The 72,089-nt window shown below is 35.7% G+C and overlaps 3 protein-coding genes across 3 annotated transcripts in view; 2 read left to right on the plus strand and 1 right to left on the minus strand.

Annotated features, from left to right (window-relative positions):
* The first annotated feature begins 3,984 nt into the window (after positions 1-3,984).
* On the plus strand, positions 3,985-9,287 carry eIF3j (eukaryotic translation initiation factor 3 subunit j). The gene is made up of 7 exons (XM_071590817.1): positions 3,985-4,222; positions 4,312-4,388; positions 4,495-4,629; positions 5,436-5,607; positions 8,216-8,383; positions 8,573-8,706; positions 8,789-9,287. Exons 1-7 carry the CDS (start codon positions 4,207-4,209, stop codon positions 8,846-8,848), a joined length of 762 nt encoding a protein of 253 aa, XP_071446918.1. The 5' UTR covers positions 3,985-4,206; the 3' UTR covers positions 8,849-9,287.
* A 4,980-nt stretch (positions 9,288-14,267) lies between these two features.
* Positions 14,268-59,729, plus strand: Fancm (FA complementation group M). The gene is made up of 22 exons (XM_071599296.1): positions 14,268-14,478; positions 14,577-15,025; positions 15,314-15,481; positions 20,196-20,473; positions 21,705-21,851; positions 22,340-22,420; positions 23,595-23,757; positions 23,869-24,011; positions 25,607-25,696; positions 28,269-28,418; positions 29,614-29,778; positions 31,245-31,454; positions 31,885-31,993; positions 34,522-34,698; positions 36,047-39,597; positions 40,040-40,230; positions 42,113-42,260; positions 44,510-45,902; positions 49,843-50,085; positions 50,783-50,892; positions 58,376-58,470; positions 59,166-59,729. The coding sequence occupies exons 1-22, from the start codon at positions 14,423-14,425 to the stop codon at positions 59,266-59,268; spliced, it is 8,220 nt and encodes a 2,739-aa protein (XP_071455397.1). The 5' UTR covers positions 14,268-14,422; the 3' UTR covers positions 59,269-59,729.
* Positions 59,730-68,483: 8,754 nt separating this feature from the next.
* The window catches only part of LOC139700913 (adenylate kinase isoenzyme 5), a 16,980-nt gene continuing 13,374 nt past the window's right edge, over positions 68,484-72,089 (minus strand). The window contains exons 7-10 of the mRNA XM_071599421.1: positions 71,189-71,469; positions 69,607-69,726; positions 69,345-69,509; positions 68,484-68,900 (exon numbers count right to left, since the gene is read on the minus strand). Coding sequence (XP_071455522.1) covers positions 68,484-68,900; positions 69,345-69,509; positions 69,607-69,726; positions 71,189-71,469 — 983 coding nt within the window. The remainder of the gene's footprint in view (positions 68,901-69,344; positions 69,510-69,606; positions 69,727-71,188; positions 71,470-72,089) is intronic.

Below are 72,089 nucleotides of genomic sequence, written 5' to 3' on the forward strand. Positions count from 1 at the left end.
CCTGGTTCCTTGCCAAACTTAATTTGAACCAGTAACTCAACTCCCCATTTAGTCTTACACTCGCCTTATTATTTTAAAGTGGTGCTTTTATAGCACTCAACAAATTGTGATTTACTCCATATTACATATAAACCTTCAACTACGTTCCTCGTATCAACTCTACCGTGTGCCTCCCCGAATCAGTAAACTTTCTTTCACAATTTCATGCATTTCTCAAGTACTTGCCGAATTTATTACAGATGATCCCTACATCCCTTACCGCGCATAAAACCAAAGAGTACGCCTCAGATTTCGTCAAATATTCCCTTTCATATACTTCCTAGCAGAGATTACAAATCAAGTAAACAACCGCAATAGTATGCAAGTGACCTATCGACGGTGACCACGATTAATAAATCTAAGGTTTGATGAAAAATTCAAAATGAGATCAATAAGCTGAGTAAGGAAATCAAGAATCAGGAGACAAACAAGTTTCTTCCTGCCAAGACTGAAAGTTTACCGAACCTAAGCTAACATCCCAGCGGGCAAGAAAGAACAGTATCGTTTTCACCACACAAGATACGCTGGTGGAAAATGAGATATGATTTCAAAATGGTAAATTGGAAGCCTGCAAGAATAACCTTGTCAGAATGAATAAACTGGAGTACTATAAGGAGGATTGATCAAACATGAAATAATTTGTCTAACAGACAAAAGAGAAAAATGGATAACTTCTATATCAGTGAAATAAATCTATATCACTGGTTAAAAATGATAAGGAATGAAACCAGCTGCAAGGCGAAAAATAGTAGAGAAGATTTGAGTATTCTATTGAATATCTTATATCTTCTTCGTTAATGATATGACCTTGCTCGTGGAAAAACTGTAGCTGAAGCTGATAACAGGAAAATGAGAATGTTAAATGTATGCAAAGCTAGGAAAAATGTCATTTGAGTTGCATTGGGTAAAACGATAGAAGAGTAGCGGAAGGTATGAGATGATTAAACTCATATCACGGAAAATAAGTGACCATAGGGGTACTCGAAGACAAAGATGCCATTAATGAAGCTACGAACTTGAGGTTAACTCTGAGCGTTGAAACAAAAGGTTTGCTATCAAACAATGCATCAGGAATCGATAAAATGCTTGTACAATCGGAATCCATAATAACATTCTGACAGCTATATGTTGAGTAGGTTGGGTTATTTAATCTTTAATATCTTTGCTGCAGGGGAAGAACCGGCGGACTTTAAGAAGTATGTTATCATCCATAGACCAAAAAAGAAAATTCAAAGCGAAAGAGCACTGAAGTATTTACCTTATTTTTTCACTCTCTTAACTTTTTCTATGTACACTCAACCTTGACGGCAAAAATAATTTCAAGAGCTGAGTAATTCTTAAAAAACTGATCTTAAGAAATCGATGGTATCGAATCATGACTAGTTAAACCATTCATAATGTTCTCGACTTTAAATATTTTAAACCTCAAGAGTTGAACCCCTGGGCCAAACAAATGCGTTTAGTCTATTTTTAAATCACTAAATTCCCAAACCTAGTAACAATATATATTAGCTATATATTGTGTTTGTTTCCTTTATTACTGCTCGCATTAGAAATCGGCATGCTCAGTTTCAAATGCCTATCTTTCCCCATTTCTTGTATTTTTAGGTCTTCTATTGTATGGCCATTTCTCATTATCACCTGCTGGGACCTATCACAATGTAATTCAGCCAGGGAGTGCAGGAAACTAACAAAAACCGCACCCAGACCGTTGAAAACCTTAATTAGCTGTGATGATCTTTTCCTGTTGAGCGGATTAAAGTGTAAAGCAATATACGTATGCTAGAAGCATGATGAAGGTCGACCCAATGACTGGTACGTGAGACATAGTCACCTTGAATGTTGAATATGTTTAATTATTTTATAATTGACTATTTTGGACTTGAATGAATTATTCTATCTTAAAGAATATTTTCTGTCGTGATATAATTCTTATATTTTGAATCTTGCGGCCGAAGTAGCTTGTAGTAGGTGATATTTTAGAGAGAAAGCGAGCATCTGTTGTCATGGAGATGGGAACATTAGCAGGAGCATTGGTACGACGGTTGTTGAGATGTCTCCGTGTTTTCTTTTAGAAGAAAGGAAAGAAAAGTAAGTTGAAAAATCATGTTTGAAGGTAAGTAAGGTATAGGCATCCCAGGTGCGGCGGAAGGCCTCGTCAATTATAAATTCACGTCGGTGGTGGACTCCGCCACCAAGGAATCCCTCAATTTATCTGGAATTGCCTATTTGCTGGTTATCAGGTGTCACCTTCAGTAGCACCTGCAGAATGAAAAAATTATTATTAATGGGAACCCTAGATTTAACTATCTCATTAAAGTGGAAAGAATGACTGACAACCCGACTCCTCTAGAGGAAGCCTGTAGTAAAGCCCGATTATGACCAACAACGTATTTTCAACTTTAATTTTTTCATGACAAAGGCTGACTACACGCCGTTCCGGCGAAAGAATAATGATAAGCAAATTAAATTTGATGTTACTAGCATCAATTCATTAGTATTCTATTATTTTTCACTTAATCAAAATCAAATATTATCAGTTTATCCCATATCCACCCGACAAAATTATTGTCCTCGCGCTCTAGATCTTTTCAAGTACCCTTTCACATTACATTCAAACTGTGTGAGAAGTGCTGTTATCTCCGAAGGGGATTTACCTTCGTGATAAGTAACTTTATGATTGGGAATCCCAATGAGCATGTTTACACCGAGCGAATCCGGAATCCTACATCTTCAATGACTGAGTGATAATCCAGTAGACATGTGAGCTAGTCTATTGTTTTCGGAAACGATGCACTGAAGTTTTTATCTTGAGCAACGTACTAAGGAGCAGCTTCGTAAGTATGACTCATCGGAAATGTTAATGTTGATTAGTTTATTTTATATAATTTGACGCTTATTTCGACCTAACTTTATTTCAGCACAAGTAAAATGCTTGTGCTGCCAAAATCAAAACCTTTTAATTCTCCTAATATCCCTGTTTGTCGAAGAAGAGGCCTATCTATGTCTGTAGCAAATTAAAGATCAATATGCACATTGCTTTAGGCTTAAGAGCCGAGCAAACAAACAGATTCTCAAATGTATACATATATTATGAAGGATTTGATGTATCAGGTGTTGAGATGCATCTCATATTTTCTTGGTGTCGTCGTAATGTTTTGTTTTGCTCCCATTGAAATAATTTATTGAATAATGCATGGTAAATATCATTTAATAGCTTTACAAGGACATATTTAAATCAAATTCTCTATTAAGCTCGTTCTTCGTTCAGAAGAACTTGGTTCATTTATTGCTGACGAGTCATGTGTTCTTAGGTGATACTTAAGATTAGTTTATTATTTTTTAATTTAAATAATTTTTTCTTCCCAACTTTTTCTAACATATCCAGAAGTTAGAATATTTATATAGAGCAGTAGGTTTTATAAAATATATGTCTAAGTTCATCACTATACCTGTAGATACTCATCTACTACAATTTGCCAGACCGCTAACTCCACAAACACTCTCATTTGGCCACACCTTCTAATTTTCTTAAATGTTTAAGATTAATCGAGAGAAAATACACTAACAGTTTTTTTGTGATATGGACTCTCAATATTGGTTATAATAACATATTTGACGCATAATTTGATAGTCATATTGTTGTGGCTTTTAGTACTTGTCCTTTATGCTACCTGATATAAGTACTTGCACAATTTTTCTCATTGTTAAAAGGTAACTTTGGATTTACGCTGCTATCAGACTTTTACTTGATAAAATGCCTGTTTTAAAACTATAATTTTAGCTTAGCCAAACGAATGTAAACACCAATGTGATAATATAAAAATAGTTCAAAAAACGCGCTTATTTTATGCTCGCACTAAGCGCAAAAGCGTAACAGCGCGATTGCGATGAGATGGCTTGCCAAGGGCTCACCACGCTGCTAATGGCGACCTCAATGATCAGCCAATGGGAATGCAGATCAAGTGAGAGTTAAGAATGTCCTCCGCGTTTCGTATATCCATGTGCTACCATTCAAATACATATTGTCGAGGATTTAAGTCTATATTTAGTCGACCCTGATCGTATGTATAATCTAATTTAATTAAGGAATTTATCTGAGTTGTTATTGCAATCGTTGATTGCCTGTAAAATCAGTATATTAAGATTTATTGAAGCTGGTCCAACATGGATGATGAGTGGGGTACGAATTCCATAACATATTGCCACTTAACCTACCACTGTTAATGCTATATATTTTTAAAAAAATGTTTGTTTTTGTTACAAATAAAGATAACTTCGAACCAGAACCTAAAGTACCGACTGCTGTCGATAAATGGGAAGGAGAAGACGAAGATGACGACGTCAAAGTAAGTATTGCTGATTACGGTTAGCGACAACATACTGTTTCGTGATATATTTCTATTATTATTTGCTTCATTGTCACGATATTGTATTGATTATTTTATCAACAAGGATAATTGGGAAGATGAGGAAGAAGAAAAGGAGGAGAAGAAGGATGTAGAAAAACAAGATGATGATTTAACCACTAAAGCAATTCAAGTGAAAAAATCTAAGAAAAATTTATCTGAAAAAATTGAAGAGAAAGAGGTAAGCTAGAGCGGATTTCATCATGCGTACGTAAATTGCTTAATGTAGATATAATTGATTGCGTGGATATAATCATTGTCGATTTTATGCACCGTTTTTGTCGAAAATACTTGTTAATCGTATACCTGATGGAATTTGTATCTCTCAATAAATTGGGTATATTTGGAAAAGAAGGAAGATAAGTATATTTGTTTTAATTTTCTTGCCTATGCAAGATGCAAAAATGCCTATGCCAGATGTGGAGCTACTGAAACATTTTGAACCCGAAATAATCGCAACTTGCGAAAAAATGTACCATCGAATTTAAATGTCTTGTGTTTGAAAGTGGAACGAAAGCATGTCTACGTGTTAATTTCAGTCAAAGAGGCAACCGCATTGGAAAATTATAGCTCTTGCTTTGTGTATTAGTTTCCATATTTGATATATTATGTGACCAATAAGTGGCATTTGTATTTGATAGCGAGGTTCGTGATTTTAAAGCCGTGCTAATCAACATGAAATGGCGTAAATTTAATCGAAAACATAAATTATGGCCTGAAAACTTGGGATTATATTTTTGAACAAATAACTTCATTTTATAATTTTGAGCATAGCCGGGTTTGTATTTTTATAAATATATTTTTTAGTCTGGTCATTGGAGGTAGCCTCCCATGTAGTCTTATTTTCATTAATTGAAATTGTGAAATTGCTGTTTTGGTTTAGTGAAACACGGTGTGATGTGGTGATGTATGCATAGTAGTCTCTTGCCCCAATTACTAAAAATTATTGAATGTACATCGGGTTTGACCTTTGATCATTCTTGCCAGCGATTAGCAAAGGAAGAATTGGAAAAGAAATTGCAGGCAAAGAAAACCATTGTGATTGAAGATGATGATGACGAAGTGAAGCCTCTCACTCCAGAGGAAAAACTTGCGGAAAAACTGCACCGGCAGAAGCTGCAAGAAGAAGCTGACTTAAGAGTAGCAATGGAAACATTTGGTAAGGCCACCTTTTGTATTTTAGTTCCTCTTAAAGATGATAGCCTTTTATTCAATTGTGGGTGGCAGTAGTCCAGGGGTAGTGCTGGGCTACTAACCAGAAGGCCAGGGTTCAATACCCGGGCAAGCCTCTCTAGAGGATCAGCAGCTCCACCCCAGCAACAGAATTTTCGGCTACCAAATTTTCTTGGGAAACAACCGGCTAAGGGAAAGGAACTGGCCCCCATTCCCTGATTTGTGAATGTCACATGCCGACGGGCTTAGTCTGGGTGAACTGTGAATTGATTGTACTTCACATTTCACTTGTCAATTTTCATTTCAGTCCAGAATTAGTGTGTGCTTAATTCCTCACCACTGAGATGACTCAATGATGATTAAATTATATTTGAACAATCAGTTATAAGGATTTGAAAACTGTTCGATCATTATTTTGGGCAAATTTAGTCTGTGTGATTTTTCAGAAATATCATACCTCCAGTACTGGACTTCGATTTTCATTTTCTATTGTCTGTATTGTGTTTAATGCATGCTTAGTTAAATTGTTGTATATGCCATCGTTTTTTGGCCTTATGAATGAAACTCGAGGGAGAATCATGATATTTTTTGCTATACGTAAGTCCTCTATATTTTTTTAATTCTGTAAGAAAACCGTTCTATTAAACTTGAATTTGAGTATATTAATTCTCTAAAGTACTGTCATTTCCACTGGAAAGGAAGTTTGCTAATGCACTTCTTCATTGTTACATATGCCTTGCAATGAGGTGATCTAGTTAGAGTTTAAAAAAATAAAGCAAATTTTTTATCTATAAAGATAGGGTTTTGATTTCAGGGGTGGGTATATTGCATTCTTCAAATACTTGTTGGATCATCCCTACTCCTGATTTTCTACTCTTGGTAGGTATTAAAGGTAATTTTAGCTTGATTTAATATTATGGAGATGTTTGTTTTCCTGGATGTTACTGTTCTGTTCAATGAACTCTGATCTTTTTGTTATGAAATTATTCTTAGCATTTCACATTCTATGTATTTTAGAAAATGGTTCATTATTATTTTAAAATTAATGATACCATAAGAAGCAAGTTAGAGCATATTTGACAGTTCCTGGCATGAGTGCAGAAATCTTCTTTTAACCTGATTTCATCTTGAAGAGCTGCAGTACTGTGGGTTTTTAGGTGAAAGGGAATGTCAAACTACACTATCATCCTCAAGCTTTAGCCCTTCCCTGACAGCACTTTCTCCTCTCTGTGGCTTTTTTCACATGGAATTGTGAGGAACTTTTAAACAAGTATTAGACAATGGTTTGCCTGCACCTCCCCTAATTCAACACTCCTGTTGCATACAAATATGACCACTTGTTCATGGTAGCTTTCATGTGAATGTGGACTTACGTAGATTCTTGTGATTTACTGACTTCACCCAGTAAGGGTACCAGAAATTTCTTTCCATTCTCCAAATTCTCTTATTTTTTTTACCTTTCCTTAGAGCCTTGTGGGGATGGTTGGGACACAGCCAATTGATATTCACTTTGCGATAGTTAGAAGCACTGATACATGTTTGTGTGTCCCAATAGAAACTGGTTGACGGCTGGTGAGGATGTCCCTGGACAGCACCTGAGAGGAGTTTACGTATTACCTATTTTGAAATGAAATATCAAGTGTCTGCCGTTGCCTTTATACTCATCTTGGCTAGGTGAGACTTGATTTTGACATTTAGATGCTTTGACTGCCAGTGGTCAGGAAATCTGGGGGATTATCAGGATACCAAATAGAATTTTAATTGGAACTTGCAGCATACATCACAATCCCTTGCGTGTTAGACACCACCAAAAGTCAGTGGAGGTCTTGCCAAGGAAGGTTAGTGATAAGAACTGCATGTGTCACCAAAATAGTAGACCATATTGTATGCAAACAAAAAGATAATTTGTCAGGGAATGTAAAAGGAGGTGTGTCAGATCAAGTCCAGCTGTAGAAAATCTAAATATCAGCCAAACATTTTAAAATACCACCTGTGAAGAGGATCAAAGCACCAAAGGGAATTGACCAATCCATTTGTTGGCAATAGCAGAGTATACTTGAGGTGGACCTACCCACAACATTGATTTTTAAAAATGTGATAACTATTGTGAAATGTATGATATTACCCCAGGCTGATAAGGGAGACAATTTAAATATTTAAGAAGCCTAAAAATTTAAAAAGGGATGACAATTACCCGTTGTACCCAGATTGGAAATGGCTTCAACTGTCAAGAAATGTTAATGATGGTTGACAATTGGGGAAACAATGAAAATGGGCCAATTAGGTTACTTAAGGCCTGAAAATAAATAAGCTGCAATGAAAGAATGCATAGCATTTCACTTGAAAAGCTGACTGTAAGACCAGTGCAACTGTTGTGATCTTATAAATGTTTTACATGAATGGGATTCTGGATAGAAATACATCAGAACCATTCTTTGGAAGCCATTACAAAAAACTTACTCCCTGCTGTTAGTTCAGTGTATACAAATGATGCTCTCTCAATTTATACCCTTCGGTAACTTTGACTTATTTTCAGAAGTTTCTTTGTTTGTTTTACGTAGTTTTATTTTAAATTTTGATGTGTTTTTCCACAGGCCTTTCTGGGGAAGCCAGTACTGGAACTGGGTTGGAAAGTACGCCATCTACCGAAGAAGAATTTAATGAATATCAGGCATTATTGATAGCTAAGCTTGATTCTCTTGCAAAGTCAGCTTATTTCCCAGATTTTGCTGAAGAAATAGTCAGAAATATCAGTGTAAATTGTGAGTAAATATTTCTCTAATTAAAGTATATGAAGTATGTCTAGTAAATGCATTGGGAATTATTTTGAAGTTAATTGATTTTATTTCATGAAGGAAGTAAGATGGATATTAATTTGTATTTACCATGATGCCATTTTTAAGCTTAAGTATAGTTAGTATTAACATAATTTACTACTTTTTCCCCTGCAGTACCACTTGCTAGCCTTAAAAAATTGAAGTCTGTAACAGAGGCCATATGTACAGAAAAACTAAAGCTTGAGAAGGGTGATAAGGCAAAGAAAAAGGGTAAAGGAAAGGCGCAGCTGAGATTAGAAGGAAACGCTGTTAGTAATTGCTACACTTTGATATTATTTTAAAATAAACTTTATTTGAAATTCTAATTGTACCTACTACTTTTCTTTCCAGAATCTAATGAATGAATATTCAGCATACAAGGATCTTGAAGATTATGATGATTTCATGTAACCACAGAGGGAAAAATGTGTTTTATGGGATTGAGTGAACAGAATTTAGGAAGTAATTTTTATTGGTGAAATGTGACGATCAGAAAAACTTTGGGGAATATCTCAGCCATCAAGGAAATTTGTTTTGGGAGTTATGTATCATAAATGAAGACCCACTTTTGGTTTTTGATCTGAAGTGGTGTTAGGCTGTCTCATTATCTTCCCAATTTAGTGTGAAACTTGTGTGATACTGTTCACAGTGCTCATATTTCTGTTGAATATTTGGAATACTTTTTGTGCTTGAGATTCCTCTTTCTGCTGCAATTTTGCATTTGGTTATTCTATATGACTCCAGGTCTTAAGGAAGAGGGTTCAGCTTGGTCGCATGTATTAGTGCTTGAATAATTGCCTCTATGAACATGTTGTTGAATTTAACCTATTAATAAATTGATAATCTTTAATCGTGTATTATCATTGTTATTTTGTAATTGTATTCATAGTACTGACTAACAGGACATTGGGGAATCTTAGTTTAGTCAGTAGACTACCCAGTAAAGAAATATTGTCCTAGAAAAAGGGATACAATTGGGGGAGAAATGTGAAAATAAGTGTTGTATGGAGTATAGGTAGTGCTAAGAATCCACAATAGAAGGTAAAATGGTAGAGGAAATTTACTATAAATAATTCTGGGCTTTAGAAAGGAGAAAGGGATGGGTGCCAGCCATAAAATTAGTGTGGTAATTCGTAGAAAGGAATTAATTTATAACCACATATTATGTTTTCGTGGGGTTCATTGATTTGAAGTATGCAGTGGGCAACATTAATAAACACTTGAATTACAGAAACTATGAGTTGAACTTGAGGCCTTATTGAATGATTTATAAACTATCCATTACTGAAGACTGAACAAGTGGATGGAGGTCAAGCAGTGTCAGGTGGAGGAGTAAGTAATGTCCAAAGTAGCCTTTATTTTTTTATGTTATAATAATAAAAGTGCTAAAAATACAGGGAGAGTTTGAGGTAAGAATGAAAGTTGACCAGGACCTGAAGAAGGCAGATATGGCTGATTAAGCTATAGTTTGGCATCCACTGAAGGGATTACATTCATTACTGAGGGTGAGCAGTGAAAGGCAAAATAGCAAGTCTATTGTCCTATTATTCTGTAACCTATTGTAATGTAACTTTTAGTTCATAGAAATGAAATAGTGATGAAAAGATTTTGGAACATGAGGAAGACAAGATTCATGGATTAATAAACAGTAGTTAGGCATCAGCTGTGGGATTGCTGTCATTCCTGAGAAGGTTCCTCATGCTGTGGGAGATAATTGGTTTTCAAAGAAAGTAGGGTAATATAGAGATAGTAAAATATTGATTAGGGTAGTACATATTTTAATCTTGAATGACAAAAGTAGTCAACAATGGAAGAATGCAAAAGGAGTGTGTAGGTACAATAAGGAGAAAATAGATGTCGAGGGTATTAAATGAAGTGAGCGGAAAAGGTAACAGAATTGTGATGTGCAGTGTTGGTTAAAGTCATCCTGAAACTTCTCGATTGCGGAAACAGAAGAGTCCCCTGTAGATCATAGAGGAAAAAATATTTTTTCACTAATTTATTTCATATCCCAAGTTTTGGCCTAATAAAGTCATCTTAAGGTGAAAACAGGAAATTATAATACAACATCAATATGTAGCTCTTGGAAAGCTGTTAGTGTGTGGGGAATGAAATTGGTGTTAAGGGTTGGGAAATGTCTAAGGGACAGGGAGAGAAGGGTTGACCATTAGGGTATTGGGAAAACTTATGTGGTGCTCAAGAAGGTTGTTTTAATGAGTAAGTTGTCTAGAAAAGTGGAAGGTAGAGGGGTTAGAAGGAGCATGAAAAGCTGTCATATGTTGCGTAACTAATTAAACCAGCATTCTTTAGGATCTCCTAACTGTTTGCATCATATGGGGAACCCTTAATTCTCTAAATGAAGTTCTTCAAAAATGATATCACTTGTGTGTTTTCAATTTGATTTTCAGCAAAATGAGATATTTTGTTCAACTTTTTAAAAAAGGCCAAATGCTTCTTTATCATATTCTAGACTTAGCATCCTATTTCAATCCACTCTTTTTCAATGTTGGAATTTTTTTCTTGATACACAGTATAATCCCTCCCATAGACTACAACCTTGACGTGGTGGCCGAGCTTGTCCGTTCCAGTGACCTCTAGCGCTGTTCTGGCGGGAGCAATGATAATTGCTCCTGGTAGGGTCACCCATATCAGATAGGTCGAAGGTTAGGAGCCAGGTGAAAGGTAGTCCATGCAGCATCTGTTCAGCAGTGAGGCAACCGCAAAGAGGCTTTCGCAAGGAGGAGGGAGTTGATGACAGGGACGTTGATTAAGAATGTTAAGTAAAGATTCATTAAAACTTTGTTATGAAGCATAGCTATGTACTGTGGAGAAACATGGTCACTGAAGCAAGAGGATAGACTTAGATTGGAGGCTTTTGAAATGTGGGTGTGGAGAAGAATGGAGAAGGTGAAATGGACTGAAAGGAAAACAAATGAGGAAGTACTAGGTATGGTGGGTGAGGAGAGGGGTTTCTTGGGATAAGTCCCAAGGAGGCAGGAATGATGGATGATGGGCATATGGATCGGCAGTGAGTTGTTGAAGACTGTAATAGAGGGGATGTTAGGCAAATGAGGAAAGGGAAGGAATAGGATAGGGTTATTGGATGGGATGAAGGGAGGAAGGAAGTACACAGAGATGAAGAGGGACTTGATGTTGGGTAGTTTGTTGGACTGTGTTGTTAGGAGTTGCAAAATAATTATTTGGTGTTTGTGTTCTTTCAAAACCTACCTCAACCGGTAGATTACATCATAATGCGGTATAAGGTTTCTCCGGTTAGCTTTATTGCAAGAAGGCCTGACTTATTTTGTGTTTAAGCAGTGCCTAATTGGTATTTAGTTGTGAATCGCCTTACATTTTGCTATTGTGTCAATTTTGGAAGTGCTACCAAAAATGAATGAAGTAGCCATCAATGTTAATTGTTTTTAATACAGTTTTTTGTTAACTTTGGCTGATATTGATTATTAATGATAATGTTTATTTATCATTATATTTTTTGATTGGTAAAGTTGCATGGGTATTTGTACTTCATAGTGTATTACTGAAATGAAACGGATAAATTTAGGAAAAATGTTTAGAGTTAGATAACTCTCTTGTTTTGTAAGTATGTCTTTTTGAAAATTAAGAACCAGATTTTATTGTGGTTGGAGACTGTGATACCTAAAAAGTTGAGATAACCATAAATTTCCTTTTCTACAGTAAATGTATTGGATTTGTTTAATAGGTTCAAAACAGGAGAGAAATTGCTTAATTTTCTTTCTATGCAAGACCACCCACAAAAGATGGCATCAGCAAATGCTACCAATGAAGCTATTTTTTAAGGAAAAGAATTGAAGTGGCAAAAATCAAAAAATGTCTGCTAGTAATGGAGAGCCTTTGGCTAAGCCATCAATTTTTCAAATTACTACCCATGTATTTGAAGTAATCTAGATAAATTTCAAATGCTGCTCACAGGTCACTCAATAGGTTTTCCCTTCCTTGAGAGAATATTTTTAGTTGACTGGAATGTCTCATTGGGGGCAACACTGAACATACCTGGAATAAGCCCATGCTTAAGACTAGGAAAGGAAACGTAGGGGCTTTTTAACAAATTTTAACTAAATGTTAAAGTTTGCATAACATCTAATAGTAAAAAAAAACAAAAGTTATTTAATTTCCGAACTCTTTCAGTTAGATAAAAAGATACTTTACCCGGAAGTGCTCCAGCATTTAGAGATTTGAAAGATGTTCATTCATATTGAGAAATAATGAGTGAAATTTTATATGCTTCTGGTTCACCTCTCCTTGACTTTTTAGTGAACCCATTCACCCAAAATCGGTTAACCCTAAAGGTCTTGAGCATCACAATGGTTTTCTCTGCTCCCGATGCGATGGTCAATCCTACCCCATCCCCTGTCCCTGCAACATTCCTTACCAACCCCCTTGTTCACACACTTCAACACCCCCAAGTGTATATAAAAATGATGTTTTAAAGTAATTGTCTGTAGTTAACCTAATTATGACTTCGTGAAGTTGAAACCTGGATTGTGAAATAAATATATTTAGGACCAAACAGTTGTTTCTATTCTCAAAGATGAATCATTTCTGCAAAACGATGGCCAATAATAACGACTGCAGATTTTCACCTTTTGAGGTGGGAATATGGAAAATAAAATTGTAAATGAATTGAATGGAAAAAATCATGAATGTATGGGATGTTATGTGAAGAGAGAATTTTGGGTGCTGGAAAATGAGTGATGAAGACTGATAAGAGGAGAGCATTTTGGGTTAATTCTGTAGAGCCATGTGAAGGTGGTATATTAAATTACATAATTGAGGGTAGAAAGTAAATACTTCAAGCTGTCCAATAGCTTAGCGCCATGCTAACTCATGGCTTTGAATGCAGAATTTAGATATGCAGCAGTGCTTAATTCCTAGGAGAATCTTGCTCCTGTGCATGAATAAGGGAGTTTTCTGGGTCCTAGAGGCTTTTTAACAATTATTAGATCACCATTAATAATTTGTACTTGTAAGCATATCCTTAAGAGAAAAATTTTAAAAAGAGGAAATGTTTCTAAATTTCCCAAATGAATAGAAAAATGTCTATAACGGTATTATCATTGGGTTTGAGAAACAATTTTAGCCCACATCTTTGAACAGATATTTTTTCTGCCGAAACTTTACCTTACTATGCACTGTATACGTATAGCTTTTTAGTTCCATCTGGAATAAAGAGATCTGGAAATCCATTAAATAAGACGATATTCAGTGAATGATGCAGAACGTTCAGTAATCAAGCAATTCGTACATTATTTTCTAAAAGTTTGCCATTGCAGCTAATTTCTCCCCGATACCTTTTCCAGCTTTTTAAATATTCATCATATAACAATTTAAATGATATTTTGTAACTAAGCATTTGTTCCTTATAGAAACGAGTACATATTTAAGTAATACGAGCAGTTATACAATTCGTGTTTATTGTTTAGGTGCATATTAAAGGCATTTAAATTCTTCATTTTCGAGAATTTGTATCTGGACATAATGAGGTAATCACAATTGGAAACTTAGGCTTGTACAATAACATAAACATATATATGTATTTCTCTATTATATATACACAATTGATTCATTGAAATAAACTGTTACAGGAGAATAACCACTCATGTTTGACGTCTAACTTGTCTATATATATATACATATTAACACTAGACAGTGAAGTCCCAATATAAAGGGAGTCCCCTGGTGGCTATTATTCTACTAAATATAAAAAAATGCAGTTTGATTACTAAATTCGTAACTGTAGATGGTTTTTTGTTTTCTCTTAGTTCGTATATGAACGTGGTCACGTGAACAGGTTGTTGGAAAGCGGCAATTGTTATGAAGGCGGAAATTTCAGGAAAGTTGGCGTTATAATTAACCAACAGTGGTGTCATTGCAATACTGACAACCCATGACATTCTCTGTCAAATACAGGAATAAATTTAGGAAACGGAAGAAGGGATTGGTGCCATGGAAAATGAAACTGAGGACGAAATTCTCGCCAGAGCGTTGGAAGAAAGTATTAGGTGATATTTTTATTCATTGGATGTTCTTTTTCATCATTGGAGTAGTGTTGTATATATGTATTTTAAATTACAGATAATTAATTTTTTCAAACAAACAGGCATTACAACGAGGTGGAATTGCCTCGTCTCACACAGGCGGAAAGCAAACCAGGAAATAACCAAAATGAAGATGAAAAGGAAGAGGTAATTGCTGTGGAGGACTCTTATAATTGGGAAGAATGGGATGAAGTACAATTGGAAGATGTCGTGCAAATTGGAGACGCTGTTAAGAATGGAGGAGAGTTGACAGAAGCCCAGAAGTTACATCATAATGACAGAAATAAGAACAAGTGTTCTTCTAAATTAATGGACAATTATTTCCAAAGAGAAATAATACCTAAGCAATCCAATGTTTCAGTTGGTGAAATAGGTAATGATGGAGCCGACGGCTTCGACATAGAGGCTGGGAGAAGGTGGATATATCCATGCAATCTCCCGGTCAGAAAATATCAGCTTGACATTGTTCATTCGGCTTTGTTTGACAATACACTGGTCAGCTTACCTACAGGTATGTCTATAATATTCTGCAAAATGCTTGCGCTAGTATGATAACAATTCGCCCTTCATCCTTAATTACGTAAATATTGTTCTAATGCCTTTATTTTTTCCCACACTGCTCTCTGAAATCACATTTTCTCTGCCCTAATCTTGAAAAAAATGACTTGTTAATGATAGTAGCTCAATATCAGCTCTATAAAGACTTGACAATGCTATTAACTGAATGTCAATTTTTGATAAAATTCAATTCCTTTGTCCCTTGCTCTACACATTGTAATATATGCTTATATGTTTGTAGGACTTGGAAAAACCTTTATAGCTGCTGTTGTTATGTACAATTTTTACCGATGGTTTCCCATGGGGAAAATCGTATTTCTTGCCCCTACTCGCCCACTTGTTGCACAGCAAATTCATGCTTGCTATAGCATAATGGGAATACCTCAGGAAGACACGGCTGAACTTACTGGTATGTTGTTAAGTTCTTATATATTTATACCTGGGTGAGCTTCCTTATTATCCATCATTTATTGAAGGCACCTTATATTAAATGCCCAATTTGGTTCTGATAAACGTGTTCATAATTACCTGTGATGGCGGTAGTGATATTTCTAATGAGTTTGGGGATATCCTCTCCAATCCTTGATAACGCTAGCTTTATTCTGTTGTATTTCACATATGTATTTCACTTGCTTAAACTTGGATTGAAGTGTGTTTTTGTGGATAAATGAAAGATAACCATTGCTGACTGATTCAATGGCTGGTCGTTATTAACTTTTCCCTTTTGAGCTTCGTCAAATTCACACCAATGGCTGATGTTCATGTCTTATCTCTTTGTATTGAATAGTTGATTTGACGTCTTAATTGCATGCAAGTTAGAATAATTCTCTGTATACTCATCTTATGCATTAAAATTTTTGGGACTTCACAATTTTGCTAGTCTCTCCGATAAGTTACGGTAAATATTTTTGTATCCCTCTAAACTAGTAGAAACTAGAGTGTTAAAATGCAAGTAAAACAGTGTAATTTGACTATTTTTGGAAATGACACTAAATAAGCATATATTAAGTATGTATGCAACACAAGTAATCAAATTTCTAGCAATTAATTATTAATTTAATTGGTTCGGCATTTTTATTTTTAACGAATGTTACTCAATACAAAAAAGAATTATTATGGTGACCTACATTATGATTTATATGAAGTGGATTAACGATGCAAAATTCTGAGTTTCTTAATAGTTACTGCAGTCTGGTGAAAAATGATTTATTGGCAGGGTTTTTCAATTTGAGACCACTATAGTGAATTGAATTGCGGGCATCTCCCATGAGCTTGAAAGTCAAAGACAATGAAATATTACTTCATTGAGTGCATAAAATGAGACATGATAAAACTAGATTATACCCTTCTTTTCAAACTGTTAACTCCTCTGTCACTTTTCTGCTTGGTGGTTTGACTATCATCCATGTTTCAATGTAGTGCAATAAACTTAGGACATGTTTTCTTCAACGTCTTTTCATTTATAGGCGTATTCAATCCACTATCTTTCATATTGCCCTTCTTTTTAGCCTTATTTAATCAGTCGTGGGAGTCAATCCTCATCTATCCCATATCCACGTCCCTTCTTTATTTATGTATATATCCGACTTTCACCCTAATACTGTATTATGTAAAGGAGTGCACTTTTACTCATTGTCATTTTTACTGCTGTATATTTTTATATGCTCTATATATTTTGCAACATTTCAAAAAATAACAAAATATTTTTTGATATATTTGTGAAGACCATTCTGCGGTCAGGGCTTGTAATGGAAAGTTATCTAGGGCTGTTTGGACGTCTGGGAGAAAGTCAGAGAGAGTGAAGGGTTTGCTTAAGGACAGCTTTGCTTAAGGATGCCTACTTGTGTGAACTCTTGAACTGGGCTTGGATTTTACCATTCTTAATTTTTCTTTTCTGGACAAACATGGATCACAGATAGTGTTATAGCAGCCTAGAGTTAATAAACACATGTTGAGAACCAGGGCAAGAGAGCAGAGTTGAAAGCGATAAATCTATAAAGAAATACTCCATAAATTGTATAATAATGCATATTTTTTTTCATAACGCATGCATATTAATCTTTTATAAATTGCATGGAGTATTTTTGGTATCATTTTCATGATGAACTATTGATAAGATCCTGAAGAAAGAGAAAGTATGAAATAGTTCGGAGTCAAGTATCCCCTTGATTTTTTATCCAATTTTTCTTATTGACATTCAAATGATTTATGATTGTAATTTTTTCATCACATAGCCGGGCTTTTTATTAATTGACTGCTCTTGAGAAGTTTTTTTCTGATACCTTTTTAGCCTTAAGGAATGGACTTATTTTCATCCTTCTGTACTGTAAATGGTTGAATAATGATGTGCAATATGCTCTGATTCTGTCGATGCAATTTAAGCATATGATGAGTAATTTATTTGCACTAATTTTGTACCTATATCTTCATGAAACTATGCTCAGGAGTTGGTCAGTGGGTGTTCGGACACCATCCTTTAGTGATCCAATTACCAAGTGTGCTATACATTTTTTTAGAAGCCAAGTATCCAAATCCAGGTTAAACGCTATGCCGCCCCAATTTCACATTTTATCTCAACCCCATAGAATGTGTGAGCATGCAATGAATTTGGCTTTTCCAAGGTGGTAGAGGATAGAATAGTCCTACTGTATTGCTGCCAGCAAGTTTACTTGTTGCTGAGATAAATGTAACACCTGTTTGCATAAGATCTACTTCCTTTTCTTCATCAACCACTGGCCTTGCAGGTATGGTAAAGTCATATATATTGCATTCAACTCAACTTATTGCCCATCATGTCAATCCGGCATAATCATTGGGTGTTCAGAGTAAATTATCTTGATTTTGTAAAATACAGGATAATATTCTACTAATGTTTATTTGTGCCCATGTGTTCAAGCTAGTGTGATTCAAGATGTGCTGATCAGAGTTTTTGAAAAATAAGTTCAATGCTTCATTGCTAAATTCCCTTTTCTCATACATTAAAATTAATTTGGTCTATATTATTCTGTGACAAGGACCTTGGTTAATGGTTAAATGGAAATAAGATTAGAAAGATGGGGTGCACCCATCTCTCTCATCCGTGTCTCTAAAATTATTGATATGGATAACAACCTGGAAATAGATCAACATTCATGCCTGTTTCTGATTTCCTCTGTACTCTGCCACGAGTCCCCCCTTTTAAGAAGTCATGCCTAAATCTTTTGCAAGGATATGCCGATTCTTGTGAATGGTTGATATTCCTTATATGTTTAAGTTGCTATCTGGCAGGTTCATAAATAGGGATAAGAGGGAGAGTTGTATGTAGGTGCAGGTACGTGCTGCAGGTTAGGCTTTTGGCTGCTGCTATTTTGCATGCAGCATATTCAGGGATAAAAATCAAATTATTAAAATGAACCCATGCTTATGATTTCTCGATACGCATTCTGGAGTAGTTTTATTTTTAGTGAAACAATACAACCTCTGGACTTCAGTGGAAGTACATGCTTTAAGGTCTCCTGAACTTGTTTTGACCACTGTCTGAATCATTTCTCTCTGTGTACATGTGAGGCATGGGCAGCATGCAATTCAATGTTTAATGTTTTTATTATGAGTGCAAGAACTGAACCTAACATTCACTTAATTGAAGTCACAATTTGGGGTTTTTTTAATGATGGTGGTGCTCCAAACAACTGTTTAAACAATTGGAGTTCTGAGAACTGTTTAGTTTTATTAAAACTGTTATGAATTTCTGGGAAGAACCATTTCATTTTCCTCATTGAAATATAAAAATATTGAGTTATGAGAATAGAACTTAAACCATCATCTTTATAAATAATTGAGTGTTATTATTCTGTTCTTATTTTTTGTCTCACACAGAAAAGGTAGAGATAACTCTGATCATGGGCTGATTATTTTGTCATTTTGAGTATAGTCCTTGCGTGTATTTGATTTTCACCATCAATTAATTCCTGTTAATACGAGGGTGGTCTGAAAAGTTTCCGACCTAACAAAGATACTAAACATTTTTTCTGAAATTTTCTGAGGTTGGAAACTTTTCAGACCACCCTTGTAGTATAGATGCCAAACCTGTGTTGCCCCTGGAGGAAATAACTATGGGTTTGATTATAAACTTTAAAAAGATTTGATTTCAAGACTATTCTCTCATTTTGCATTTCATGGAACAATTATAAATGTTTAACAAACCTGAGCCCTGCAGTATGTTTGTGGCAATTTTTATTCCACCTTTTTTAAGGAAAAAATATTTTGGAGAAAGTTATGTGCTGCTCACGCCACATTTTTTGTTTACCAGGAAGGTGAATTGCTCATCTCGAGTGTCTAATATGCTCGAAGTTATGTAGTTCCTTTGTGGCATTTTTACGAATAACTTTGTTTCTCTTTGATACTCTAAAACTCATTGCTGTGTATTTTATGAGATTTAATTCAAATCTCCCATCTATTAAATCATCTGAAATGTCATCTTCTTCATAAAAGGTGACCTACAAACTACTAGATTTATTTTTCTGTATATTATCAAGTGTTTGAGAAATTTTGCAGAATACATGGGAATTTGAAGTATTAATGCCTATGGGGAAAGAGAAGAGTATGTACTAGATCATCCTTTTGAAACCACTTCTTGAATAGCTTTTCTGCAATCAATAGGAAGTCATAAGGTCCTTCAAGTTTCAATATAAAGAGGTGTACTGTGAAATTAATCTGATTTTTTTATTGTATTAAAACTAATATTTGCACTTTCAAACTTTCATTGAAGCTTGTTTTTAAATTCAATAATTTAGTCTTTTCAAGGGGTTTTGTATGCTTTTGAAATTGTTTTTGGTTATTTTACCTTGTTAAGGATAAAATGTGACAATATTTTATTTATTGTTTTGGTAAAGGAACTTTCTGTGATACACGATGATATCCACTAATTTTTTACTCACTTTGTACAATTCTTATGTTGAAGATGTGCATACTATGGATAGTTTTGCCTATGCCAGAACAATGACCTCCCAAGTAATTTATTTAAATTATCAAAAAGCTCTCATTGGAGTTTAATTCATGGCTAAATGGTCTTTAGTAAAGAACTATAAATTTTCATGTTATTGTAGTTTCTTCTATCATTAATTATATCATTCTTTGTTTTACAGGATCAAAATATGGAATACAAAGGGCTAAAGAATGGAAAGAGAAACGTGTTTTTTTTGCCACTCCCCAAGTATTTGCCAATGACCTTGGTACAGGTGTTTGTCCCGGGGAGATGGTACGGTGTGTTGTGGTTGATGAAGCTCATCGTGCTGCTGGTAACCATTCAATCTGCCAGTCATTTAGAAGCTTGCTCCGTCTGCGTGAGCGGTACCCTAAGTGTCGATTTCGCGTTGTTGCTCTGTCAGCTACTCCTGGAAAGAATGCAGAAGCTGTTGCTAGTGTGAGTTATTCAAAATCAATTTATTTAACATTGAATATAGCTGGAATTTCTCCCATGGACTACAACCTGGACATGGTGGAAGGTCTTGTGCATTCAAATGACTCCTAGAGCTCAGCTGGTGGGAGCAATGACAGTTGCCCCTGGTAAGGCCACCCATTCCAGATAGGTCAAAGGTTAGGAGCCAGACAAAAAGTACTCCATGCAGCATCTGTTCCTCAGTGAGGCGGCTGCTGAGGACCCCAGTAGGGTGGCCATTGAGTGATTGTGTCATGTTAAAAACACTATTGAGGAAGACAAAGGGAATCTACCACAATTATTTATCTCATGATTTTTATGATGGACAGTGTAGTGAAAATAAGTCCCGTCAGCTACGGGACTGTATAATTGGCCATAGGGCCTGTATGTTGTGCACGACAGCAGGCGAGGCAAGGCTTTCACGGTCGTCATTTCACAAAATCCTTGCAATGCAAAACCAACAGCAGCATTGCAGAAGAAGACCAAATTAGATATAATAGGAACTTCAAATGTTAGGACAATGTGCAGGACAAGAAAATTCAGTCAGTTGGCTTTGCGACGTGGCGCGAGAAAGGTACGATATTGGTATTAAAAAGCTGCTTAAAAGGATGCAAAAAGTGATTGATTGTCAAGGTGACTATGTAGAAAAATAGCTAAATGCTCAGCCTTTCCAACGCTGTACACAAAGTTGAGAATAAATTTGATTTTTCATGAAAAAAAATAGGAGACTTTACTTTTCAAATCGCCCTCGTATGTTATGTCCCAAAACACTCGCAATAGTTGTAGCAGTGAGTGCTTCCTTCAAATGATGAAAGCATTAAATTATAAAATTGTCACGATTTAAAGTACAGATAGATAGATATTATGAATTACAGATAGATATTATGCATTCCCTGGCCAAGTGTGAAACTGTCATAATGTTTTTGTAAGTTCATTTTTTCCTAGCCTAGATATTTTGCAGTCCAGTTTTGGGTCTCACGGATTTGAAAATAATGACATTTCACTGTGATCCCAAAAGTAAATATTAGTTTGTTAACATATTTTATTAGTTTTTTCATGCATACCATTTTTTTCTTTTGCAACTGCTCTGAGGTTTAAAATAGAATATATTTTTTGTGAATGCCATATAATTAAGTTGTGTTTGTCAGCATTATCATGTGTATAAGAATATTTATATTTGTTGATGGAAAATAATTATTTTATGTCTATGATTCAGGTGGTTTCAACACTAAATATATCAAAGCTGGAGCTTCGTGATGAACTATCTCCAGATGTTACACCATATACCCATCAGCGTAATTTAGAGACTGTGGTTGTCCCCCTTAGTCCCGAGCTAATTGAAACTCGTGACAAATTTATTGCGGTAAGATAAATCAAATTTATATTTATGATCATTTTAGGTGCATGTTACTTCTTTTTCAAATAGTTACATTTATGAAGTGTAATATGTTTTATAAAAGCAAAATGATTCCCTTTTTTTTAATTATATATGCGCATTCACTCAACTGTGAAATTTTCTTTGGTTTATTTGGTTAAGATAGTTAATGATACAATGCTGTTTTACATTTGCATTGAACTCAACGTCTGCAGTAACCTCAACTTTAGATTGATTTTGAATGATTTGTTGGAATCTTTGATTTATTTTCTAATTCAAAGATGTATATCATTTGTGACACAGCATTATCAGATAATTTGGTGTTAACATAAAAATAAGTTTTGCTTCAGAGTGGACTTTGTGTCTAAGATTTAATTTCCATTATTTACCTAACAATTTTACATGTGCACTGTAATGTACTTTATGAAAATTGTCAGTATTTCTTTTTAATTTGTATTTTTACGGGTACATTACAGGTATTAAATTGTTATATTAGCAGGCTTACCAAGAGGAACTTTCTTCGCTGTGGACAGATATCTAAACTGACTGTATTTCAGGTTAGTATGTTTTTGTGGAATGATTTATGCTCAAGGATTATCATTAATTTTTCCTATCAGTTAGAATATATACCCTTCAGAATAGGTTGGTTAAAGTACTGTTGTAGATGTCATTTTGTATGTATTTGAAATATACAGTTCATCTGATGCTGGAGGTAGTTCAACGGTGTCATTCAGTGATTAAATATTTATAAATGGTACAGCCTTCAGAACTAAATCTAACATAAAACACTTCACTTCATTGCTTAAATTTGCTCAGTTTTTGTTTGGGACTACTTTTTGAATTAGGATATGTAATTCTTGAAGTCATTGTTTGTTTATTTTGTCGATCTTCCTCTCTTGACATTATTATTATTATTTTATCAGAAGAGTGATTAATGGAACCTTGATTATTTTATATTAATTGCTGCTTCTCCCCTGACCCTTTGTAGTTACTTCTGTTTTCAATCTGTCACATAAATGTCATTATTACTTTAAAGTTATTGTGAAATACTCTTAAAATTGGCCACTTGTTGGCAATCATCACTACCTACTGTACTTAAGTATTCATTTAAAAACGGAAAAGCCATCATAGCGAGTCCCATTTACTACAATTTATAAAGATATTTTCTAATTAGTCAACTGTTTATGAAGATATTTTCTTTCATAATCTTTCAGTTGAGGAGTTCAACACATAACCAAAGCCTTGTGCATTATTACTTAACATCTACTTAAGTCACTCATGTAACCATATGCAAATCTAGTTCTGCATTTATTTGAAATACCTCTTTGATATTTTTCTTGAAAGTCATGAAGTAAATTCATCTGATTATTTACATTAAAACTTATGTTTGTCTCGTTAAAAATAACCAGCAAAGAGCTCTTGAAAAATTTTCCATTCCCTCCATTTCAATGAATATGGAATTAAAATTTTATTGATACTATTTACATTGTTAAAATTGTTGTTGAATATTTTTCATGAGTTGATACTTTAACATGGAGATAAACCTTGAAAAAAAAATTTCTCAAGAAAGTTTCCCTGCTGAGCAAACTAAGTTTAACTTCATTCACCATGGCTAAAGAAGCATTGGGTTTTCAATGTCTCTTATTGTTAGAGAAAGTTTATCAGATATTCAAAGACATTTATGGCATTAGGTTATGTTGCACGAGTTATTTTTTACATCCCATTTTTTAGCTGCTTCTGGCTCGGGAAACTTTTCGAAAGACTGCACCACAAGGGATGAATTACTCGGAGAAGGGGCTAATAGAGGGAGACTTTGCTACTTGTATAACATTAGTTTATGCTCTTGGATTACTTTTGACCCATGGAGAAAGAACATTCATGAGCTCTTTACAAGGTAAAGTAACAGGTGGTGACTGAATGATATAGATTTACTTTTAGTAAGTAAAAAATTACTAAAATCATCTTCATTATAATAATTTTCCAATGTTTTCATTCATATTTTCAGCTGTTCTTAATGGGGACAAAGGATCAGCAACGGTTAAGAGCAGATTGTGTAATAATGTTGCTCTTTCATCATTGCTATCACATCTTCAAGGTAAATTTGGTGCTGCAATGCCTCAGCCAGCTCCTGATACTTCAGTCTTTGAGGCAAGTACTTTTATGGATCAGTATTTAAGTGTTTTCATAACCCAAGAAATTTGACCTGCTCTTAATTTGTAAGCATGTTGATTGTGTTTTTAACCATTTAAACTTATTTCTCAAAGTTTTCTTGAGAATGAGTAATAACCTGGTTTATATTTATAGTTCATAATCACTGTGTCTTTATGCTATCCCTAATCTTATGCTATAATTTTAAAGTTGCTCTGTACAGCATCAATTTTGTCTTCTGAAGTCAATTCTGTGTTTGTGATTATGGTCTTTACCACTTTTTTGTATATTGTCTATCATATCGTATATGAGTGTTGTTAATCATTGTTCCAAGTTCTCCCCTTCAGTTTATCTGAAAGATCACATTTACTGTTCTTTTCTTAGGGACCTTCCTCCCATGGGTATTCCTTGTTCCTGAACCATAGTCTCCTACCTCAATACCATCTCTACCTTTGGCTTCTGTTCCAATTGCCCATCACCACCAAATGTTTCTTTACACAAGCACCAGAAATAATTTCCTCTAATTAATTATATAACCTATTTCTTTCTCCCTGTGATTACTTGTTGGCATGTAAACCTGAGTGGTGACCATGTTTGATGGTTCACCTTATAGTTCTGCTAGTAATATGCTATCACTTTACTGCTCTCTCTTTACTATGCTTCTTCATACTTTTTGTCTAATGCTACTGTAGCCTTCTTTTCTCCTCCTCTGTATATTGCTCTATAACTTTTACTCCAGGAATCCCCACTATCTTTCCTTCTCATCTTACACAGCCCTAAAATCTCTATATTTCCTTCTCATCTTACACAGCCCTAAAATCTCTATATTTCCTTTCTCCATCTCCCGCTCTATATTTTCTGATTTCCTTGTCTTTAGTGTCATCCTAACATTCTAAGTCCTGTGGATGGATGGGGACTGAAGACAGTAATAGAGGGAGATTACTGAGAAATTAAGGTTGAGGGAGGGAAAGAGTTAGCGTTTTAGATGGAATAAAGGAGTTAGAAAGGTATAAAGAAAGAATTATCTTAGCATGAGGTGTAAAAATAGTGTCATTTTAGTTAGGGCTTAGGAGTCCAGTAGTGCGTAGTGCCGGGGACCATAAAAAATGTACCCTAAGCAGGTAGACTACTTCTAAAAAAAATCTTGAAATTTTCTCATTGATGTGGGGTTTCAGCCTTTACAAATGGTACTTTGACATTAGCAGAAGTTAGAAAATTGAAATTGTAATTGTGTTGTTCTGATTTTATGATAACTCTAGAGGTGTGTGTTTCCCCAAAGTGCCGCCATCCAATTCCTTGAATATCAATCTTGAATAATCAAGGGTTTCCTTGAGAAGGTATATATTTATATTATTTGATACTTTCTGGTGACTATTTCCTTCAAGGCAATCTATTTATAAATTTTTATTTCTGCTGTAAATTTTGAGGAATAGGTTCCAGCAATGATGATCTGTGAGTATTTTTTGTGCTGTATATATTTATACATCATGGCCCATTTTCTATTGATAATGCATAAGCTTTAATTTGAGATAACTAAAAAGAGATTTGTTTTTTACTTCTCCATTGATTATATTATATCCATTATGTGGTGGTAGGGCTTGCAAGTTCTGATGACCACTGGGGCTGTGGTGGCTGGGGTAAGGATGATTGTTCTTGTTAGGGTGACTAGGGTCATTGTTGGAAGGGTTTGTGCATTCCGATGACCCGTATAGCTGTGCTGGTGGGATTGATGAGAATTGCTCCTAGTAGGGTGACCCATGCCACCAGATAGGTTGAAGGTTAAGAGCCATACTAAAGGTAGTCCATTCAGTGTCTGTTCGCCATTGAGGCGGCTGCGTCTGACTCCAGTGGGGCAGCCATTGAGTGATGGTGTCACGTTAAAAACTAATGAGGAAGGCAATGGGAAACCACCTCAATTATCATTCCCATGAACATAAATGATGGATAATTTAGAGAAAATAGGGTCCGTGCAATAAGTATCAGGACTAGTTCCGAAAATCAAAATTTATTGCAGTTATCATCACAATTACTTAATAATCTTCAAAATACATTCCTCCTGCATCGATACACTTACTTTGGCGCGCCTGCCACTCGTCAAAAGCCCGCTGGAAGTTGGTTTCTGGAATACTGTTGAAAGCCTTTGTCGTCGCCGCTTGAACCGCCTCAATGGAGTTGAACTGATATCCTTCGGCTCCTTTTGAGCTACTTTTTGAGGTAATAGCATTTTCGAGAAAATCTTCATCTTCCTGGATGCAGTCCAAAATTTCTTGCAAAATTTCCACCCGCGAAGTTTTTGTTCTTTGCTCAAGACTTTCAGCACCAGCTTCGTGCACACTTTCCTTGTCGCAAGATCCTCTTGTTACAATGGTGTGGATGGTTCTGCCTGAAAGGCCGGTCTACTCACTGATAAGGGTGATGGTTAAACGCCTGTCAGAGTCCAAAACTTTTTTCACTTTGGCCAATTGAGCATCGGTTCGTGCGGTCATCTGGCATCCGATACGGTGCTCGTCTTCGATGGGCACTGCATCCGACACCCAACATGGGCGATCCAAGAGAGATGGAAGGAATTTATAGAAGCACTGTATGGTAAAGAACTTAGGCCAGCAAGGTTAGACATGGAAAGAGAATACTATATGATGTAGATGAAGATAGATAGGTAGATAGAAAGGGCATTAAGGGAGATGGAATCAAATAAGGCCATGGACGTTGACAAAATTCCTGTGGAACTACGAAAAGGTATAGGAAAATGTGGGAGGAAGAGACTGCATGGACTGATTCCTAGTATCTATGAGGAAGGCATCTGGCTGGAAGACTTCTTGATATCAGTGTTAGTTGCCATTTTGAAAAAGGTAAAGGCTACATCATGTAAGGACTACAGAACAATAAGTTTGATATCCGTCACAGCCAAAGTTGTTCTCAGGATCGTCAACAAAAGGATAAAGAGTAAGGCACATAATTACTTGGGGGTTGATCAGTTTGGGTTTAGGAAGGGGGGAGGCACGCATGATGCCATTGCAAGGAATATAGAATAATTTCAGGATGTATTTGCCTGTTTCTTAGATTTTGAAAAAGGGTTTGATTTAGTGGATTGGAGAAACTAGTGAGTATATTGCAGAAAATAGGAACAGATTGGAGGGACTGGAGGCTAATCTACAACCTATGCATGTCTGAGACTGCTCAGGTGTGAGTGGGGAATGGAAAGTCAGGATGGGCAGTGTTAGGGAGAGGTTTAAGGCAGGGTCGCCCATTATCACCCTTGCTGTTCAACCTGTATGTGGAGGAAATGATTAAAGAGGCATGGGAAGAACTGGAGGTAGGAAAGAAAGTCTGTGGAGAATTTGTAAAATCAGTTAGGTTCCCTGATGACCAAGCTTTAGTTTGTCAGTCAGCGAAGGGGGTGCAAGCATTGCTGAGTGAGTTAAAAATTTAGTGCGATAAATGCAGGATGAGAATCAATATTAATAAAACAAAAAAAATTCGATTTTCCAGAATGGAATAGGCTAAGCTAAACGTTAAAATAGGAGGGCAAAACCCAGAGCAGGTAGAACAGTTAACGCATCTCGGAAGTGTTTTGTACCAACACGGTCAAAGTAGTAGAGATGCAACAAGAAGAATTGGACTAGGTATAGAGGCTTTCACAAGGAGGAGGGAATTGATGACACGGACGTTGAGCAAGGATGTTAAAAAAAGAATTGTCAAAACTTTGATATGGAGGGTAGTTATGTACGGCACGGAAACGTGGTCACTGAAGCAGGATGGTAGAAGTAGATTGGAGGCTTTTGAAATGTGGGTGTGGAGAAGAATAGAGAAGGTGAAATGGACAGAGAAGAAAACAAATGAGGACGTACTAGGTATGGTGGGTGAGGAGAGGGGTTTGTTGGGATAAGTCCTATGGAGGCAGGAAAAATGGATGAAGGGCGTATGATCGGCCCTGGGATGTTGAAGACTGTAATAGAGGAGAGAATGTTAGGAAAATGAGGAAAGGAAGGAACAGGAAGGGATGTTAGATGGAATGAAAGGAAGAAGGAAGTACACAGAGATGAAGAGGGACTTGATGTAGAGTAGGTTGCTAGATTGTGTTTTGTTAGAAGAAATTAATTTGTAGTTGCGTCCACCCAAAACGTACCTTGACTGGTATATTACTTAATAAATGTTATTTAGGATGCTTTACTAATATCTTAATAATAGTAAGTGTAATAATTTGCAACATTGGTAGCATTGGCAGTTGTGTAAATTGAATACTTCTCTATGTTTTAGGGAATGGTTGATGCTACAAAAGGAGACAATAATGGAAGTTCTTTCATTACCAGTCACCCAAAAATGAATCATCTGCGGGATATTGTAGTTGGTCATTTTGAAAATTTTCAAAAAAATCTTGAATCAACACGGGCCATGATTTTCTGTCAGGTAAAACTAGTCTTAATAACTTATTTCAGGAAAATGTTGTGTAAGTGTAAAATTTATTATTGTTAATAGAGTAATTTTTTCTGTTACATACCCTAGCAGCATGCTATTTCTGTGCTAACAAATACATATAATATACGTATGATAATATTATGAAATGGTATGTTATGAATGCCCATAGAATCACCTATCTAGATTTTGCAGTTTGCAATGAATTCTCAATTGGATGTATTCAAATTATAGGGTTCATGTACTCTCTTTATGGTTTGTAGCTTCCGTTTTGAATATTTTTTATTTTGGCCTACGTTGAACCACCAAAGTTGTCTTATTAAAATACCCTTCTAGCAGCAAGCATAGAGGAGGTGGTGAGTAGGGCTGGATTTGACCTTCCCCAGGCCCTGAATCTTTCTCCCAAGGTTGAATGATACTGTAATCATTATACTCATTCAGTTATTATGGCCTCACAACACTTAGGTAGATCAGACCGAAAAGATAAGATAAGGCAGATAGATTCCATTCAGATAAATACTAATACTCATTCTTTCTCTGGACAGTCAGGAATCATAATCATAAGAAACCGAAGTCACTGTAGAAAAATTAAAGGCGTTTAATTTACCAGTCAGGACAAAATTAAACCTTGCGTAGACCCAAGAATACCATTTCACATTAATTGGAGCATATTGTAGTGAAAACATTTTTTGTATGGTGCCCTGTATATTAATTTTTTATCATTTGTTGGAAAAAATTCACTTCAGTTACTGTAGCATATTCGATACGCAGTATTTTTTTTAGATATGAAAATAGTATTTGACCCCAAGGTTTGCTTGGTAAAAATAGAGCTGGCATGATACTAAACACTGCAGTGTAAAAAAATTTTGGTTAAGGTGCCAGTCCTCAGCTTACTGCACTTTTCCAGAGAGTCAAACTGACCTTTCCTTGGGGCATCTAATGGCATCATCCAGACAACCATAGAAAGTCCAGTCAGTAGCTGAATACTCTTCCCACTCGGCTAACGCACTGCCATTAGAAAATAAACAATGTGTAAAATTCTTAACTGCTAATTTCAGATTATAGAGGCAGATATTTCATATCGTGCGATCAAAATCTCTGATTTGACATTCAAGTCAATATGTTTAATGTCATATTTTTAATGTGATCATTTTTCTGGTCTAATACTAGCATTTCTTTCATTTAACAGTACAGAGATCCTGTTGTTGAAATTTGCAATATGCTAATGTGCCATTGGCCATTGATCAAGCCTATGAGCTTTGTTGGTCAGGCATCATCTTCAGGACAAGTTGAACCAGGTGTGCCTGGCCCCTCTAAAGTGACCAAGGGTTTCACTCAGAAGCAGCAACTCCAGGTTATTTTTATAATTTTTAAATACATAACAAATAAATGCACACCAATGTTTTATAATATATATTCGCTTTGTTATTAATAGTTGATATCAGCTTGTCATGATACAGTTAACTCTCAATTATCTGTGCTAATGGTTGAATAATGAAGCACAGATAGTAAACAAACTTGGATAACTGAAATATGAATGGTTGTGAGATAAAAAAATATATTCAGGGACTCCTTTTTCATTTAGTCTCATGTTTTAGCAATGGGAAGTACAATATTTTCTCTTTTGCGGCTAATTTTATAAGGGTGGAATTATAGTTTTACAATAAAGGAGAACTATCATCAAGCGAATAGCAAATGATTTTCCTCAGAAAGCTAAATTAATCATGTTGCAGCCAGGAAAAAAACAAATGGCTGGCAAAGAACAAATATTGGTTAAGGGTTGCAGATACGGATTCATATTTCTCGTATGATATAAATTAAAATAATGCAGTGTGAATAATTAATCACTCATTAGTTGCATAATGAAGCTTTGCTCGCCAATCGGGGACTATGGAATTCTCAGGGATAATGAATACAAAAGAGACGATCATGGGAAAGTGTGCCTGGTACTAAAATGTTTAAATTAAAACATCAAATGCAATTGAGAACTTTTTATTTTAAGAAATTAAATGTTTTTGAGATACCCAGGTATTTCAAACTGGTATGTTTGAAAAAAGTGTTGAAGTTTCAAAGCATTTAATTATCTTTACTATTAGTACTTATATTAAAATTTTGATGAATGAGAATAGCATGGATAATCCATGTAATGAATATTCTGCCCACAGTTAATTGAGAGTTTACTGTGCTAGATACAATTGGGATAATATAAGTAATTACTGGTGTTATGCTTACATTTGTTATTCTCAGGACTATTTTTTCACTGGTGTACAACAAAATCTTTAAGCATGACAAAAAAATGCAGTGAGAATTATGTTACAATTTTTTGTCAAATAGTGATAATCTAGTGTAATAATAATAATTTTTGGGCAATCACCGTAATTATAACCTTAATATGTTCAAATTTAAACAATGGGTGCATTGAAGTTTTTAATGTATATTTAACATGTCACATAATGATGTTTGTGATTGAGCATTATATTTTTGTGGTATGATAAAATCAAATATAATTTTACTATTGGAGCTTTTAGCATTCACCTAAAATTATTACATGGACTACTGAAATTACCTGTTAAAAAATTGGAAAAAAGGTTGATAATTCCTATAAGTGGATCGCAGTAGTCCAGGGGGTAGAGCGTTGGACAACTGACCGGAAGGACCCGGGTTCGATTCCCAGGCTAGGTACTCTTGAGCTATTAAGATTTTTTTTCAAATGAAAGCCTTCCAATAATTTATATTAATGTTGAATTAGGATTGAATATTTGTGAAAACAGAGATTAATTATGTTCTGTATTGAAAAATATCATTTGTGCTTCCGTTCAGGTTATCAAGCGTTTTCGAGAAGGCGGTTACAATGTGCTTGTATCCACTTGTGTGGGTGAGGAGGGTTTGGATATAGGTGAAGTAGATCTAATTGTATGCTACGATGTACCTCATGCATCACCTTTGCGGTTGGTGCAACGCATGGGACGTACTGGAAGAAAGAGGGAAGGTCGTGTAGTTACACTGGTCACAAAAGATGTTGAAGAGCTAGTAAGTAATATTTATATCTATGTTTTAATTCAAATTTTTCTTATATTTAATTCATATGCATGGCTTGTTTTATTAATATTCATGATATTTATGCATGTTGTAGAAAATTATTTTGCTATAAGTTAGAATTATATGTATAGTTGTCTCAGAAGAATGATATGTTTTGCATACTGTCCTTTTTTTGAAGTAACAGATGGTTGTGAAAACCACAATTAGAATAGGAAACTTAAAATGGCAAGATATATCACTGTTTGCTTTTAAAATTAGTTTTGTCTGTGAATTAATTTTTTGAAAGATAGGAAGAAATAATAAAATCTGTTTGAAAAATTACCCACCTAACCTGAACTGAATGGTTTGTTTTATTTATATCATGTTTTTTAAAAATTAATTTCCATATTTTCTGGTACTGACTTATTTTAATTTTTTTTAGAAACATCAACAGGGTCTTCGCCAGAAGAGTACTATATTGAAATCATTGCTGACCAGTAAAGCACTAGAAGCTTCACTTAGTCGGCAAAATGCTCGTGTCCTTCCACCAGGTAAAGGTTTAACTCATAGCCAATTATAGTCATACCTAATGAGTTGTAATCAATTTTATCTGTCTAAAGATGGGATGCAATGTGAACAATTCATGAATGCAAATGGATATACTACAGGATGCAACAGTTTCTCATAAAATTTCTTGGTCAAAGCAAAGAATGCTATGAGAGAATAAGAGTTCAGTTACCAGCCACTAGCTTCAAAGCTGGCTTGACTCTTACCATCTGCCATACTTTTCTTATCATCAATTTCCTTATCATTATTATGACTTTAAAAAATATGCTTCAAAATCATTTAATTCTTTTGGTGGAAAAATATTGTTTCTAAGATTATACTTGGAAAATAGAGAATACATTTTGATTCATTTTACTCTTATAAGGCATGCGATCCTGACGTCTCTGCTGCTAATTTCCTGTCATTCCATTTTATAGAATGTGTGATCCTAAGACTAAAGTAATTGCAAAACTGAGAAATCTCATCACATGTTGTAGGAGAAAAATGCTTTGAAATAATGGTGAAAGTTTTAGGGTGGAATGTAAAAGTAATCATTTTTATTTGTCCCAGGATTGGTGTAAAACAGCAATATAGGACACATCATAAAAAATACCAATTCAGAATGTATACAGAGAAGCATTTATATATGGAGAAAAATACCACATGATTATCATATTACATATGCATAGGTCATATCTACATAGGTTATATTTTGCACATAAATTTTATATTTTATTATTAATACATTCTGACACACTGTAATAATTTTTTTCAGGTAAGAATTATTTCAATTTGTCTTTCAAAACTAAGTTATGTCTTTGAATTTCTGTGATAACTTATTACATGGGTTTAGCCTCTTTGACTTTCGTCCTAAACTTGCTGCTTTGGTTCGATTGTATTTGATATGCAGGTTTAATTGGGTTCTGGTAGAGTGACTGTGGTAGTGTGTATTTGCATGGAAGTCTACAAAATGTTGGTTTGAAGGAAAAGAATCTCTTTTGAAGTGGTAGGAGCCTAAGATCTTGAAAGAATGAATGGGCAGATGAAATTGAAGGCTTAGATGCAATGATGTGACAGGCCGTCTTTTGCAGTTAAAATATGACTTGGGAGAAAGTAGATGAAATCCAAAGAACGATACCATATGTAAAATAGGAGCAGATAAGGCATGGTGAAGCATTAGTAGCACGTCTTGGCTCGCTGTTCTCTTTTAAGTTCGTAGGAGGAAACATGCTGGACTTAATTTTCCTGAAAGCATTTGTATGGGCCTCCCATATCAAGATTCAGTCCAGATAGATGTCAAGAAATTTTGTGGACATAAGTTGGAAATAGTTTCTTTTTAATTTAGATTGCTGAAATCTAACAGGTAGTAGTGCTATAGACTTTCTTTTTTGTGCTGATTCCATTCTTGTTTGAGGAAATTTTTTTTCATGCTTAGAGTATAATTGTAGTCAAGGACCTGGGTATTATGTTTACTAGGGGATAAATAATGAATACAAAATTTTTGGTAAAGAAAATAGGTCAGGATGGGAATGATAAATGCAGAAAAATTTCAGAGAAAATAAGAAAGTGTTTTGATACAGGGCAAAACAAGGAGAGGGCCAAAGAATGAATGTACTATAGAATAAAAGTGGTGAGATTATATAGAATGAGTGTGGAGTTGGAGACTGTTGTAGGAATTGTAGTGAGTATTTGCATAACAGTATGTGGAGTATTAAAGTGAGTGAGATCATTTGATGGTGAAAATGAATGCAGGATGGTTGATAGTAATAGATTTGAGAATTTTCTAGAAAGAAAAGCTCCAGAGAGATGAGAAATATTTGATGAAATGTTCAAGTGCTGGACCAAGTTACTCATTTTTGCAAAGTTGTAATTTTTGCAAAATGATTAACTTATATTTGCAAAGTGGTAGTGGTATCTGAAAATTGAAAGAATGCAAATATTGTACGTATGAGTTAGTTGCTTATCCCACTTTTAGCCTCTATTTTCCGGCAATTTACCAAAAGATTCTTGTTTTAAAAAGCCTTTATGATGACCCTAGTACTAAAACTCCTGTGAATGTAAAGGCAACTGTTGACCTAAGCATTGTGACTTGTCCTTATTAGGGTAAAATGTATGATTTGTAGTGATAACTATGAAACACATGCTGATGCAATTCAAAACTCTTTGAGTGGGAAGTTGACATTGAGTTTTCTGATAATGTAATGATAGGGTTATTTTTCATCTTCTCTTTGTATGACTATTGCAAGTATGAATTTATTTTAAAAGTGTCAGGTTTATCAAGATGTATGTTTTGAATTTCTAAGGATATGGAATATGCGATGTTTAGTCATTAATGTTGACCATATTATATTTCCATTATTCCCTTTTCTGTTTTACGTAGGAATGGTAAGAAAATTTATTTCTTTGTGAGGTTGTCATTTTTTCTCACTACTGTGGTAGGTGTTTGCTCTCAAAATCCATGCACTTCATGGAATTAAAATTATTCCAGTTCTATGAGGAAAGCCTGTCATTGTTTTATTAAATTTTCTTTCAGGTACTGATCCATCATGCTACATGATGCCAATGACTGTTTCTAAATTGGAAGATGACATAGGAAAAAAGAGCAAGAAAAGCAAAGTCAGAGCTGAAAAAAATACCTCTCTAGAAGATATGTTGAAGAAAGGTAAAAGGAAAGCTTCAACAAAAAGCATTGGCATCAACTCTGATAATGGTAATCATAATGCTTTTTATCATTATCATTTCCTGATTGGAGATATATTAAAGTGCTTTAGCAACTGTAATCATCTTGCTACAATTTCAAAGTGTAAAAATCATTTGACTGGACCGGCATTCACACTGGGATCCCTCAATGTGAAATGATTTTTACACTCTTAAATTTTTGCATTGTAATACACTCTTTCCAGACTCTGTTAAAAGTTACTGTTGTGGCATCTCCTGCAGTTTCTTGGAATTAAGTAATCACGTTGTGTAAAATACTGGAGGTCAGAAAATTGAACCAAGAAACTGAAAAAATTGTTCAAAATTCACATGAACTATGCTCATGAAAATTTGTGGTTATTGAATAAAACTCCATTCAATACCATGTATTCATGCTGGGACCATTAATCAATGCAGTAATGTATTTATGTTATCATGAGGTTCACATTTGCGTGTGTACTAATGAGGATTTACTGTATTAGTCTAATTATGCCAGTAGTGCAGACATTGAATCTTCACCCCTGCAATTGTTTTGATACCACGTCCAATTCTTAACTGCTCTTTTTGGGAGTGATAGATGAGTGTCACTGTTTACATTTTCAATTAAAATCAGTGTGTCATCACTACCCAAATCATATAAATACTCACAATTATCAAAATCACTCTCTTCACTATTATCACTGATTCTCTCATCTTTTTACAAGGAAATTTTTCTGCTTCATCTTCTATTGAATTATTCTACTTCCTCCCAGCAGTTTTTATGCCTTCTTTTTTTAACATGAATACAAATACATGACATGAGCTGTAAAATGTATTTCAAAAAATTACTGGAGGGAGCAAAAACTGATAGTGAATGTGAAACAGTGATTAAAACATCTTCGAAGTTCTCCACAATGACTTGAAAATACTTCTCATAAAATAATTACATGTGGACATCATGAGTGAAATATGAGCTCTGAAGTTATTATTAATTGTAGGCATGAGGAGGACAGAAAAAAATGATTGTAGAAATCAATCAATGAGTGTTCAAATAATTTTTGCTCAATAAAGAAAGTAGAAAAAAATGTAAAGTTATGGGAATGGCAAGTTTTCATCCATGTGAGCCAATCGGTTGTGAACTTAGTGTATAACAGTGCACTATGAGAAAATATAACTTTCTTTTTAGTTTATGGATGGATGCATAGTATATATTTTTTAAATTTGAAGTGTTGAATATACCTGCTTTGTTCACGTGACAAAAGAGATGGCAGGAGCAGCATTTAGTGTTATACATTGGGTAATTTTGTCACCATTTTTGTTTCGCGACCTGATAAATATTTTTTGCTTTATTTGTTTATTTATTCAAAACTTCTTTCTTATAGGATTTGGTAGAGAAATGGAAGGGGGAGAAGGTTGCATTAATTCTATAGGAGAAACTTCTTCTGGCAATGGTAAATGCAAAGGTAGAGGGAAAACATTAAAGAATACCTCCAAAGTGAAACCCAAAAAGGGTATCAAGGAATTCTTTAATGTGCAGAAATCCAAGGTGATGGAGGCAATTGTGTTATCTGATGGTGATGCTGGAGATGATGACTTTATTGGAACAAAGGACAAGAAAATGAAGACCCCATATCATGAGGACTGTGATGAAGTTGTTTTGGAAGAGGAGGACGTGCCTGCCACACTTCATTCTCCTCCGTTGACAGTTGTTAATCCTTCAAGTACCAACAAAGTGAAATGCCAATCAGTTGTCCCAAATATTCATCAGTTCAGAACTGACAAAGAAGCAGTTTTCAGTGAAGCCATAATTTTTCCACCCAATTTGCTGGTTTTGGAAAATTCATTGTCAATGTTATTTGAAAACCTTTGCTGCCGTGATTTCAATATGGATTCACCATTCAGATGCTCTCTCATAATGCCTTATTTCCAAATTAGCCACTCAACATACCATTCTCCGAATATTTTTCCTGTCTTATCTTTAGATTCAGTCACTGCTGTTGCTCTTGAAAATTTTGATGCTGAAAAAGAAGCTAACAAAATTGGGACATGGAAACAAAATTCATTTGTAACTCCTAATAAAAGTATTGGGCAATCATTTATTTCAAATTATGGGATAGGAGCTGAGAAACATGACCTTTTTGGTAGAAATTCTGCGGTGCCACTTTGGTCATCATCGCATCTCATGAACAATGAAAGTTTAAACAATAAGCAGCTTAACAGAACAAATAATACTGGTGTTAATATAATCAATGATTTTGTGCATAATGAAGTGATTGAGATTTTGGATAGTGATGAAGAACAAACCATAAATGCTGTGTTGCAAAAGAAAAAGTCTGCAGCGTCTGCCATATCTACCAATTGTAATGAAACAGTTGAGGAGGGTTTACTTTGGAATATGCATGGCCAAAATGAGGTGAAAGCTCAGTATGTTGGCACATCAAAATGCATAAGCTATAACAGTAAAGATGAAAAGTTGGAAATGAGTGACTTAGGCTCAAAAAAGACATTAATGCTAAACGAATGTTCAACTTCAAATAGAATGCCCAATGATGTTGATAACATTGTAACTATGAGTAGTCACCAGGGAAACTCAAGGAAACTAGATAATACAATGATGGAATTGATTCCACCTCTTTGCAACAATAACATTTTAATTTCACCTGATATAATGGAAGATGGATATTCTAGTTTACATGAGAGAACCCCAGAAAAGGAAGCTGAAAATACGGTGCTAAGATCAAAGGATCAGTCCTGTGATAATCTTAATCTTCAGAAACAGTTAATATTGGCAAGTTCAACTCCTAAACTACATCGGAAGAAACTTTTTTCACCACAGCCATGCTTACCATCCCCAATTGGGCATTCCTCTAAAAGAACTGTTGACACAGTTGACCCTTTGCCTGGGGATATGAATTTTTTAGACAACAAACCACTCTTTCCCCATGGTTCAAGAACTTCACCACCTCATTTATCTATCCATCCCAAAAAAACAACAACGGCAGATTTGGAAAATACTTCTGACAATATTGAATTGCCTAATTTTAGTCTTGGCTCTGACTATGAGTTTTCTTCTACATTTTCAGATGAATCAGTTTTTGAACCTGAAATAAACTGTAACAAAGAAGTAGATTTTTCCAGTATTAGTCTGAGAAGGCCACCAGGAAAAGGGGATGAGCATTCTTTAACACCTGAAGATGATAACTTAAATGATAAAGCCATCATCCAAAAGCATGATCAAGGGATTTTACAATTAAGAATGGAAAAATCTGGTGACCTTTTTGAAAATACCTTAATGGAAGAGATGTCAAGAACAAAGGTTATGAAAAGTATTTTTCCAGGGCAACATATGTTAGGTGACATTTATGATCATTCCTTCACTGTGACCCAAGCAGTTAATATGCTCGTATCATCTGAAATTCCTCTGATTGGTAATGAAGAGGAAAAGGGTACAGAGATGAGGCAGGTTGAATTAAAGCAGCAGCAGTATAAAAAATGTGAATCTGTTGAACTTTCTTGCTTAGCCAAGGCAGATAAATTAAGCTTAAGTAATAAGGGTATGGGAGAAATAGGGAAAAGTGAGACATGTACTCCTGTGGAAAGAGCATCTGGTGCCAGGGAAAAGGTTTCAGGGTCCCTGGTCAATAATGGTTACAAAGTATCCAATTCAGGGGGTAAAAATGTTAATGTTGTTAAGGAAATAAATTTTGACATAGGGGATGATATCTTATTAGATTTAAGTGCTGACCTTTTTGCTGAAGAAGATGCAGCAGTTGAAGACAAAAAAGGCAGTGAAATAGGTGCAATGGAGTCACAGCAATTTCCTTCATATAGGACACCTCAAATGAAAGTGATGCTCAATGATGAAATAAATAGTCCTGAAAAACTGGTGGACCACGGAGCACATGAAGAAGTGGGAAAGAGTACTGATAATGGAGTTCATGAGAAATCTCAGGAGATGATTAAGGAAGGAAATGAGGACTTCTTCCATCAGCCTCGGGGGAAGTTTCAAGAGGTCTTAGGAAATAAAAGTGAACATTTTGTTTTGAAATCTGTAAATAAATTTCAGCAGGATGCTTCTTGCATTTCTGGTTGGAATACTGATGGCTGGTTATCCAAGGGTGGCCATTTCAGTAAAAAAAAATTAAGTCTGGGTCTTAAAGGCAATAAAAGAGAATGTGAGTCTGAAATGCCTCCAGGGGCTAAAATACATCCCAACAAAGGTAAAGACTCCAGAGTTGAAATTTGCAAAGTTGATGATGAAATCATCTTGAAACCTCCATCTTTCACGAAGTCAAAACAAGGTCATGATTGGATTGATGAGATATCTACTGAAAGAACTGTGTTGGAAGTTATAGATGATGCTGAACGGAAACAGGAGGAACTTCTACATTTACCTGAGGCTGCAATATCTAAGAAAGATGTATCATTAGCCAATGATGGTTGTATATCTTCTTTGGAATTTGAGGACCCCGATTTTGTTTTCCAACCCAAATCACATGCTTATGAAGAACATGACAATTTTAATAAGGAAGTTGAAAGTACTGGGATTAGGCATAACACCAATCGAATACTTGTTAAAAATTCTTCTCAAAATCATCTCCAGAGTTCGTCACACGAGCCTAAGGTTGAGGGTATTAAGGGAGATGTTTTACAGTGTCATAGGATTAGTTTAGGGAATAATAAACCAAATATTTTAAAGAAAGAGGATATTTTGGATTGTAAAAGAAAAGAATTAAGTAAGGAAGTTTCTTGTCAACTGGATGATGACCTACATGATTGCTTGTTGGTTGACCAGTTTGAAAATAATTATGAGTCGGAGCTAGGTGAAAGTAGTGATGAATTTGAAGGCCAGAAAATCAGTAAAGTCAAGAGGAAACAGAAAGGAATCAACTCCAAAGATATTTCTAGCAGTTCTGAGGAAAAGTCCATTCGAGTAAGTACAGCATATGCAAATGGATTTGCCATTCTTACTTGAGAAATACAATTAGTGATTATTAATTGGAGTGGTTCGTTCTAACACTCTTCATTAAACAGTCATTTTATTGAGCATGTTTATATATACTGGGCCACTTAATTAAGAGCCATTATAAATTAGAATCCACTTCTGCCAATTGCCTTCCATGCACGTTGAAATCCCTTAAATAAATTTGTTATTCACTTGATTCTTAGTAGATAATTGTAGGATGGCTTCCCAATGGTCCACCATTTTACTCTAGTTAAACTCTTATTTCGATAAATGAATTTGTTGCACCTTGTAATGGCAGAACTGAATACGAAAGAAAAATGAATATGAATAATGAAAAAAACAAAATATTGTTTATTATGGTGATATTTTTACTGTGTGTGTTTGTTTCACGTGGTTGATTAATTTCAAGGTCAAGCGTGTCCATCGCAAGAGATCCCATCAGTTCCTTGATACACAAGCTGAAGAGTCATTTGTTGAAATAAAAGGGGTGAGAAGGCTATCAAGTGACGAAGATGATGATGATGGAAGGGGTCAAAGTCAGTATTATGACCCTAGCTTCATAAATGATGAAGGGCACAATTCCCAAGAGACTGAAGTAGAGTAAGTGAAATTGATATTTTACCAAAGAAGCTCTTGTACCAGTGTCTTTTACTAATGGTGAATTCAATCATTAAACTCATTCTATAAGGTTACTTATAAGCCATTGTGTAAGTATCACTTGACATATCGATCACTATAAAAATAGTGGACACACTAGCAAAGGAGCATCAAATTGTACACTGCAAGTTATTTTCATGATTGTGTAAAATTTGTCACTTATACTTCTATTATTTTTGTTCCTTATCAATGCCCATGTGCTTCTTGTGGTGAATCTCTTATTTCTTAATATTATCAGTATGAACATAATGGTGATATTTTAGTAAGCTATGCTTGCTGCTTTTCAACAAAAATGTTCAGAATTTCTAATATTCTGAGAGGTGGGCTATCATTTGTTTAAACTGACATTTTTCTCATTGCTAATGAAGTCAATTTTTTATTTCTAATTATACATAGCTGTACTAAGTGTAATCAATAGGAATAATGTAATATAATTTTTGAGAATGTCTTCTCTGCGTCATATTGTGTGACTGTGAGGGGAGAGGAGGTTAATAATGATCAAAAACAGCTTCATATCATCGATGCATGGTGTATTTTCACCCTAAATTTTTCCAGTTGGCACTGCATTGTAATACCCTGTCCTAAATTTTTATTTTTGGCACCTTTTGTTTTGTTTTTAGCCATTAACTTATAGTCTTTTACCTTACCACTGATGAGCACTTGGCTGGCCTAAAATAATTCAAGTTTCGTTGTGAGAAAATCTATTTAAGATGTTATTCATAAATGGAAATAATCATAAAAATTGGGAAAAAGACTTGCCTGATTTGAAACAAGAGTATGTATGTATTAAAGGACACAAAACAACGAATAGTAATGTTGTTGTTTATCAGAAAGTGTCTCATGACTTTTTTATCCTATGGGTTAAAGATTTAAGAGGTATAGGCATCTCAAAACATGGTGGCACAACCTTGGCACTTAACTGAATGAAATCGAGGAGGGGCAATGTACATGTGGAGGGCAAAGTTACCAGATTGTTGGCATTAGCCATCGAGAAAACACATGGCCAATTAAATATTCCTTGCTTAGGGCAATGTTTGCAATTAGTGTTATATTACTTTATGACTTTTGCTTGCTGTCTTGCTATTATTTCTCAATTCTGTCTTTATTTTATATTTGTATCCATAATACATTTTTTTTAGGAATAGTTGGTAAAATAACAATCACATGAAACATGTTGATAGCTCCTAGCAATAAAGCGCACACCTTTATTTGGTTCCATTATGTGGAGATAGTTACTAATTGAAGAATATGAGGTTTTTTAATCTAGTTACCAATTGTGATTATAATATTTCTTTTATCAAATTTTATTGATTAATTAATTGATATCTTACTCATTACTTGGAAAACCTCATGGAGAATAAAGTCTAGACTATTCTAACGTATGCTTTTGATTGTTACTAATTTAAAAGAACTGTGAGATACACAAGTAGCAATACTACAAATAGAAACTTGAAAAAATAATATCTAAGGCAATGTGACTCAGTGGAGAAGCTCAATTCTTTATTATGGTTCACGGAAAAGAGATTTGCCATATGATAACTTCTTGTGTAAATATTTTACTTCTTATGATATACTTTATTCTGCTGTGATGTAATTATTCTTTCTCATATATTTCTTTTACTCTTATCATTTTTAATTTACATAATTTAAATTATGTTTGTAGTACTTCAGGCCATCTGGAATAGTGTTTCAATGCCTAAACACCTATCACGAAGTCTCAATATAATCATAATTCATTTCAAATTTCACGACTCCCTCTATTACGTTTTAAAAGGATAGTTTTCTGTAAATATGTAACAAATTCTTTCTCATAATTTTTTTACAGTATTCATGCAAAGTATTTGCAGTCTGTAAGGAGTCCTCGAAATGCCAAATTTAAGATCCCAAATTTCCCCTTACTTGAGGCTGGAAATGATGATTTTGCAGGTGGTCAAGAATACCATCCGGGAGAATCTGACTCATCTTATATGAATGTGAGTGTTTTAAGATATACATTAGGGGATTTCAAATCCAGAAACCTTTCTTGCTTGCTTTGCAAAATTGCACTCTGTGGTTTGCAACCTCCCTTGCAAGTAGAGTACCCAATTCCTTAGTCATCAGTTTTTTTCAGTTAAACATTCCATGTATATTTTTTAAACATGCCAGGCAAAGTTATTTATCTCAAGTGATTATTTTTATTTCTTAGTGTCTAGTTAAAACACTACAATGTGGGCATTTTAAATTTGAAATGCCATTTTGTCTTGAATATTACAAATTTTTGGTTTTCTGTGTTTTAAGAGTCCAAATGTGGGGTATATGTTTTTGGCAATTAAATTGTCTTTCAGTTTTTAATAAGAATAAAGTATCTATAAATTTAACATGATATCTAATTTACAAGCCATGTGTTATACATTTGTTTATATTAAAGTTCATCTTTGTATAAATATGTATAGGTTGACTTTGATTATAAGATGACCTAATTTTCCATTCCTAATAATGGGCAAAAAAGATAATGAGTACAATTATAGATTTTTTTAATATAATTCAGTATTTAACATTGGAGCAATTGAAATTGGCAAGAACTTTTGATTGCAATTTTCAGCTGAATATTAAGGATCCCTGGAAATTACCTGTAAATTATATATGGAATATTTTTTTGTTTTTCACACTGCCACTACTGGAGGATTCTCCAATAGCTCTCTCAACTGACAGAATGTCTCTCTCTGATCCATGTGTAAACAGTAGGAAACACAGCATTCCTTATATTCTTGGATTATGGGTGCTGATGAGTCAATCAATAAATATTGAATGAGATACTATCCCATGCAATCTTTATCAATTTCCACAATTGGAGCCGATGTCATTTTATCAGTAGGATCCAGTAGGTAATTCTTTGGCAGCATCCATTCCCCATAAAGTTTCCTCAAGTGATCTTTGAAGTGGTTGTAGTTTGGTGGTGAAGCCTCCCGATATGGCCGTGAGTTCAATGTTCGGGTATGGTGTATTGGATTTCATATCATTCCAAAGGTGTCCTCTAAAACCTCTAAGAATTAGCATTAAAATTGGGAACTGTCAAGAAATACTCAATTTTTCCACAATTCAGGAAAATTGCTGAATTTTTTGAGAAAGTTTGTAATGAGAATCTGGAATTCCTAACTTGGTGATCCTTTGAGCCAAAATACCAGTTCATTTTTACCCCAGGGCCTCATTACTGTAGCTGAGAAACAAGATGAGTTGCAGGCTTTGCCAGTACAATTATATTTCACACAATTTGAATATGGCAACAAATTTGTTTAAAATGGTATAATTATTTGTCATTTCAATGTCTTATCACTTTTCATTTTGGTTTATAGCTTCGCGAAGAAGGCTGTTCATATCTATGGTAGCAAACCTATTCAGCACAATTGCTATGTATGGTCATGGATAATGGCTGCATTGTGCGAGATAGTCCCCCGTCTTCACTGTTTACGAATTCACTACCCTAATTCATATCAATACCTTATAAGATGGCCTACAGTTTTTCAGTTATGAAAATTAAAACATAACCTTGTCCTATATCCGGATATATGTACATGGTTATTAGCTGAACTTAGTCATGTTGCACAGTGTGCATTAGTAGTAAATGATTGTATGTGGTATTTGGATATCATTATATTTAATTACGCAATTTACATGGTAGTTATACATAGTTATGCATTTCATTTGTGTATATAAGTTGGAATATAATTTATTGTAATAAAGAAGTATTATTTCATTATCACTACCATCCTTTGTATTGGGTATTATGGTGTGACTGTTCTGCATTATGAATCGTAACTCTCTGAAAGGGGTACTGTAGAAAAGCTACCTATAATATTTCACAGTCATTGAATACATTGATGAGATTATCCTGTAAATTTGAGATTAGTATAGTTAAGGTTAAAAGCATGCTGTGGGCAGAATTATTTCACCTTATATAATAATTATTGACTCTGCACATTGAACTAATCATTTCTACAATATTCTAATATTAATAGATCAAAAAATTAAATGCAAGTATAAATGTGAATGACTAGGTAAACATGAATATAAACAGGGTGACTATGAATAAAGCATTTGTCTCATGACATTTATTTAGGGTCCAGCTCACTATGCAATTTCCAGATTTTATTTTTTCTTATAGTCTGGTCATCTCTTCGAGTGATTTTTTAACTATAATTCTTAATTTTAAAAACTTTAAAAAATGTCTATCTTGGTTTTTCAGGATTCTTTCTGTGTTGATGCTGGAAGTAATAGTGATGGAAAAGAGGAATCAGTGGATGAACTCGAAGTGCTTGAAGCTATATTAGCAGATAGCTCCAAAAATAAAAAAAGGAGGCAGGCAAAGGGTGAAAGCAGTCCGGATGAATTGGTGGAGGCTATTGAAGTAAAGCATGATAAGAAGAAAGAAAAAAGAATCACAGGACACAGAAAAAAACAAAAGAGAAAAAGAATCATCATGCATGACAGCTCAGAGGATGAACAGGATTATGATCAGATTTCCCCTAAAAAGAGAAGCTTGAGAAGTGAAGCTGAAATTTCCATTATTGATGACAATTTGTTTGAAGCATTGTCTCAAAATTTCGAAGAGCCTCCGGAACTCCTCCAGCCTCCTCAGGTTGGTGCAAAATGTTTTCTTCCTGTTCATAAAGTTGATGGGAATGTATTCTGTGACAATATGCAAGCTATTGAACAGGATTCTAAAAGTGGTTGTGATTCCAAGTTGTTTTCTGAAAAGACTTCTTTGGCCACTGAGGAAAAGATCGTAAGAAACGAGACAGCTGTGAGAAAAAAAAGTGCAGAATATATTCCTCATGATAGTGTTGTAGTTTCATATGAAAGAAATAAGGACAATGAATCAGGTGAGAATTCTAACTTAAAAACAGAGATGGAGAAAAAATCCCTTTCTGCTAATGAAAGAATTTCTGTTAATTGGTCATCTGATTTATTTAATTTTTCTGATGATGATGATGAACTCTTTTCTGTGATAAAATCCCCACCAGACATTCCTAAGTCTTTGTCAACTGATAAAGTCATTCCTGCTTCGAATTTCCCTATGGTGCCAAAATTTTGCGTTGAGAAGAATCAGCTGAGTGAATGTGAAATATCTTCGGTATGTGGAATGAACAGCAAGAAAATTGAGTGTAATAATTCACCTAGTGATAGTGGTACACAAGTAAAAGTGTTAAATAGGAATGCAGTACATGAGGATCCCACAACATCTTTGATTAAGTCTAATTGCTCCGTTGACAGTCCCTTTTTTAATGATGTGAAACCAAATCATTCATCTCTGCAGAACTTTAATGGCCACCTAAAGAGATGTGGCTCTATAAACAGAAAATCCCTTGGTGCAGGAAAAGAAATTCCACCACCAAGACCTTCACTAAATTCCTGTGATGGTCCTCTGGTGTCTGGTGATGGAAAAAATAACAAAAATGTTGGAGTCAAGGAAGTACTCATAATTGTTTCACCAGTTGAAGCTTGTCGTGCTTCTGAAGTGATGTCTGCATTAAGAGCAATCAAAGGAGTTCGTTTGGTGGTATATGCAGCTAGTGGGTCTCCATCCATCCCTTATAGCTTGGGGAGAAACTTATGCCTTCTTCGTGTTTCAGCTGCAGGTATGGATGCTACTTAACTGATTTGTTGAAATCAAATTCATAATAGGTTTGAAACTTTGAAATTTGATGCATGCATAATGTGTATAAAGAAGGGAGAGAGTATATATAGCAAAGGGATTTCTCAAATGATTATGTCTAATCATTGGATATTTTTAAAGAGTGAAATGGCTTAACTGTTCTCACTTAAAATTTGTTAATAAGCTAAGGTTTAGTATTTTATTCCAATTCGTATTCATTGGCAAGTTGTAGTTGGGCTCTATTTTGGTTGGACCAGTTTAATTCCAGTGCTTGTGTTAAAAAATGGGCTGAAAAGTGAATGAGACTATGTTTCTTGGGGGTGAATTGAGCACATGTGAGACCTATGAAAGGTGCAAAATATGCCAGGTGCATTCTGTTTTAAAAACCAGACCATCATAGAAATAATGATTCTTAGAAAATCATAGAGTCATCAAATGCTCAATCTATGAACCAGTTAAATTATTTGGAAATAATGTTTTTAATCAGCCGACTCAATGAGTTATCACTTTGAATGCTGATGATGTTATTGGCTGGCAAGGGAAAGGGAGGGAAGTACATGTAAGTCCATAGTTGAATCGGATTAGTGTTAAGAATTATCGGGATAAACAGTAAGAGGGTAGAGTGGAAAGTTCTTGGCCTGGCAATGAAAGACTGCAATTTTCAGGTAAAAAATTATTAATTTTTGTCTACATAATCTCCCTTGACTTGCACTCGGTCCAGTGTTTCTCCAACATCAGTATTCCTCCCCGGAATTGAGAGTCTGGAAGGCTGGGAAAATATCCATCTACAACCCTCTCAAATTCGTCATTGGAGACAAAGCGCTTTCCAGGAACATATTTCATGTTTGGGAGCAGATGGAAGTCTGAGGGTGCTAAATCAGGAGAATAGGAGGGATGATCAAGCAAGTCGTACCACAAATCCCATAGTTTTGCCATCGCCAACGCACCTTTGTGAGCAGGCGTGTTGTCCTGGCGAAAGGTGATTTTTTTCTTCTTCAAGCCAGGCCTCTCCCCGCTAATTTAGACATCCAGCTGGTCAAGAAGGTTTGAGGAATATTCGCTTGTAATTGCTTGGACTTTTTCATGGTAATCAATTAATGGTATCCCTTTCGCATCCCAAAACACACTGGCTATGACCTTTCCGGCAGATAAGATCAACTTCGCTTTCTTTGGTGTGTAGCCACCAGCTTCCACCCACTGATGTGACTGTTCTTTCATTTCTGACCTGTAGTGGTGGACCCATGTCTCTTCCATGGTGACAAATACGCTGCACAAAATCAGTTGGTTCCCTTTTGAATCAGTCCAAACATTGCCGTGAAAATCATTTGCAAATTTGCTTTTGATCGGCATTTAGCAAATGCGACATCCACCTTTGGCATAACTTTCGCATCCTTAATTCTTTGTGTAAGATGTTTCGTATTCTTTCTTCTGATATCTTTATGGACTTTGCTATCTCACTCACCTTCACTTGCCTATCATCCAACCTGATACGGTACACCTTTTTGATTGTTTCCGGTGTGGTTGTGGTTTTTGGCCATCATTCACGTGGGTCATCTTTGAGGGATGTGTGACTATGTTTAAATTCAGCTGCCCACATTTTAACAGGTGATATTAAAAGAGCTGAGTCCCCATACACATTTGTCAACTGCGGATAAATGTCCTTAGGGGTTAGTCCATCTAAAACGAAGAATTTTATGACCGCAAGAAATTCATGTTTTTCCATTGTGACGAAAAACGTGAAAGACTGCTCAAGATGTGTAAGCAAATTATTTGAGCGAATGAGTTGAGTTTCTCATATGAACTGATGACACGTGCACCCATGGAGGAATCATAAATTTTTGCTGATTGGAATACCATCTCTGTATCAGGCCGAGAACATTTCACCTTTCCCTCGTAGTTTGTAGCTTTCTGGGGTGCCTCGAGCCTTAGGAGGTGCAAGTTGACCAAGGATCTACATTTTGAAATTTTTTTGTCCTGAATCTCCTGTAATATTAATTATTGAATATTTAATTGGCACCTAAATTATACAAACATTCTTTTGAATTTTATGACACTATAGTAATGTAATCAATACCACTTTCAGGCATTCTGAATATTTTCCAATCAACAAGTTGTTTCTTGGAAATAATATCCACTATACTTTTATCAATGGATATTATATTGGTATCAGTGAAAATTTTCTTAAATTGCTTGTCTAGTTAAAAGTTGGACTCATTAAGTAATTGTGTCAGGTGAATCCAATCCAGTTGTAGTGTCCATGCTCATACAACTAAATGATGGGGTGGCCCAAATTTAAATCATTTGTGTTGATTGAAATTCCATATTGAGCAATTGAAGTTATAAGTTTTCATTGGAATAATCAATCCCTGAAACTGTGTTCATAGATTATTTAGGCTCAAAATGATTGATTGCTTCACAAGGGGAACAGGTGAAGTTATATTATGGGTGTTGCAGCCAAAGTAAGCAAAGATCTGCATAGTGCAATTAATGGGGAACTAATTTATCAGATTGTCAATGCCAATTTATCTCTGAAGTTGGGGATATTGTTCAGTTTTTATGTAGTCGTCTTTGTGATTGCAGATGGGTGGTAAGTATCATATGATGTGCTATAAATCATTATGAGGAAGATAATGAAGCAAAGGAATGTAGTGTGACAGGGTATATATTTGATTGATCCAGGCAATACATGCTGGCAATCTTTAAATCCTGCCTATCGCAGCACTAAATACTGTTGATGTCAATATTTTCATGGTGTAAGACTGATGGAAAAGCGTTTAATAGAATCTTTATTTCTTTGCAGTAGATACATATTACAATCTTGTACGACATGTTAATGTATTAAAGCAATCCATCAATGCCTCTTCTGTCATGAAACTCAGGTTAAAACTGGGAAACTCATTAAATATCACATTGGTAACAAATTGCATCCGATAAGTATTTGCTTTGCTGGTTTCCTACTTTCAAAAAGGAAGTATACAATTGCCTTTTTATATATATACTTCACCCTTGCTTCACTTCGAGGAATTACTTGATGTCCATATTAAATGAGTTTTATAATTTTCCACAGACTGTATTTTATGGTCCAATGGACTTATTTCACTGCATTTATGGACCATAAAATGCCGCAAGTCGGTGAAAGCCGACTTGCGGCATCATCAGGTACTGGTTGCCCATTAAGCTGTTGCATATATACTCTTCGGACAGAGAAGAGAGAGAGAAGTTGAAGGTAGGAGGGTTGGGTTTTCGGAACTTCAAAGTTGGTGGTCGTGGTTTTTCAGTTAAGGGAAGGAGAGTCAGATGGTGGTGTCTTGGTTATGACTAAGCATCGGGTCTTGTCCGGGAAAGTTCCTTGTTATACCTTTATTCATAGCTACTAGCAAGTGTGTTTTTCAAGTCTTGTACTACTCTTGATAAAGAAACAAAATCTTATATTTTGGAATGCTTCTATTGCACAGTCAAAAAATGTTAATTATATCTATTTTATTAAGCTTCATTGCTCCAAACTTGACATTATTTCACACTGTATGCCGAATTCTTCTATTTATCCAGTATTCCATCTATTGGTATGCACAATTATGTGTGTATGTATATGCTTACTTTTATGCTGAAACAACTATTGGTTTTAATATGAATAAATAGTTTATTTGTATATTTTGCGGTGACTTTGTAGATATTATACTGTATTTTATACAACCATTATTAAGATAAAATATAACTCCATTTAGAACCTTACCCTAACACATCACTGTTGCTCTCCACTATAATTTCACAGCATTTTACCTGAACAGCAAATTTTTTTAACACTTCTTTTGAGCTCTGTGATTATTGAATTTTACTTTTAATTTTAAAAAGAATATGTATTTTATTCATTATTCCCCAATTCACTAATCATGTTAATTCAGCCCTTGCCCTTTAAATTGCAGGATTAGGTCGGAACTCAAAGGCATCTGATGCAATGCAAACAGCTTCTGGCTTGTTCCAAAAGATAGCTGTAATTGTGGAGTGGGAAAAAGAATGTGATGGAGGGCAGAATAACTGGAGCAAAAAGAAGAGTAACTACTTTAGGAGTGATGTTTCAGTTCCAGCTAGCTTTAGTACTTCTGTATATATAGCCCTAATGAACCTTAGACATGCTAATGTTGATGTCCTCTTTTCTTCAGGGCAGGGTAAGGATTTTAATTTCAGAATTATTGCTGTAATTACTATACATTCAAAAAACTTCTATATGGTTAATTATAGTCCTAATAAAGGAAATTAAGAGTGTGTTTTAATATCTAGACCTGACAAGAGCTGTGTAAATGATTTCAGTAGGCCATCACTTGTGTTAAGATTTTGCAGGAATATTACCATAAAATTTAAACATAAATAAATAAACATTGTCACCTAGATAGGCGGAATCTTATATATTAGCTTTCAGTTCTGCTCTCAACACTGCCTTCAATTCAATTGGTTACAAAAATAAAAACATTTAACCGATTACTTTAAAAATTCAAGAATCAGCTCTGATTAATTCATGACAGTTATTATCAAACATTTTTTGATTGAGTCCCTGACATGAAGCTATCCTGAGGTAGATAACTAACTCTTTAAAATTGTATCATTTATCTTTTCTACTTGTTTATGTTAAGTGTCATCATAAACATTGTGTGCTTAACATTTTCCTGCAGGGAAACTATTTAGGATTCTCCGGCTTAAATTTAATATGAATTCAGCCATAAATTAATTATGTATTTTCTCATTCTACATATCCTAATTGACATCTATTCTTATGAATACCCTTGGAAATACCAGTTAAAAATGTAACATTTATCGAGACATTACAATTAATTTTTGAAATGATTGATGATAATTCATTTTTTTCAGTTGAAACTGCTCATCTTATAGCAGAAGTAGCCAGGCATCAACAAGAGTTGGAATTGCAATTAAATATGCCATCTGTTTCTCTTCCTGAATCTCTAGATTTATCAGATCCGGTAAGAAAGTTTAATTGCTTTTAGTGTATCAGTTTAACAAAACTCCAAATATATTTTTATGGAATTAAATTCACGAATTACTAATTATTTGGAAACCACTATTTAATGCTCTGGTCGCCAGGATTTCAATATTCTTTAATTTCTTCCTCCTGAAAATATAAATGAGTTATAGTTATTTTCCCCAGAATGAACAATTTGTATTGAGAGTCCTCAGAATTGCTACCCGAAATTTGTTGGCAGTGCTGTGTCAAACTATTTAGCACTTTTTTTTACTGCATGTAGTATGATGGCATTACGCTGAAGCTCTGCCCCCATGCATCATACATTTGGCATTCATCACTCTCCATCCTCATTTCCTGTATTTTTTTGTAACATCATGTGTATCATTGATGCTAGAACTTGAAATAGTACTCTCATGCCTAATAGGACTGCCGAGTCATTATTGTCATTATTTTCTCCACCAGGAAGGCATTGATTGCTATGTGATTGAAACCAATGTGAATTGATTATTTCACTGCTCATTTTTAAGTAGCCACATATGTAACCTACTAATGGAACTGACCCTGCAGCATTTTTGTGTACTAATTTGAAATGGTAGTGAAAAACAAATTTGATGCATCAAAAGATATAAACTTTTTCCCAGCACTGTAATTTAAAAGTATTCAACATGTGAAATGTAGGTTTTGGACAGTCCCTAACCCCTGTTTGTATAATGAAAACTTCCTCTTCTTTGACTTACTTCTTTTCCCTCTTTTGTTATTTGTAACTTTACCTGCATTCATGTTGCCTAAAACCCATATCCCTATCTTCCTCTATTTTTTCTAACTTGAATTCTCCCCCTATCTCAGGCTGTGATAGGGGGAGAATTTACGATACATTCTACTGCCTTTCATCAGTTCCTTTCCTTCTTTTTTCTTTCTTTTATGGATTTTTCCCGGCTAGTTCCTCTCCTGCCAACATATTTTCATTAGTCTTCTCCATGCCCACATCTGAAACCCTCTAATCTACTCTCATCCCCTTGCTTCAAAGAAAATATTTCAGATCCACAGAGTGCTTTGTTATATACTGATGTCTTTACTAATCTTTTCTTTACATGTACTTGGAATACCTGTTTTCAGTTCTGCTCCTCTTGTGATTACTTCTATGGTCATTTCATTTCTTCTCATGTCTTTAATATGGTGCCAATTTGCCTCCACGATACTGACCAAGCACAGCCCTGCTCTAATCTATTCTAACCTACTTTAATGCTTTTCTTTGTTTTAGAACTTTTTTAGAATGTTATTGCTTTCATTTTATTGTAGTTAATTCCTCTTTATTCATCTATTATTGCTGCAAGTATAAATATGGTATTTGAAATAATGGAAGGCATGAAGAAGGAAAGAATGTAAAGGATTAAATATCTGTCCCCTGTGACAGGTACACAATCCGTTTAATGGTGAGTATATCGTGGTAGGCCGAACCGCAGGGTAGTTGTACTGATAACCATTAGGTACTACCAAACTACCTCAGAAATTGATAAATCCTGTTTTAGGATATCTTGTGTCCAAACTGCTATCATAACTTCTTATTTTATTCTTGTCTTTTTGTGATAATATTTCCCTCCCTATTGGCTAAAACCTTGATTTAAAGAAAGTGTAGTGTTCTGATGACCCCCCAGGTGGAAGCAATATAATTGCTCCTGGTGCAATCACTGATACCAAATAGGTCGAAGGTTAGAAGCCAGATGATAAGTGGCCCATCAACAATACCTATTCCTCAGTGAGGTGGTCATTAAAGCATTTGATCCTATTGGTGTGGTCATTTTAGTAATGGTGTCAAGTTAAAAACACCTTGGGTAAGGCAGCAGAAAACTACCTCAATTATTGATCCCAAGAAAACATGGAGGGCAAAAGATGAGAATGAGTGATGGCAACTTCAGGAGTTGGCCCATTAGGCTGTGCGCTGTTCCTGTTACTAGGAGGGAATCAGGATGGTGCAGTGGCTAATGTACAGGCTTCCCACCATGAGGGTCAGGGTTCGAATCCCACAGGTGGCAGATTTTTTTCAGTGGTATCCCAATCCCCACTTGAGGTGCTTTTTGAAGAGCACTTTGAGTGAATACGACTTCTGTCTGATGGGACGTTAAACTGCGGACCCCTTGGCACCCTGCGACAAGAGTAGGCTAATGCCGACGCTGGGTTTCACTCCACCCTTCCTTTCCCATCCATCCCTAATGGTACAAATGACCTTAGCTGCCAGTCGCCTCCCCTAAATTTACTCCTTCTGGTAGCAGTAGAGACAAGGTTTCCAAATCACACAAAATCCTTGCAAATCGAATCAATAGCAGCAGTATTAAAGAAGGCAGAAAAGAACAATCTTTGGAGTAAGGCATAAGACTCTGGGGATAGATAACATCTCCAAGGAACTCCTTAAGAGTTGAAGAAAACATGGAAGGAAGAGTTTTTATGGGCTAATATTTAGCATTAATTAGGGAATAATTTTGCCAGAGGACTTTGTCAGATTAATATTATGTCCCATTCCAAAAAAGGCAGTCATATGTGAGGACTACAGAACAAGTTTTGCTTTTCACAGAGATAAGGTATTACTTAATATCATCAGTGAAAGGCTGGAGGAGAGGAGTTAAAATGATTCCTTAGGGAATGATCAGTTTGGGTTCATGTAGGGGAGAGGCATGCATGATGTCATTGCAGTTATGAGATCACAATTAGAAAGAAATATAGAATATGACTGGAATGTATGGTGGAACTTCACTTGATGATCACCTCGCACAGCAAGTAATTTGCATAAAGAGCAAAAAAATATTGGTCCCGAAAACGACTTGCTTTACAAGCAACTTTTCAGATAACAAATGATGAGAAGATGCGAATTCCCGTGTGCATTGAGTGCCTGCCACTGCAGGCACGCAATGTCTTTAAAATTCGCTCTGCTAACATCTTAGCATCTCTAGTGATCACAGGTTTTTCCAAACTTGTATTCAAGCATATTATTAGTGTTTTTTTCTGCCAAGTTAAATAATGTTTTGTCAATTGTTTTAAAATTGCCCCCAAGAAAAATCAATAAGAAGAAAACAATGAGAAAATAAAAATGAACAGTTGAAATGAAAAGAAAATCATTGCAAATTGGGAACAAGGTGCGAGCATGGCTGATTTAGTGTGCATATCAACAATGGGTTGACATCAACGATTGGCCTTTTCTTAAAAAACACATACAAGACAACCAGAATATACAAAGAGTATCTGTGCAAGGGTTCTGTATTCTCAGTGATATTGAAAAGTTGCTTCTCATATGTATAAACAAAAAGAAATTGCAATGTGATACCATTAACAAGAATGTATTTGAGAAAGGGAAAGTGATTTTCGCCAACTCATTAATAAAATGTCAGGATCATCAACGGTCGAACAAGTATTTAAGGGGAGCTGTGTGTGGTTAGAGAAGTTAACAAGAAGAACTGTTATCTGCGGTGTTGTGAGGTATGGTAAAGCAGCAAGCTCTGAGGTTTCAAAGAAACTGCGGGAGATGCCGCAACAGTAACTTTTAACGGAGTCCTCCACTAATGTGCAATTCAATGCAACATTTTCAGAGTGTAAAAATCATTCACCCTGACTGGGATTCGAGCCTAGATCCCTCAATATCCGCAGTTTCTTTGGAATTTGTTAAGTTATAAACAGCATAAGTGTTTAAAAGTTGGCTTTAACCTCGTGGACTGTGGCGTGTCGCACACGACTATGAATGCCTGTGACATTTTATGTACGGTATTTCGTCACAACATCTTGCTCCTTTAAAAGCCCCAAAATTTCAGAGTTTAAGAGGACCCCTTGATAGCTTAATTGGCTAAAGCACTCGAGCGGATATTGAGGGATCTGGGTTCGAATCCCAGTCAAGGCGAATGATTTTTGCTCTCTGAAAATGTTGCATTGAAGCTCTGAGTTGGCTGAGAACTTCATTGGTGACTCCAAAAAGCTCGTCAATTCTGAGGGTTGCCTGCCACAACATGTTTTTAATTGTGACGAGGCAGTTCTCTTTGGGAAGAAGATGCCAAAGTGGACCTATATTTATGCACATAACAGTTGAAGGGAATGCATTACCTGACCACAAGTCAATGAAAGGCCATCTCATAAAGTCAAACCCTTGCTTGTTTACCATTCAGAAACTTTAAGAGCCTTCAAGAAAATTTAAGTCCAAAACAGCAGGCTAAATGAGATGTGGAGGCCATGGGAACTTTTGCATCCTACCATGTGTAGGAGGCATCACCCTAATAAGGCAGTGGTGATGTGGGCCACAAATTTATTTAACTATCGTTCTGAGTCACATTTTGACCAAATTTTGAAGCATCAGCGAAAACAAATGTCTCTAGACAGCTTTCTAGTGCAAAGGAATTAGGTTTGTATCATAAATAATTACAAAGTTATTTTGATTCTTTTTTGCTTTTACAAATTGAGTTTGCATTACTGGTTGCTTCATTCCACAATTGAAGAAAAGGTGAACATGATGCAGGATCCTAAACAATGTACGAGTAGTTTTCTTTGAATAAACCTTGTGTGTTTTCTGGCATGAAATGCATCATTGTACTTAACATTAATTTTTATGCAAAAAGTTGTTTCCCTAAATGAGTTGTGCTTTATGAGAAAGATCGCAGAACGGATTATGCTCGTATTATGAGGTTCCACTGCATTTGTTTGCATCATGGATTTCAAGAACATGTTTGATATAGTAAATTGAGTAGAATAAATTAATGTACAGAATAACAGAAGATAGGAGTTGACTGGAGTGATAGGAGACTTATCCGTAACCAGTGCATGCCTCAACTACTAAGGTGTATTTAGTGGATGGAGAGACAGAATGGTCAATTTTAAGGAGGGTGGGAGGTTAGGCAAGGCTGTCAGATATCACATGCTTCTCATTGTTCATATCAAGGAAATGGTAAAAGAACCATCAGGAAAGCTGTAGATAGGAATAAAGTAGGTGGGAAACTCAGGAAATCAGTGTAATTTGTGGATAATCAACCTTAAGTTAGTGGTCAGACAAAAGATTACAATAATTACTGAGTACATTTGAAAATTGTCATTGGTTTGGGATGAGAATCAATGTAAACAAAGTAATAGTTATGGGGTTTTCAAGAAAGAGGAAGGCTAAGTTTATCATTAATTGGAATGCATAAACTAGAGTAGGTGGTACAGTTAACTTATCTTGTAAGCTGGTAATTTCAGGCTTAACTTGGTGGAACATATCCATTACAGAAAGAATTGCAACTTCGTTAATTCCACTTAATATTTTAATTAATTCCTTCTGCTGAACCTCTCTCTCCTTCCTCCCCCCCCCCCCCCCCAAACTTATTCCTGCCCAATTCCAAAATGCCACCTTTCGCCCCCACACCTTTGCCCGTTTACCAAAATGCATGTATGTGAAAGGAAAGCTTGAAGATGCACCTAAAGATGATGCTATGTATAGAAACCTGGGTCATAAGATTAAAACATGGAATCAACAAAGTTGCAATTTTTCTTTTTATATTATGAAGTTGTTTTGAAACAAGATTGTCCAAGTAGTTGGGACATAAGAAGAATATTTCTATTTGCGAAAGTTGCTCTCACAAGGCTGAGGGAGTTAGTCGATTACAGGGACATAGAGTAAGGATGTTAGGAAAACATTAGCAAAAACTTTGATTTGGCTCATAGTTTTGCATGGCAAAGAAACTTGTTTGTTGAAGTAAGATTGTTGAAATGGACAAGTGGAGAAGAATGGAAAAAGTAAAATGGGCAGAAAGGAAAACAAAGGAAGAAGTACCAGGTATGGTGGGGGAGGTAAGAAGGTTACTGTAGGAAATCCAAAGGTGGGTGAGAAGGGTGGATGCTCAGCATTTTGATTTGTGATGGAATATGGGAGATAGTGATAGAAAGGAGAATGTTGGGCAAGCAAGGTAGGAGGTGGGAGAGAGAAGGCATGTTGGACAGAATGAAGGGAGGCAGAAAGTATTTTGAAATGCAGTGGTGCTTTTGTTGTTCTGGGTATCAAATTGTCTTGTTAGTCTGGGCTTGAATTATTATATATTAATATTATTATATAATGATATTATTATATATTAATGGTAGTTACCCACCTTTAATTGTAGGCTACCATATTAATAATAAAGATAATCTCATTAGTTTTTTTGAAGGCTCAATTATCAAGTTTGCCTTTATTTTTTTGCTGAAAAAATGTTCAAAAATGTAGAAAATTTTTTTTCTATAGTTGCATATAAACTATTGCCCTCACATTCTTTTCTACCGAGGGCAATTATGCTACTCTGCCCGATAGATACACAAACTGAGGCCAAAAAAATTTTATTTTGCAAAATTTTGTCTACATCAATTTTATCCTTATCAAAGTACTCTCTATTCGTTGCTATGCACTTATTCCATCTTCTTTTCCACTGTTTTAAGCACCCTTGGAAGTCCTTGGCAGTTAGGCTTTTAAGTTTTCTCATTGTTTCTTGCTTCAATGTGTCCACATCTTCCCAGTGATGTCTCCTCATCACATTTTTCCATTTTGGGAATAGGGAAAAGTTGCAGGGGGCGAGATCTGGCAAATAAGGATGATGATCAAGGATGGTGACTGAATTTTCTTGCAGAAACTGGCGAACAATCAATGCTGAATGTGCAGGTGCATTGTCATGGTGAAGGATCCATCCATCATGTTTGCTTAAAATAGTGTGCACCGTTGATTTTCCTTAATTCAGTTCATCAGCTATCGTTCAGACAGTTTTTCAATGATCGGTAATGACAAGGGACTGCACACGATCAGTGTTGTCATCAACACAGGTGTTTGAAGGTCATCCTGGCCTTGCATCATTGTGGCGTCTTGTTGGCCATCTTTAAAATGCTTAATCCACTTGAAAACGGATGTTTTCTTCTGAGCGTTATCACTGTAAACAGCTGTCAACATTTGGGTAATTTCTTGAAACTTTCACTGCACTTCATGACAAACTTGATGTTGATTCGTTGCTCCGTGTTTTCGTCAATTTCCATTTTTGACAAACAGTAAAAACTAGAATAGCAGAAAGTAACATATCCGGCACCATATGCACAGCTCGACAATCCACCAAGCACAGATGGCTCATTGGGTCTCAGGCAACTAGCGCCTCTAGTGGGCAGGGCTATAGGCCAAGTTGACAGATTGTATCAGTTAACGCATTTATTTCACAGCCCACGTGCATGTGAAAAATATGTAAGATATCCCTGTACCTTGGCCAAATTTTGACTCCATTTATGGCCTGTTAAATTAATTTAGAACATACTTTTATGATGCAGTTTTGCTTGTTCTACTCTCTATCAGTGTTTCATGTAATATATATTCTCAGCTAAATATTACCTATCTGTAAAATAATAAATTTATAACACATTGATTATCACATAATGAAATTAGTTAGTCATTAGTGATATACAATTTTATGGAAGTCCTTCTTAACCATAAAGACAGTAGTATTATCATATTAATTCTTTTCTTTAAGGTGCTGAAATTTTATTCATCTTTGCCAGGGCTAAACACATTTCAGGCATTTAGTTTATTACAGCAGTTTCCAAAGATGAGTGATTTCCTCAAGAGGTATGTAAGAAATTTTTTGAATATAGTTGGGAATTAACTCTGGTTCAGTTATGCGATAAATATTGTTCAATACTATTTAAGGAGCCTCTTAATATTTTCACTGTTGTATAAATAGTGAACACTGCACATTTCCTTTTTCATTAGTATGAATATTTTTTGAAGTTCATGTAAAATAAACGCAGTAAACAGATATGAAAATTAATGCTAGAAGGCGTGAGAGGAGAATAAAGGGGTCAGATTTGAAATGGGCTTATTTTGTTTTCCACCTGGAGTACTGTGTCATTTTTCATTGTTTTCTTCCATATTGTGATGCTATTGGTTGCTCACGTTAAAGGTCCTGTACTTTTATTGAAGAATTGCAAACGTTAGGGACTTCCTTTAGTCATCAAAAATTAATAAACCAGAAAATTATCAATCAGAAATGAAAAATAATTTTAGTTTTGTGTTATTTTTGAAATAAACTTTCAATTGCTGCTTGAATCTTGGCTAAGCATATATTATAATAACCAAGAATCATTTAAGAAAATTTCCAACAATTACCTGAATTGTACACTACATTCCTAGGTGCAGTTGTACTTCTTTGCCATTTTAAACTGTGTTAAAAAAATCTTGATTTATAGTCTCAGTTTTATAACTCTTAATTAATGTACCCTGATGGCAACAACCACTCATCCTTTTTCTTTTGCTTGATCTAGGTGCATTTCAGCTCGGTCAATCCAAAGTGCTGCTGGTTTGGATTTAAATAAAGCTCTACATCTACATAAGATTTTAGCAAATGTCCATGTCTCAGAGACATGAGAAGAATAAACTGCCATGCAATGCTAACATATAAATATACACTCTGATGGAATTTTTATGAATAATACTAGTCAAGAATAACTAAAAAGATTTAATTTGGTTATTTGTAAAAAGGTAGTTGTAAAAATGTAGATACTTTTGGAGATCCATTGCCAGCATTGATATTGGTTTTGTAATATATTTTCTCAGTTGTTTATCTTTGTTATGCTATCTTGATAACTTTATCATCTAACTGATAAATATTGCATCAGCTATAAGTTCATGTTTTTGAAATGTTTAAATCAGGATTTGGTTGTATACCTTGAACATAAGCATGAAAAAAACATATTAATTTACATTTCCCAAGTATTTACTCATAGAGCTATTTCTATGATGCCCTGAGTAATTTGAAAAAATGTCATTATATAATCATATTTCCAGGGAATATTTTTGTTTTTTGAGTATCTTAATTTGTTTTCTGTTATGAAAATATTTCCCTGCATGTTTCAGAAATCAGTTGATTTGTGTATATTGTATATAATTTCTATGGCATGATAATAAATGCATTATTTATTTATTATAGGATTGCTAATGTTTTTGCGTGAAACTAGTGAAGCCAGGATGTTACTCTAAGCAGTAAGATTTTTTTCTCAGTGATTTGTTCTTGATGGAAATCAGCATTATTTTGTTTTAAGCCTTATCAATTGGAAAATCTCGTGTTTTGAATTTTTCTTCTGTTATTCACTCAACAAATTGTTTTGGTAATGGAATTATACTTGTTTGTAGTTTGGTCTATTTTATCGGAGATCTGAGCGGTGTAAAGCAAAGTTCATTTCATCTATTGAAGTGCGCATAATGAAAATATTTTATTTGAACTCTTTCAAAATTTGATAAAAATTAAAAAAAAAAAACTACATACTAAGGTAAGGTGAAAACTTATTGGCCTGACAATGAAAGACTGCAATTTTCAGGTAAAAAATGATTTTATTTTTTTATAACTCAAGCACACTTGGTCCAGCGTTTCTCCAACATCAGTATTCCTTCTCGGAAGTGAGAGTCTGGAAGGCTGTGAAAATATTCATATACCAATACATCTCTGAACTTCTTCATTGGACGCATTGTGCTTTCCATAAACATATTTCATGTTTGGGAGCAGATGGAAGTCTGAGGGTGCTTAATCAGGAGAATATCGAATAAGAGATAATCGAGCATGTCGTACCACATATCCTGTAGTTTTTCCATCGCCAACGGACCTTTGTGAGCAGGTGTCTTGTCCTGATGAAAGATGATTTTTTACTTCTTCAAGCCCGGCCTCTCCCCACTAATTTTGACATCCAGCTGGTCGAGAAGGTTTGAGGAATATTCGCTGGTAATTGCTCGGACTTTTTCATGGTAATCAATTAATGGTATCCCTTTTGCATCCCAAAACACACTGGCTATGACCTTTCCGGCAGATAAGATCAACTTAGCTTTCTTTGGTGTGTAGCCACCAGCTTCCACCCACTGATGTGACTGTTCTTTCATTTCTGACCTGTAGTGGTGGACCCATGTCTCTTCCATGGTGATAAATACACTGCACAAAATCAGTCGGTTCCCTTTTGAATCAGTCCAAACATTGCCGTGAAAATCATTTGCAAATTTGCTTCGGAAAATCATTTGCAAATTTGATCGGAATTCAGCAAATGTGGCACCCACATTGAACAGAGCTTTTGCATCCCTAATTCTTTGTCCCAAATGTTTCGTACCGTTTAATTGAATCATCATAATTGTAACATTTTCCCTCTGCCAATTAGACTATCCTTTGATAGTCATTGTATTAAGGAGTTAATATTTGGAGGAATAGTCCAGAAATCACTTTTTTATCACTTCTGTTATTATTTTTAACAGTGTGGAAACATTTTCAAGAATGAATACAGCTTTGTCATACTTAGGAGCAATGTTAATTGAATCTCCCTAAAGTAATCTAAATTCAGGTTTGAAGTGATGGAAAAACCAATTTGGCCAGAAGGGTTGGGTAAACCTGACCTTTGAAGAGTTGTAGTAATGGTCTAGAAGTTTATTCATCATGTATTTAAGATCATGGTGGAACTTAGATTTATCTACCCCTGATAATTTCAGGTGATAACTGCCATCCTCATTTTCAGAAAGGAGTAATTCTTTATTTTGGCAGTTTCTGACCAGGGGTTGAACATTGAGTATTGATGAATAAATATTTTCTGGCAATGAATTCCATAAAAGTCCTATTTCATCAGTATTGTAGAGCTGGCTAAACTGATGTCCAGCACCAATTAAGGCTTCCCTAGCAATCTGTTTAAATTACTGTACATTCACATTTATTGGAACTTGACAATTTCCCCTTGCACCTCTAATTTTTAATACTGTAGTTTATTTGGAAGTGTCAAAGCTAATTGGTTAACTTCACAATTACCTTCATGTTTGAATATTCTGCAAGTATAATAGCTGGGGCTTGAAGATAGATTCCATGTATAAATAGACCCCATGATCACTGTTGCTAGACCACTTGATGATTGTTTCCTTAATTATTTTTCAGCTCTCCAAAAAGTGCTGATTTTCAGCCTTCTGTATTCATTGCTCGGTAGATTCAAAGTTTTCCAAATAGACGCACATTTTTTCAACAAAATCAAATTCATTCGTGACTCTGGTCAATCTCTCTTGAAGATTAATGTAGGTGTTAATGTGCTAAGACAAAGAAATTAGGCAAGAGAAGGAAGTTAGGCCTCATTTAGAATGTGCTGCCAGTATATGGGATCTTCATGAATTTGTATTGATTGGCAAATTAGATCTCATGCAATGTAGAGGAGCTAGATTAGTAAAACATTGCAATGACAAACTGAGTATTGCATCAAAATTATTTATGGAGCTATGTTGGGAATCACTCTTGGAGCAAAGGTTAAATTACAAATTAAATCTCTTTCATAATTTGGAAGGGAAGCAATGACATTTAAAATGTATTATTCATGCTATCGTGCTACAGTATGAGAGATTATTTGAATAAAGTTAGAATAAGTGTAAAGCAGATAGATTTTAGATGTCATTTTTGCCACAAAAATAAGGGGTCAGAATAACTGCATCTGACTGCGCTATGGGGAAAAGGATTTTGTCTCAAAAGTAGTCTGGTGTGCAATCACCCCTACCACACACCCTGGCAGTGGCTTGCAGGGTACCGTGCATGTAAGGAAATTATCGAACATGTGAGAATGAATACATGTTGCATATGTGAGAAAGAGTGGGGACATGGTAGTTCAGGGGTAGAACATTGGACTACTAACTGTAGGTTTGATTCCCAGGCAAGAATCTCAGGGCACGCTCAAGTTCTCCCAAGCTGTATGATTTTTTGGATGCCAGATCTTGGGAGGCCAAAACCAGCTCTGGGAAAGGATCTGGCCCCCCTACCCTGATGTGTGAATTTATCATGCCATTGGGCTTTGTTTTGGGTGAACTCTACCATCACAAACCAAACCGATCTTGCTGGGTTAATATCTGTGTTAATGATTTATGTGAGAAAGAATACTTTGTTTTAAATTGCAAAGATTAGTTTAAGACAATGTTCCAATATGAGTGCATTCATTGAAATTAAATGCAAATTTCAATATGCCGATACTTTTGTAAACTAGTTCTTTCAAGTTGTTCAATATTGCATTATTTGCATCTCTCTCCCATTTATACCATTGACTTGTGGCAACTTTTGAAAATATGATCGAATTAAAAAATAATTCTGTATGCATTACGAAGCTTGCAGCTTGGAATGTACCGAATACAAAACTGACTATACTATACTGTGCTATTTCAAATAGCATAGTTAGAATATTTGAATTTAGAATACATATTCAATTCTTACAGCAAATGAAATTAATTATACGAGGGCGGGTCAGTAAGTACCCGTGTTAAAAATGAAGAAACCATTTTTCCAAAAACTTTTTTTTTGTATTTCAACATAGTCCCCTTTTAGAAGATACACTTCTCCCAACGTTCTGGCCATTTTTTTGACCTCTCCAAAAAATAGGATTTTTCGAACTCTCCAAAATATGCCTATGTCTCGGCGATAACTTCCTCGTTCTAGCTAAATTTTTTTCCCGCAAGCTATTTCTTCATGTTAGGGAATAAGAAAAAGTCGCAGGGAGCCAGATCGGGTGAATATGGGGGGTGCGGCAGCAATTTTATTATGTAGTTCATGCAGTTTGGCGGCAAAAACTCTGGATGATTGTGCTGGTGCGTTATCGTGGTGAAACAGCACCTTCTTATTCACCAAATGCGGCCATCTCTCCTTCAATTTTTTGTCAAAGCGGTCCAATAACTCACTGTAGTATTTCCTAGTGATCGTTCTTCCTTTTTCTAAAAAATCCATGAGGATGACGCCATTTGCATCCCAAAAAACCATCGCCATGACCTTGCCGGCCCATCTTTGCTTCTTTGGAGCAGATTCACTGGGAGAACTCCATTGTTTTGATTGTTCTTAGTTTCTGATGTGTAATGATGAATCCAGGTTTCATCAACAGTGATAACTCGATGCAAAAAAAACTTTGGATCTCCCTTAAATTGCTGCAAATACTGCTTCGAAGTTGACCGCCGGATCAGCTTGTTGTCCACTGTGAGCAATCGCGGCACCCATTGGGCTGACAATTTTTTCATCGCCAACTTATCATGTAAAATAATAATTGCCATTCCGGTCGACACACTCATGGCCTCTGCAACTTCGCGCACTTTTGTTCGTTGATTAGCAAGAATTATGGCATGGACTTTTTGAATGATTTCCCGGTAACCACGTCTGCCGGGCGTCCTGGTTGCTCCTCATCAAAAACTGATGTTCGCCCATGTTTAAATCCGTTGAATGAATATCTAACTGTGGTCATAAATGGTGAAGTGTCCCCATAAACAGCATCCAACTTTGCTTTTATCTCCTTGCATTTCTTCCCATCCAAAAACAAAAAGCGAATGACCGAACGATACTGCTCTTTTTCCATCACAGCGAAAATCACGAAACACGTCTTACTCGAATGGCTGCCAAATCCAAACTAACCTTTAAATCAGTCTGAAATTTGGCTCACTGTCGTTTGATAGATGGCAGCACACGATGATAACATAAACTTCCCTCAGGAATGCCCTTTGTCATCAACTTATTGATCCGCCCTCATCATACTAATTGAACCGCCCTTGTAAATTTAAATTGTATTAGAGGCCTTAATTCGACATAATGACAAGGCCCATGCAATATTACCAAACACAAAGTTTTCCTATGTGAAATGAGTTTAATTGTAAAACATTCTGGCCTCCTTGATAACACACCACATTGTTCACCTTGGAGTGGATAGATGTGATTGATGGGAGAAGTAACCTAATTCTAACAAGCTGAGAGTGTGAAATTCACACAACAGGTTAGGGCAGTTGATTTCTCTCTCTGTGGAGCTTGTGGTTTTCTGGAATTTGACCTGGTACCTGAAGTCACCGCACTTGGGTGAAGCTGAAAGTTGTAACCAGGCTCACCAGTCAGTAGCTCAGTGCTCTACCTACATGACCCCTTTGTCTTGATATACAGGGCCTGTAACTAAGCTTGTAAGACTGATTTTTTCCTGAGTAGCGGAGCATGCGGAGATGAGTCCTGCTGCCTGGGTAAGGTGGTGGCAGGTGTTGGTTTAGCGACTCAACCATTGGCAGTCGCCGGCGAGATGCTGGAGTAAGAACATTACGAGTACAATGAGTGTCTTTTGAAACGCTATTGAGAAATTGGAGCGCCCAAAATGCAGCACCTTTTGCAGCAGCAGTGTTCAATCAAATTTTGTGTCAAACTGAACAAGACTGGTACGGAATCATTCAAAATGATTCAAGAGGCCTACAAAGAAGACGCCATGTAATGTATCATGGTTTTCATGTAGCACAAGAGATTCAAAGGTGGCCACAAAGACGTGGAAGATGAGGAATGCTCTGGAAGACCTTAGGTGAGCAGAACTGAGGAAATTCTGGCCAAAGTGTGTCAAGTTTTAAACAGTGGCTGATGTCTCAGCATTAGAATGAAGTGGGTTTGAATCGCCAAACTGTTAAATAAAACAGTTTCTGGCATCACTTGGTGGAAATTCTTCATATTAAACTTAAAATCAAACAACTTGGCTTTTTCATATAGAAAAAATTTTGATTTACGACCTAGGTTTTGTTATGGTGTAACATTATCAGGTAAAAATACAAGTCAAACACAGTATATATAGCTCTGGACAGAGGGGAAGAGGAGGGAGGGAGGAAAGCAAGGATTGGTTGAGGTAGGAAGAGGGGGCGGAGGAGAAGGATTGGTAATATTGACAAATAGCTGGCTGGGAGAAGGAATTAATATTGTTGAAAAAATACTTCAGCACCTGGATTACGGAGGAGATGTTTTGACCAATGATTTTCTTTACCCTTCACGTACCCTGTTATTGTATTTTCTTGCCCATCTGTCAACTAAACTAACACCAAGCAAAACTTTTTCAACAATGTAGTAACCCCTCCCAGCCTGCTACTTAATCACCTAATTACCCAATGCCGTTCGCATTACCCATTCCCGCACACCTCTGCCAACTAATCGACGCCAAGCAAAACTTTTTTCAACAATGTATTAATTCCTTCTCCCAGCCTGCTATTTGTCATTATTATCAATCCTCCTCCTCCGCCCCCTCCTCCTACCTCAACCAATCCTTGCTTTCCCCCCTCCCTCCTCTTCCCCTCTGTCCAGAGCTATATATACTGTGTTCTACTTGTATTTTTACCTGATGATGTTATACCATAACAAAACCTAGGTCGTAAATCAAAATTTTTTATATGTGGAAAAGCCAAGTTGTTTGATTTTAAGTTCGCCAAACTGTGTTTCAGCTAGTGAGAGAAGATTTAATGATGGGAAAAGTGTGCGTGAAACTTATCCCCTAAGTGCTGTCAAATGAACCGAGGGCGTGGTGCCTGGATTTTGCACAGGAAATGCTCAAACTTGTGCAAACCAAAACCAATTTTTTGGACAGTGGTCACTGGTGATGAGACCTGGGTCTTCGAATACGATCCAGAGTCAAAGAGGCAAAGCTCGGAGTGGCATGGGGATCAAGGTGGTGTGGGGTTAACGTACTGGCTTCCCACCCAGAGGGCTCGGGTTCAAATCCCGGCGGCGTTGAATATTTTTCAGAGGTATCTTGATCCCTACTCGCGGTGCTTTGTGGAGGGCACTTATGAGTATGCCATCTGTCGGATGGGACATTAAGCTGTGGACCCCTTGGCGCCTTTCATAAAGAGTAGGCTAATGCCGACGCCGGGTTTCTCTCCACCCTTCATCCTTTCCTGTCCATCCCCTATGGCGCAAATGACCTCAGCTGTTGGTCGCCTCCCCTAAATACTACTACTCCTCAGAGTGGCATACCTCTGCATCGCCAAAGCTGAAGAAAGCCCACATGAACAAGTCACGTGTGAAAAGCATGCTCATTGCTTTCTTTGATGCTAAAGGAATGGTCCACAAAGTATTTGTGCCCTGCCAGACAGAATGTGTCAAGGCCATCTGTTTGATGGATTGCGTCCGCCTGGAGAAGAAAGATGACTGGGTGCTGCACAATGCCCATACTGCTGTGCCCCCCTATGTGGCTGTTACTGAAGTTTTGACCTGGTTCAACATGGCAATGCTGCTGCTGCCCCCGTATTACCCTGATATCACACACAGTGACTTCTTTATTTTGTGCTACTTATACATACACATAACATATCTTCTGTTCCCCCAGATGAAGAGAGACCTGAAAGGGAAGCAGTTTGACAGCATCGCAGCAGTTGAAAAGGCTTCAACAAGGATTTTGGACAGCTTTCCAGTTGAGGAGTTCGAGGGAGGAAGCTTACTAGCAGTGGAAATGTCACTGGCAGAAGTGTGTGGATTCTCAAGGCACCTATTTTGACGAATTTTAGGGCAATGTACAAAAGTGTTCAATAAATTTTGTGTTCTGAGACCAGTCTTGAAACTTTATTTACGTACCCTGTCTGAAATGATAATATCATATTAGAATAATTGGTGTTTTTTTGCTGTAAAAGGAGGCTAATTGATGCGATACTTCTAAAACCGGTTCTCTACTGTTGATGGTTGATGCTGTGCCATTTTAAAACTACACTGTCTAAATAACGGCATAGATTACCTTATTCTTGATGTTTATTTCTTTGTAAATATTACTTTTGTTGCATTCTTTCACATTTTCCCCTCTTCTTTCTGCTTTTCACATTTTTTCGCTCTTGCTTCAAGCTACTAGAAACAGTAAATCATGATAATCTGAATGAAAATAATGGTATGAGAATACAGACATCATGATATTAAAAATAGTTGTAAAGCTTGTAAGTTAACTGAATTAGATCCAAATTTTAAATGAGTATTTATTTATTTTCTAGGAAATACAAGAAAAATAACACTATGCCTTCTTAAATGCATGGATAGCATTGACACTGCTAAGAAGCAGTATATTTATGGTGAAAAATTTACCAATAATTGCAGCTGAGAATTACAAATCCTCTCCCATTGAATGGTGCAGCATTTTAACAGAGTAAGTTTTTATCCTTGGTGTTGAATGTTGGTTGAAGTTTCTATAAATTTTTTCAACATCAGTTAACAACATACTCTGTACTCCAGAATACAGTTCGCAATGAGCACTTTTCCATTCCACACTACCTCTTGCTGAGCACATTACCTCTGCACACAGTTGTGGTATTGTGCAATGTTAAAAAGTTTTTTTTTACGCTAAAGTTTTAAAAAATCTCCCATGCTGAAGATTTTTAAGTAATTCACTCTTTCGTTAGCAAAATACTTTGGTCCCAAAATTGGTAGAAAGGTCCTAAAAATGTTGCCTTAGTTAAACTGCAGTGTGTGCATCACTGGCTTTTTTGGTTTCCTGATGCTGTATGTTTCAAAGTTAATTGCCTTTGGAGCATTTTGTGGATTAACATCTACTCTTCTCTCTGAATGCGCTCAGAGAGAAATTGAAACATGCATGGCAGACATTGAAAACTACAGATGCACTGCTTGTGAACTGATGACATATTATCCACTTTCTCCCTTGAAATTGTAGCACTCTCTCAAGTTGGCAAAATAACCTTTTAAGAAAATATATGGCTACTGAATATTTGACCAGAATAGACCCTAAGTCTTCTTTTTTGTTGGCTAATCAATCAAAATACTCACTTATATTAAGCAAACCCTGTAATCCAAGGTATTTGACATCAGTTTTGTTCACACTCATTTCTTATATGTAGGAGTCTTGCAGTGCATAGTTAGCTTGATATGGAGGTGGCGGTGGTTGATGTAGGACTCTTGTGATTCCATTCCCCATTGCTCTTCGTTCCCCACTTGCAATTTGCTTTCCATTTGTTATCCCACGAATCCCAATTCCATTTCTTGCCTCATGAATTCTTCCTTCTACTCGTGTCTCTCCACTCTGAACGTCGTTTTCAATATTCTCCAACACTACTCGTTGCCTGAGTGTATGGACAGATGCCACTGGTGTCAGGATTGTGCTTGGTCTCCCAATAAAACCATTTGCATGCACATTTTGTCTACCTTCACCTCTTGTTTGTTGATTTCTGCTTGTCTGAGCGATTTGCTGGGCGACTGCTTGGTAGAACTTATCCTGAACCGGAGGGGAATCCGTGTCTCCATCTACCTATTTAGGTTATCATAGAAAAATACCCCACTTGTGAGGAGCTACTCCCAAAACTCAAACTCATATTTAATGTATATTATAGGTATTATAACATTTAATGAGATCAAATTTATCTGTATAGCATTGAGAGTTGATGGTATGCCAGAAAAGTAATTTTAATTTTTAGCAGGTACTGTATTCTGATTATCACAGGAAAACATTGATGAAATGGCAGGGGAGGTACTCGTAATAATTTAGAGGGTAAACTGTGGAGGCATTTTATTTTTGTTATGTGGGGTGCCGAAGAGGATAATGAGTTGGTGAAGGGAGTAAAATATAAGTATTTGATGCATGACTTCCATTTTACAGTCAAATTATTTCACAGAATGCTTGAATATTTGATTTTTAAGGCTGAAGACATTGAATTAAAATTATCAATAAAGTATTTCACTGTTCAACACTTACTATTATTAGCCGATTTGTTTGATCCAACATTTTGAGCAACGGTAGTGTCAACTCCCGGAACAATTGAAGTCTTCGACGAAATGCAGGTACATTGTCATCCAAATGGCCTCGACCCAGCTGTAGTTTTGAGCAGTCAAGAAGTATTAGCATAGGCTGTTGTCCATACTGTTCCATGTGGATAGAAATAATTTCATGATTCATTAACCTTGACATGGTGGCAAAGTAGTTGTTGACTAAATTTGTGTTCAACTGTTACACTGACCTTAGTTTCAAATGAGGTTAGCTGGCTTAAGTCTCGTGGAAAACCATCAATAAGGATGCCTTTCGCCCCTACCCTGGCACCTCTTTCCATTTGCAATTCCAGTATTGCTTCAATGTCGCCCTGAAAGACAAAACCATATATTAAGACAATTTATGCATCAAGGGGAACTTATTTCCAAAGAAATGAGAATTTAGTTTGATGTTGAAAGGATCTTTTCTATCAATAAAAACATTCCGTCAGGATTCTCAACTTTTCCTATTAACATTATATTTGGGTCTATATTTTCAAATATAGTGACATAACTTGATAATTTTTCTGCCTGCATGAAAATTAACCAATCATAATGCCTGAATTGTATTTTCCTAAGCAAAGAAGTACAGATTTACTCTATTATGAACTGCAAAATGAAATGTTATCAAAAGAGAGGAAGAAAGAAAGAGTGATTCAATAAAACCTTCATACATGAGGACACATTAACTGTAGGGTTATAACCAGAAAGAATTTTGCTTGCTACCAGCAATGTCTAGGAAATAAATAATTTCACTTGCATTCATTCTCAGCTGATTTCATATATTTTGTTAACAAATCCCTTCCTGCATGACTGAAATAACATCTAATGCATCTTCAAACACACTCTAAGCATCTTTTGGAGTACTTTCAAGCTCCCAACTTTCTCCTTTTATCTCTCTCCATGGGGGTGACACCTCATATCGTCTGCTGCCATGAGTAGGTTACTTTTTTCTACCTGTGTCGTCAGGGGTTGGGATCTCAAGTTGCTTAGCCATAGGCTAATGAAATTTAGTATGGTGGTGGCCTTGCATATAAGTGGTCTATGCTTATTTTTTTCCCCTGTACTCAATATAAAAGGAAGCTTCTTTGGTGGGTAAAATAAACATTAATTTAAAGCTAAAATTGGTGCTAATATGTGTTGTGTAAACATTGGTGTGCAAACCAATCTACACACCAGTGTACAGTGTGTTCACATCAGTGTGGGTGGTCTCTCTGATAACCACCTTGCACGTGCTTTTCAGGAATTTTAACTAGATGTTTTCAATACCCTTCCCTTACCCCTGAAACACCCTTCCTCATCCCTTGCTCTAGCAACTGGCGTATTCCCTCCCTGCCACACACCTCTTCGGTGAGTCGAGGGGCATTTGTGTATCATCCTTTTTGGTAGCAAATATAATTAAAAAACGTGGATACTAGTAAAATGTACTGACTCATGTTGAGAATTCAAGTTTTAAAAAATGTGACATAGTCTTTTTCGCCTTCAGATATGTAGAAATTATTTGAAATTAAATCACTTTAAGATAACCTACAAGGTACGTGCTAAATTTGCGCCTTTGAAGCCAATTGTTAATTATACTTATAGCCACTATATTAGGTGGAGGAAAGCTATTGGAAAGAATTGGCATGAAATGGAATTTCATATGCAAGTATACAGGTTCAGGCATACTCGATCGTCAGTAATTCTAGACAGGAAAAATTCATATTTGGACATAACGCTAAACAGCAAAAAAGTAGGACAAAATCGCGGAAATGGGCGTAATTTAATTGGATAACTGTTGATAATGTTGCGTACCGTTGGTGCCATTTCTCCCGAGGATAGGAGAGGCCTCAGGTGGGGGTGCTTGCTCTTCGGCAAAGTCGCGGGAATAATGGAATTCCTCGGAGAAGGCGTGCGTGACGAGGGTAGAAGCCTAATCGAAGATCTTTTGTCCGTGGTGTTGCTGATGGAGCCGTCCTGGAGGGCCATTGCACGTAGAGTACGCCCGATGCTGAGCTGGATCCATTCTGCCGATAAATTTCCTACCTTTCGAAGGGCTCGGCTGCACAGAGAAGCCTTGTTGCTTCCAGGACCGCCTGAAGAAAATGTAATCAAACCATCGATGCCTTTTCTGGAGGTTTAAAGCTTATCATTTATAACTTATTTTTATAAAAAAACGAAATTCCCACCTAAAATTGCTTAGAGCAGTTTTATCAATGGCTGTGTCCCTGTTTCGAATACCATTATATTTAGTATTCCTTAGCGTGCTCTACATTTACAATTTTGTTTAAAAACAAAACAAAAAGTCTTTCGGTTCCCACAAGATGAAAGAATTCGGTGCAGCGAGGAGGACATTTTATGCGCTGTGGTGTCGATGTTAAGAAAAACAAGGCACCTGCCCATGTACATGGCTAAACAGGCATTACATTTTTCATATCATGATCATTGACCACATTTGTTGCTATAAAAGGTCTCTTTGTACTGTGAAAACAAGATTTTTCGAATATATATTTTATATTTTCCATTGAGCCTTAAATATCTATTGTTTTATCAGGACTAAGTTGCACTAGAGACGGTGGTGAATGTTCACGGGCAAATTATTTGAAACAATTTCTAAACAAATGAATTCACTTAGTCATCGGAGTGATTTTTATCACATCCGTTGCGTCGACTGAATAGAAATTCAATGGATATATAGGGCAGGGCGCCTACACGT

This window comes from Hetaerina americana, unplaced genomic scaffold (assembly GCF_022747635.1).
Source record: "Hetaerina americana unplaced genomic scaffold, ioHetAmer1.1.p SCAF_1, whole genome shotgun sequence".
Lineage (NCBI taxonomy): Eukaryota > Metazoa > Arthropoda > Insecta > Odonata > Calopterygidae > Hetaerina > Hetaerina americana.

Bases quoted from the DNA above. Each gene is read 5' to 3' on its own strand.
- eIF3j (XM_071590817.1), top strand. The intron at 4,389-4,494 runs GTAAGTATTGCT...TTTATCAACAAG, and splicing joins ACGAAGATGACGACGTCAAA to GATAATTGGGAAGATGAGGA. The intron at 4,630-5,435 runs GTAAGCTAGAGC...CATTCTTGCCAG, and splicing joins AAAAAATTGAAGAGAAAGAG to CGATTAGCAAAGGAAGAATT.
- Fancm (XM_071599296.1), top strand. From the start codon at position 14,423: ATGGAAAATGAAACTGAGGACGAAATTCTCGCCAGAGCGTTGGAAGAA. The intron at 15,482-20,195 runs GTATGTTGTTAA...TTTGTTTTACAG, and splicing joins AGACACGGCTGAACTTACTG to GATCAAAATATGGAATACAA. The intron at 20,474-21,704 runs GTGAGTTATTCA...TCTATGATTCAG, and splicing joins ATGCAGAAGCTGTTGCTAGT to GTGGTTTCAACACTAAATAT.